This window comes from Eleginops maclovinus, chromosome 16, assembly GCF_036324505.1.
Source record: "Eleginops maclovinus isolate JMC-PN-2008 ecotype Puerto Natales chromosome 16, JC_Emac_rtc_rv5, whole genome shotgun sequence".
NCBI classification, from domain to species: Eukaryota; Metazoa; Chordata; class Actinopteri; order Perciformes; family Eleginopidae; genus Eleginops; species Eleginops maclovinus.
In genome coordinates this window covers 15,088,922-15,160,341 of record NC_086364.1, presented here as the reverse complement: position 1 = coordinate 15,160,341, position 71,420 = coordinate 15,088,922, and the positions used below count along the sequence as shown (strand labels likewise).

Below are 71,420 nucleotides of genomic sequence, written 5' to 3'. Positions count from 1 at the left end.
ATTCTCCTTTCTCTTCCTTTTATTGTATTGTAATTTTTTTACTTATTAAGTATTTGTTTTATTTGAATGATTTTTTTAGTTTGTTTTATTTCATTTTATATTTATTCATTTATTTAAATGTTTTCTTGTTTAGCAATTTGAGCTACATCTCTTGTATCTTGCTCTATAAATAAAGTTTGTTATAATTATCTTATTGTCATTAATAATAATGATATTAAAATACTTGTTTTGTTTATTAAAACCTATTATTGAAACTGCAAGACAACATAAAACAATATGTTGCTTATGTTGTTTTTTTGAAGATATTTTATGTATTAAACCTAAGATGTAACATTTCTTGAGATTATAATTCGTATTATTTATGATTATGATTATTATTACTATTATTATTTGTAGTTGTAGTAATAGTGGTAGTAGTATTTATATTATTATTTGCTTTATTAGTAATGGTAGTAGTATTTATATTGTTATTATTATTATTATTATTATTAATTTATTATTATTATTATTATTATTATTATTATTATTATTATTATTATTATTATTATTATTAATAATAATTTACTGTACCAGTGAAAATGGTCTCTGTCTCACAGCGCCCTCTGGTGGCCTCTCATTGTCACTACACTCCCCACGGTCAGTGAACCAGTGAGCAGGCTCGGATGTGGTCATCATTTGTTATTTTGGATCGATAGATCCGATCTGTGCTGGAGGGTGTGGTTTGTATCAGGACCGGAGAGGAACCAGATAGCACCGGTACTTTGATCCAGTTGGGAGTGGTAGGTACCGACCGAGTATCCCTGTTGGTGTTGTTGGGGTGTTGTTGTTTCGGACCGTTACGCAGACCCCTGTTGAACGGGGCCTGAAAACAGACAGTCGTGTAAATATTTGCATGTTTTTGTAACATTTTAACTGCTTGTAAAAAAAAAAGCACCCTGGTCCGTTAATGCATCTTAAAGAGATGCGATACAGATGTGTTGTGTTCTTTGTGTTCATCATCACACAAGCTACATGCTATCAGGCCGGTAGAGAGCTACGCAGATAGTAAGCGTTGGCTGTGCAACCTCATACAATCGCAATCTGCTGGAAATGTAAACAGGGTTCCTCAAGGGGCCTTCATTTATGTTTGTTGACAATTTGTAATAATATAGTTTATAAAGCCCATCGATTTGACAGCAGTGTGAGTTATAATGATGCTGCCCAAAAAAACTGCACAATCACGGATGTAAACAATATGAGGTCATGTGTTAGCATTACTCATTGTTCACCCATTCATACACAATGATACCGTTTAGAAACATTAACAACATATGGTAACGTTTCCTTTGGCCTTGAATTAATTTTAAAAAATGTATATTTGGGTTCCTTTATTTCTCTCTGAAGCACTTAATAAACAACGTTACTCTACAAAACCAAGACACATTTACTTACTTAATAGATTATCATACCATTGTATACTGTGATATAAATAAGAAATAAACGTGATGAATAAGCAAAGCTGTGACCTTTGAGGGGATTGTATAACCTAAACATTATATCTTGTAAAATAAAAGACTCCTCTGCAAAATACTGGAAAGCTAAAACAAGACTGCATGCTTTTGGAAATGCAGATCCTGTTCCACCCCTTAAGAGATCTTAAATCGGTTATACGAATCTTCCATTTTATCATTATTAGTTGATTTGACTGAAAAATATTTTGCTCTGGTATTATTGTACTTGCTGATGAATCCAGTCATCCCTTCTAATCTATTATGTAATAATGATTCGAGCATATTTGTGAATATTATTCCAGTGCCAGAGTTGCAGCCATCATCTCAGTGACTTTAATGAACCCTGAGTAGTCTTAAGTCTATAATGGGCATAAACCTCCAATATTCTCTTTTAATCACCATGTGCTTTTCGTCTGCAATCTCCTCTCCATCTTCTTGATTGTAGAAGAAGACATTGATCCTGCATCACCAACAACTCGACCCAGATCACGCTTGAGTGACGTAATGCACTCCTCAACCACATCTGCCGCTCTGCTGTGCCTGGTGGCGGGGGCCATGGCTGCCGTCCAGGACCCCAACAAAGGTGAGTGGGCCAATGTGGAGCCAGATGTGTCGCAAAGTTTAATGACGTTGAACTGTGAACTTTACAGAGGGGATAGATAAGTGACGAATTAAAAGGAGGTCAAGATGGCAGCATGCTGAGTTTATGACATGTCAGCACAAACCCCTCCTCCCAGCTCCCACCCACACAACTTGTCAACTGCATGCAGGAACTCAAATCATGGATGACCACAAACCTACTCAAACAGCAATAAGACAGAGCACATGGTGGTGGCCCCTACACCACTGCTCAGGAAAATTGGTGACCTGGCCTTGGTTGTGGATGGCTGCTCCATTTCCCCATCTCCTGAGGTGCGCAACCTGGGCGTCATCCTGGACTCCACTCTCTCCTTCCGGTCCCACATCAACAATATCACCAAGTCTGCCTTCTACCACCTCAGAAACATCTCATGACTTCGGCCTTCACTCACGCATTCAGTCACAGAGACACTCATCCATGCCTTCATCACCTCCCGTCTGGACTACTGCAACGGTGTCCTGTCTGGACTGCCCACCAAAGCCCTTAGCAGACTCCAGTACATCCAGAACTCAGCTGCCAGGGTTCTAACCCACACAAAGCCCTGGCAGCATATCACTCCCATCCTCCAACAGGTCCACTGGTTGCCAGTCAAGTCACGCATCGCCTACAAGATCCTCCTGCTCACCTACAAATCTCTCCATGGACTCTCACCACAATACCTCACAGATCTCCTCCACCCCTACACTCAGTCACGTTCCCTGTGGTCCTCTGACAAAGACCTGCTGGCCACTCCCTGCACCACATTGCGAACTTTTGGGGACAGGGCCTTCTCTGCCAATGTTCCCACACTCTGGAACAGTCTACCACTCCAAGTCCGCTCTGCCCAATCCCTGCCCATGTTCAAAAAGCACCTCAAAACATTTCTCTGCACTAAGTCCTTTGATCCCTAACCCCCACTCCCCTTTTCCCCTCCCTATTTGTAAAGCGACATTGGGTCCCATGAAAGGCGCTATATAAGTTTATGTTATTATTATTATCTCTGCTTCTGACTTTTTTCAAATACAAGCTTGAGCCTCAGTGGATGAGATGCTGTGTCTTTGCTTTAGTTGAAGTCTATTGGTTGCTAATTTCAATTGTGGCCCTGTTTTAAGAAACAATAACATGATGTTATTGTATAGTAAAGGTTTGATCTCTGTTATGATTAGTTTCTTGTTTATTTCATCGTTAGGACAGCCACTTGTGATTATTATCTTATACGTTTATCTGCTGATGATTTTCCCGATTCATTTGTTAGTTTAATATCACAACAATCCAAAACCCAGAGCAGGTAATCAAACCGAGAACGTTGTCCAATAATCATATTTGGGCTGCAGGAAATTATTTCCAAAACAATTCATTTATCTTAACATTTTTCAATAATTTTTCTATCCCTTTAATCTAAATGCTAGATTTAAAATGTAAATATACTGCCCATCGAACGCTCCAAATATCAACAAAACTGTGTCACCAGGGCAAATACTTGTACTCTGTAATGTTATGGAATAGAAAGAGGCAGACAGGTTTATATTTTGGATTGAGCAAAAGGATAATATAGCCTAATTCATCAATTGAAATGTTGGAACGCTCCTATTTTTGATCTCTCACAACCTGAAGAAATCTGCAAAGCTTTTAGCCTCTTTCACTGAAAAATATCCTCAAACTGTATTCTGCCTGTTTGGATGAACCAGCTAAGACATTAACGGTTCCCTACAGTGTTTTTGGACAAGCAGCAGGCGAGCACAATGATTTCCCGTCAAAAGAGGAACGTCGCCGCCAACCCGGATCAGTCTTCCAGCTTGGAGCAGGTTTGCATGGAGAAGGTGTGCAACTACGAGGAGGCCAGAAAGATCTTCCAGGACTCGTACAGAACGGTGAGTTTCAGGACTTCACTGTATACTTCCTCCTCATTTCTTTCTCATCAAACTACCTAAGTGTCTGCTCTTTGCTTTGTCTATATGCAAGTCTGCCTCTAGGGCACTGTGATAGAGCTTTGTGCAGCTTGAACTGTTCACTTATCATGCGTATTTCCTCCTGCAGGACATCTTCTGGGCTGTCTACATTGGTAAGTGCTATATTAAAATGATTTTCCATCACCGTACAGTCATTACTAGTAGATTACATCTTCTCAGAGGCATGCTGTCTTATGTTTAGACGGAGACCAGTGTGCAGAGAACCCATGCAAGAATGGAGCCATGTGTTCGGACAGCGTGGGAGGCTACGACTGCGTCTGCAAGTCGGGTTTCACAGGGGTCCACTGCGAAGACGGTGAGGAGGGTGTTGTGCCTGATCGCCGTTGTTAGTTTTCTTTTCATTTAATGTGTGATTGCTGCAACCTTCCTCTTCTGTTTCCACGATGCAGACCAGACTCTGTGCACCCTGGAAAAGAACAAAGGCTGCTCCCAGTTCTGTAAACCAGGCTACACGTCTTATGAGTGCTCCTGCGCCCGCGGGTGGAAGCTCAGCAATGACAGAAACAAGTGTGAGCCTGCAGGTACGTTTGTTCCGTCTTCTTCCAGTGTTTGGAATTTAAATGCATTTCTTTTCTACTAGAGTATACATATTTGGCACTGAAAATCTTAGATCCCAAACTTCCTCCAATAATGCACGGACACTGTCCTGTACACCCACAAAAAATAAAGAATAATGTATCAATAAAACATTAAGAAAAAACATGTTGATGTTTTATTTTCGACTACAAAAAATGATATGCCTTCAGTTAGATAAATAATGTAATAAAAGAAAGTAAATATAACTATCTCTAACTACTCTTTCAGTCAAGTACCCCTGTGGTAAGGTGAACAGTCTGAGACTCTGGGATGACAGACTGTCCAACAACATTCGCAGCAACTTTGAAGGACTCAGCTGTACTCCCACAGAGTGCCCCTGGCAGGTATGAACACACACACACACACACACACACACACACACACACACACACACACACACACACACACACACACACACACACACACACACACACACACACACACACACACACACACACACACACACACACACACATACATACTCACACACTGTGACAGGTAACACTAGACCAGGGGCTTATTGTTGTGTGAAACTGTTTTGTTTGTAGGCTCTTCTGGTTAGCTCAGAGTCTGCAGGTTTCTGCAGCGGAGTCATTCTGAAGGAGAACATGGTCTTGACTACAGCTCAGTGTGCCAACAAATACAACTCCTTCCAGGTGGTTGTTGGTGAGTAGACAAACACATACTTATTTATTTACCACTATTACTGCTTCTGATTAACTACTACTGCGTAAAAGACCAGCAATAATTGCACAATAAATAAATACAAACATTCATGCATATACATGTGGTCAATAATCATTGCAGGGGGAGGCAAGGGGTTTTCTGAGACACCTTTTAAAGGAGTCAAGAGATTATGCTGTCCTTGTTTTTCCTTGAGACCAATATGGAGACTTGGTTTTTGGCAAGAACAAAGGATAGTTAAAAGCCTTTTGTCTGTGGATTTGAGGGGCCTAGCTGCATGCATAACGATAGAAGTTCTTTAAAATAGGACCAACTGAATACATGTGAGGCTTTTAACAGAAACAGAAGATCTTTTAAAGAACTTGATACCAAACAGGGATCCAGTGATGCTCCTTTGTATGAGTTTTACAAACACAATCAGTATTAATGTCTTGTCTTAACTGCCCCTCCTCAGGCAAGCGAAGCACCAGCTATGAAGCTGGAGAGCAGACGCTGTATGTTAGTATTTGTCGCATCCATCCAAGCTATGTTGAGGGTCGCCCTGAAAATGACCTGGCTATTGTTGAGCTACGCGGCCGCATCACCTTTAAGAAGGAGGTGACTGCTGCTTGTCTGCCAGAAAAAGACTTTGCAGAGAATGTCCTGTTGACGGGAGAGTATCCGGCCATAGTCAGCGGCTGGAAAGAAACCAAAGAGGAACCTGCTTTCCAGGGCCCGCTCACCTTTAACCAACTGGCTTACAACAGACAGCCTCAGTGTCTCGAGACGTACCCCAACCTGATGACCAATAAACTGGGCTGCACCACTGCCCGGGCTAATGCTGACTGCACCATGAGCTCCGGCAGCCCCCTGCTCACCCTGTATAGGGAGGTGTTCTTCCTCACTGGGGTGGTCAGCCTGCCACCAGGAGCCGACTGCAGCCAAGGCTACATTTTCCAGAAAGTGTCGCGCCACGTAGGCTGGCTGAGGCAGATCATGGGTTCACGCTAGGTAGTGTAGTCAGGAAGAACAGGGCGGTTATTGGAGATGAAATATGAATTATAATGCATAATGAATTTATATACTTAAAACAGGGAATCAGATGAACATTTTAATTTAGTGCTTAAAGACAGACCTTTGTTTTTTTGTTTAATATTACCTCTTAGAGTAAAAACAATAGCAACCATATAGTGTCAATCTAGGCTATTGCTTCCCGTGTCGCTGCCGATGTCCTCATTTATCCACAAGGTGGCGCCTTTGTCACATAAACAGAGGAGCACTTTCTCTAGCTTCTGTATGTCTAACCAGAGGGTCTAAAAGCAGCAAGAAAAGCAATGAATTATTCAGCATGTGTTTTGTGATGTGAAAATACCTTTTACTAATCTTAATGTTATGTTATTTATAACATCTGACATGTACCTTGTAACACTCAAGGTAATCACTGTTCTATGAATGTAATAAATGTAATAAACCCAAACAACACGCCTGATGTCTGTCATTTTCTCAGTTCGAAGTATATAGTAGCAATTTCACAAATGTACATATCTGAGCCTTTGGGAATATCATTAGATTTATAAGTCGTTGTTATAGGGCTCATAAGACCAGCTATACTTGTGTTCTTGAGGGTTAACCTCTTGCGGTTTTTATGGTAAACACGGGGAAAAAACCATGGACACATTAGCAGACCCTAAAAGAATAAAAAATCAGCAGTGAAATCTTAAAATATAAAATGAGTGAACAGCTGTCACACTAAATTCATATAAAGAGTGACATTAAACTTAAATGCTTCAACTGTTGCTGAGGTCTATTTTTGTGTATTTTGTAAAATTGGGTCATTTTTGTATATAGTTTTGTATCTTGGGTGTAATATTAAGCTGCCTTTGGCTCTTTTTGCTGTAACAAATGAAAATTTCCTCTGTGGGACAAATAAAGGTATTCCGATTCTGATTCTGATTGAAAAGGTAGGTTATGTAAAGCATTGATTGAAACGTGCCCAATGGATGCACATTTATAATGTTCAGCATCTTTGTTAAGCATGTTTACTCATTAGCACTAAGCACAACATATTAAAGGTTGATGGGAACATAATTGATTTTATCGCTATTTATTCGTAAAAATCTAAGTTTAGAGTTTAAAATTGCAGAGTGGTAAAGAACTATTCTGAGGTGAATTTAAATGGTTAACAATTTTCTTGAGATTCCATTGTTGAGACATTTCCCTCCAAACACAAATATCAACTACACAATTAAAGTGATCATTGAAATCAGTTTGCCATGAATGTTTAAGTTTCACGGCAATCCATTCAAAGAAACCAAAACTTGAAGTTCAATTCAAAAGCTCTTTGTCTGTTTATAACTGTTTTGTTGAGAAACGCAAACTAACAACCACTGAGAGGAAAGCACCAAATCTGCTCTTTTTCTAGGTTTAATACAACTGTTGTTTCAAATATAGCTCTTACCATCTATCTTAACTAAACTGTTTTGTCCCATATTAGCGTGCTGTCCCTGTCACATACCCCTGTGTTGTCTGGCAACATTTTCCCACAGGCCCTCTGCAGTGTTCTCACACACTCCCTGGTGAACAAGGCCAGTACCATGCAGGGAGAGAAAAGGAGAAGGAGAAGAATGGGCCAGAGAGGGAGCGATAGAGAGACGCTACATAACAAAAAAACCTGGCCTGCCACTTCTGATCGGGCGCTTGAAAAGGACAGCCTTGAAAGCTGGGGCCCACGTTGGCTGTTGCCATGGTACTCGCCTAGGAGATGGCTCCTTGCTCCCAAAAATGGATCTGCTCCTTTACTGGGCCGTCCAGCGGAGATTAATTTGAGTGGAGCTCTTTCCTTCCTGAGTCTGGTCCTGCCAGCTCCATTTATGTGCTCAAGCTTTATATATACACAGAGACACATAAACACACACAGAGCAAGGTAGCAGTAAGTGCTCTGAGTGGTAAACTTAGGCAGATTTAAGGATCAGTTTTATGTATCACTTAAATATCAATGAGCAACTGCATTCGTTTGATGAATCCAACAACGAATCTGAGCAAATATGGAGTCAAGGACGTGACGTGAATGCGGAGTAAGAGATGTTTGAAAGGTTGAGAAAGCCAAGAGATAAAGTGATGGAAAATGGCTCATAGATGAAGAGCAGAGACAGAGCAAGACGACTGGGATTTGTGATGTTGACAAAGAAGTAAGTCATTGTGTGGACGGATTGATGGACTTACAGTATATTAGACATGAATGAAAAAGCCCCGGGGAGAAACATTAGCGAGTCCATTACCAAAGGCAGAAAGTGAAAGCACTCAATGCACAACCTTTCACTCCACACAAATCAATTTATACTATTGCTGGACCAGATTGCTGCAAATAGATACATTTAACCACAATGTGTCTGGCATGTGGCTACATCTGGCTATTGTCCTATTTAATCATAATCCTTAACTGCCCCCCAAAACCCCCAGAAGTGGTTGCATGCTGTGACTGCAAATCCTGCCCACTCTGTGTGTGTGTATGCTGGAATGCATAGCACATACATGCTTATTTGTGTCTGTGCATGGTGGGGTAACATCAAATGGCAGACTTTTGGGGGGATTAACTGTCTGTGTGGTGTCTGATTCCACGCAGGGGGGAGCAGGATGTCTGATTGTGAAAGGCAGATTGACGGAGTTAAAGTCTCGTGCTATGTGTGTAATGAGCGCTCCAGTATCTGTAAAGGCACGCCTACGATCTTGTCCAATAATCCCCACCTTCCCAAAAATCTATGTCCCCAATTTTTTCTCTTTCAGTAACCCATTGACACAAGGCTAATGCAGTGTCTCCACCCCCCCCCCCCCTCCCTTCCATATCTTCACCCCCTGCCAGACAGAACAACTTCCACTTGGTTGGGTAATTGTGCAGGAGGGTGGAGGTAACACAAGGACCTCGAGAGGTTAGGGCCTGGACTTGGCTGAAGTGGCTGCAAGAGAAAGAAAGAGACAGGCTGTGGACTTTTATATAACTCAGCTATGGACAAATGTTCACCTCATATTAGATGTTCAACAAGACTAAGAGTCCCAAGACATGCAAGCTCCTCTGTGAGGCGTTACCCGCTACATGTTAACATCAGCATGTTTAAAACCAGAAACCATCAAAAAGCAACATTTCAGCAAAGCCATTTGTATTGAAATAAAATCCAAATGAACATTAATTCTTTATCTTCAGCTAGTTTAAGAAGGGGTGTTGTGTGCTTATATCGCTAAAAACCTACTTTAAAAAAATGTACACAACACAGTTGCTAATTTAGAATATCATTGGAATAAACCCAGCTGTGTTTGCATTACGGGAGAATTATCTGTTCCTCGTCTTCTGGCAACACAGCATGATGGCAGCAAAAGCAGAGTAGAGTCGAGGCTGATGGGAAAGATATTAGTTTTGTAGTAAGAGGGTGTTGTGATATTTAAAAAATAAAATATTGACATCATGTTAACAATTCATATAGGAAAATATCCTGAAAATAATTGTACGCCTGCTAAATCATTTCATACATTCAGTCAAGAATTATTTTTGGCTACGATACTCGTATAGATTGAATTGAAAACAAAGTTATAGACAAATTTAAATTACATTTTATGATAATTGCATCAAGGTAGAGGGGTCAGCGATGTGATGAGAGTTCATCCTGTTGAGATCTTTCAAATAACACCATAAATATCAACCTCATGGTGGCGCTAGAGGGAAAATTAGAGGGTCACCAAAGTTAATAAAATGATATCCTCTGGAGACCGTGAGTGTGCGTGCACGAACATTCATCTAATAGTTTTTGCGATATTCAAACATAATACTAAAGTGGTGGACAGGTTAGCATTCCCTTGACATGTCTGCTCTGCTAATGACCTTGAGTGTGGCTTTTGAAACAATATGTCACTTCAAGCATGCAGACACGGTGACTGGATGATAGAGTGGGAAGGTAAATCCCGGAGCTGCCTTTATTCCACTGACCTAGCTCTGACCTCCCAGGGGTTAAACCCTGTTTAGAGCCACTGAGAAACCTGAGGAGCTGACAGAAAGGTCTCCAACACTCACTGAATGAGACCAAGTGCGCTACGGTCCATGTGTTGGTCTTTGAAGTGGCCAGATAAGGCCACTGTGTGTTTGTCAGAGTGCTTCTGTGCATTTGTCTTTTTCTTCCACATATAGAGCATGCAAATCTACATATAGGTTATTTTAATTTGACCTAACAAGGTCACATTCAGATTACCTTTAATATCTACGCTCCTTACGGGCTATGTTACCTCAATAAGTCATGACCCCAGCAGGTTTGCAGTATTTTGGGTGGCCAGTGATAGGCAAAAGGCAATGTTATGAACAGATAAGGTTAGGATTATCCCACTAAACACCCTACTCTCCATACCTCAGTGACAAAGTCAGCACAGTTCACTAGTATTTCTCAGTATCGATACACTGAATACTTGTTCAGCTGTCCTTTTCTCCAACAAGCTTCACATCCTCAACCTCTGTAAGAAACATTGCAGTGAGTTAAGAATGGGATGCGTGTCTGGATACTAAGGTCTCCTTTAAAATTAGACTCTCTTCCTGGTAATTCTGGACACCTGCATCCTGTCATAGTTAATACATCCTGTGAGCTCATAGGCTCTCACCCTGATGCCTGACACTGGAAACAGATGCAGCATGCAGCCTGTGTGTTGGCCACTCTGCCCTCACTTCTGTGTTTCATTGTATCCGGGCCGAGCGAGGTCCTAATGGGATGAGGCAACCTCCGGGTAGAACAGGGGGCTGGTAATGAGGGAAGGATGAGAAACAAGAAAGAACAAAAACATGGAACATAACTGAAGGAGGGGGCAGATGTTTAAAAAAAACATAGTCTTAACATAAAGTAATTCATAAATTGTGCATAAACCAAAGGAAACATGTCAGACTGTGAGTGGCTGGGACACTGTTGTTGTATTATGTAGTAGACACCTGACACCTTAAGAGAATGTGCTCTCCTCATTAAAGGACAATTACTCACCAGGCAGAGCCAAAGATAGCCTGCTGTCTGTCTTTAAAGATATATTTGTCAGAGACCAAGCCCCACACATGATCATCATACTGATATAAAGGTGACTTGTCACGCTCTATAAATTCTGAAGCAGGAGTTCTCCTCTTGCTGCATTTATCTGATGATAATAACATAGACATGACAGGAAACATGCAGTAGAGCTCTCTGTAACAGGTTTTCCACCACAGAGCTTGAGAAACATGGAAAATATTTACAAAAGTGATATTGAAATGGTTATACTGAATTTTAAAAAAACGATAACATGTTTCAGCACACATGTCACGTTAATTACAATCACAGAAATCATTCATTATTTAACAAGTGATCCAGATCTAAACGTGTTCCAGAGAAGTTATATCTTAAGTAAGTAACATTTTTCCCAGTTCAGTGTTGGTCTACTCATTTAAAAAAAAAAAAGTATGCACACACAAAAAAAAGTCATACTTGACTGTGTTTTGCATGTTTCAGAATATACAGAAGCAGGTTTGTGTTATACATGTGCAAGAAATAGATTTCTACTGAATTATGCCAACATTTTTCTTTAGTTTCAGCTGGCTGCCAGGCAACCTGATAGGGACTACAAGTTACTGTGCCCTGCCAATACATGCACATGTTTGTTTTGACATTGTTTTTTGTATGGATTAATCAACAGGGATATAACATTTTAATAAGTGGCGTTTAGACTTGCTGGCAGGCTTATTTTGTGAATCTTTGGATGGCGCAAGCTGGCTGTTGACCCTCTCCTTCCAGTCTTTTTGCTAAGCTAAACTAATAAAGATTCTTCTTCTTCTTCTAACTGATTTCTAGCTCCAGCTAAATATTTACCCTACAGACATGAAGATGTCATTAACCTACTAATCTAAGTACCAGCAAGAAATGGAAAAGCTTATTCCCCCAAATCTTGAATTGTTCCTAAGTCACAAAAGGTCCACTTTCTTCAAATTCAGTAACAACTTTTTACCTCTACTGACAAGGTGTTCTTCCTAATCCCTTTACTGGGATTACTTGTGTGATTGTGTAACGATCTCTCGCTGCTGATAACAAAGATGATAAGAAAATTGATGGTATTGATAATGTACTTCCAGAGCCTGTCTGCTGATAAATGAGAGCGGCTAATCTCTTAAATCGTCCTGTGTGGAGAATAGTGACCCCTCCTCCTCTTCCCATGCTGTCACTCTCTCAGCCTGCACCTGTCAGATTAGTCTCACATCCTCAGCTGCCACTCCATATGATACGCCTCTTTACTGCCCAGAGCCAGCATGTCATCTCACTTTGCATGTATTTATGCGTGTGAAAGGGAAAGTGGGGGAAAAAGAGGCAATAAGGGGGCAATGAAGGGGCAACCCTAATGAGAGGGAGACTTTGAGTTGTTGGTTTCGAGCTTCCCCTAAACATTGCAGCAGCATCTGGCTCTTTACAATTCAAATGTAGACAGATGTAGAAAGTAAAAATAATCACTGGATTATTTGCAAATGAGACCAGAATGGACGAAGGGGGGAGGTTTTGTATCTGCATTGTCTGGTAGTATTTAAGACTAGCAGCATTATGACCACCTGGTCAGAGGTGTCATGGCTGCCATCATCGACTATATCCTTGTCCAACATTAAATTGGTTGAATATTTTGTCCTAAAACCTATTGGAAACTATGCTATAGATTACTTTCACTGGCTCACATCATGCACTACCATAAAGGCAATATGGAAACCCGGTTGGGGGTGGGGGTAGTGGGGGTTTCACCATTGAAAGCCTCCCTGTGAGATGGATTGGAGCAGCTGAGGCGACAAGCATGTGACTAGATGGAGAAATAATAAGCACCACAGCAGTTTGTGGCTGTGTCAATCCATCAGGGACAACCAGAGGGAACCCGGAAAGGGGCTGAGTTTCTTTCAAAATAAGAGTGTTGTTTCCAAAAATGAAAAGGGGTAATGGATTTGTGAGTAGACTTAAACAGATTGTTTCCCAAGTAGGAAAACAATACGGTTTGTTGTAAAAACCTCAATCTATAAGCCCGTTCCTTCTGCAGCTCAGCAGTAGACATCCTTCCGTCCTTTGATTGCCATCAGGTAGCCTATGTGGTTCAATCCCTGGCTCCTACTGAGTTCTGTTGAGTAAGCAACACACTGAACCCTTATTTGCCCCTAATGGTCGGACTGTCATCAGTGTGTGTCTGTTAATGAGAGTCACATTTGAATTGTTTTGAATTAAAGTGCTAAATACAGTCATTTGTCTGATCTTTTTGTTAGCTTGCTGTTTGTTGGGAAGAATCACGTGTCCCATGAACATCATTTTTAGAATGAGTTCTGCAATTAATTATTGTGTTTTTATACATATATGTTGCTTTTATGGGTTAACTTCTCACTATAAAGAAATACATAAATTATATTATTTAAATATTATATATATAGTATATATATATATATATATAAAAGAATCAACCAGTTTATTTGAATATATATATATTCAAATAAACTGGTTTGATTCTTTTTTTTAATTGTGGCGTTGAACTACTAAGTTTTATTCTGAAAGATATAACCGGAAATGGAGTTTGAATAGTTTACCTTGAAACTGCTTTGCATTATATGTTAACACAGCGAACGAGGGGAAAAAAACGGTATTTTAGACTGGAGTTAAACAGGAGTAGCCTGTAGAAAGTCTAAACTGTGCGTAGGGCATGTGAAAGTGACATTTACTCTTTAGATTTTGGAGGTGTGTGTGTATGGGAGTGGTGTCTGCTGTGCGTTTAGAAAGCAATTATTGAGGGTGTCCCCCTGTCAGGCACCGATTATTTATCTGGAAATATAACAGTTAAAAGGAGAGAGGACACAGAGAGTCCGTGCCGGCTGCTGAGAGCTGTCACTTTCTCTGTGTGCATGTGTGTGTGTAGAGAGGGATTATCAGTACGCGCGTGATGCCGAGCGCAGTTTGGGTGATGCATTCAGTCGGGGAACGTGCAGCGGGGAGCAGTGAGCGTCAATCCGGACATTCAGCTCCAGATTCCCCACAGTAGCAGGAGAGGGGGTCCAGCAGGAGAGGGGCCACCGTCTCTGCGAATCACAGGATATCCACTCCTTTTGTGTTTTATTTATTTTTTGGATGAATGCTCTATTGGTGCAGAGTGAACGTCAAAGATGCGCACCGCTGAACAAAGGATTTAGGGGAAAACGATCAAAAATCTCTGTGACATATTAATCCTGACACGAGGGTGTGTTTTGCCTATGCCCATTTCTGCTTCTGAGAACAACAGACAGGGGCTAAATAGTCGAGTTCTCCTGCTTTCAAAGCTGGAGTAGGAGGAATCATCTGGGTTGATCGCGAACGAGTCCATGTGGATGGAGAGAGAATACGCAAACACAGCGAGCGGAGCTCATTCCGAAATGTGACATTTTTAACCTCCCAGCCTCCCATCAAACCTGACAACCGTGCATCTGCCTTCGTTCCCGATCGGATTTGTTTACATCGATTAAGGTACGTGCTGGTCACGATAGGACATGATTAATGCGAATGGTGGGGGTGTGTGCGAGTGATACCCCTTGTGGAGATGCATGTGTGTGTGATTTATTCAGGGTTATTTTGTCTGAACCCACAGGGGATATTGGTGTATTTGAATGCCGGTGTGTGTTGCAATAAGGCTGTTTCGGGGCTTAGTACCACTGAGGTCGAAGTTGCATCACTGACAGCCTGGGGAGAAAGGCGATGTCGATGCACCAAATGCATAGTGTACAGGAAAGGACACTCAGTATTGTAGACATGAATGTAAATTCACGCAAAGGGCATGCTGCAGAAATGTACATTAACAGAAAGGGCATGGAACATATGGTCATGACCTAAAAGGGCAAAGCCATGTTAAGCTTGACTAAAGACATGGATGACTTTGACCTGTGTGATGTTTAAGGCCTGGCTGGCTGTGGTACATCTTTCTCACGAGGATGAAAACGTTAGTCTCTTTTGAGAGCTCTGCCTCCATTTTCACACCACAATGAATTGAGATATTTGGGGAGTGTCAATCACTTGTGCATTCTTTATTTTAGAGGTTAGATGTCATTCTTTATATTTGGATCCCACACACCTCAGTAACAATGGTCTTACTGCTGCTCCCTCAAACAAACACTCTTTTCTGGAACCCCCAGTGACCCTCACATGGGGCCAGTATTGTTAAGAGAGGGGGGTGTGCTGAAAAAAAAGGAACTGAAAAAAGAGCATTCACCAAATGTGTGTTTGCATTGGGCTGCTCCTTAGGTCAGCTAAAACCAAGGGTGTCCTCTTTACTAGATGTGTCCCTCCCACACTGGCCTCATAAACAAACAACTTGTTGTCTAGAAATCACACTTAAATAGCCACTTGAGTCCAATTAAGCTAAGGAAGTTTGTTTGGAAATGGAAGTCAATTTATGGATTGACTCTCTGTCGGTCAATAGATAGATGATACATGAGCCTCGAGCACCGTCAGTGTCTTAGTATTTGTGTACTCTGAAAGCTCCCAGGCCTATTTTTGAGCGTTCGGTTTTCCATCATTAATCAATATTCAGTGGAGTGGAGCGTTTTATTCTCAGGCTTTGCTCTCGTAATTTAGTTAGCTTCCTCATGGGAAAAGAGGATGCCACAGTATCTCCTTGGGGCTGATGCCATATGTACCTTGTGTGTGTGTGTGTGTGTGTGTGTGTGTGTGTGTGTGTGTGTGTGTGTGTGTGTGTGTGTGTGTGTGTGTGTGTGTGTGTGTGTGTGTGTGTGTGTGTGTGTGTGGCCTCTTCACAGGACACAGCTGAGTGTATGAGCTGGATTTTTACATACATGGAAACTTCTCTGCTTATATGAGCATTTGTGTTCATGCACTCACCCCTCCTCCCCTCACACACACAAACACAGAGAAACACACATGCAGTCATACACACACACACACACACACACACACGCTCTAGGCACAAGGCTTGCTCCAATTCACCCTTTGCACATCCGCCCGTTCCTCGTTTCTCCTGCTCCTCTGATCACTATCACGCTCTCTAACCAACTCGGATCTCTCTGGGCTCCTGTGATCAACCCCACTAAGTCACCCCATCACTGTATCTAAAATAGAACATGCCTTAAAACATCACATAAAAAGCAGAACACATGATGCTGTGGGTTTGTGGCTGTGTTTCAGGGTGCCTTTTTGGGTATGGGATGCCTTCACATCAAACAAACAGTTGTTGATGTAGGAAGAAGAAAAGGGGGCAGAGGGAGGGGTGTAAGGCGCTGCCGCTGTTAATTGTTAAGTCAATTTGCATATGGTCTTGCTGTGGGCCCAGTCACATGGTAATGAGGCCTAATTAGGATGGCCGGGAGTGTCTGAAGAGGCTGGGGGAAATACTTCCACTGCCAGTTTCTTCATGCTGACACCCAAGGGGCCAGTGCAGTCAATGGACTACCACTTCTTCAGTCTTGCCTTTCAACATGCCTTTCTCATGCAAAAGTCTCTTTATTCCTAAAACTTCTCCTCCCTAACTCCTTTTCAATATTTTAGCACACTCGTACGTCATGCTTTGACGTCTACAGTATCGCTCCCCCTCTTTCTTTTCTGCATCACTGTTTTTTCTGCTTTCTATCTGGGATTGGTGATGTTTCTCTGGAAGGTGACAGATGTGCCGAGGAAACAAAGTCGGATCAGATAATGCGATGTCATACATGGTTAATGCATTTAATGTGTAGAATTACATGGGATGAGTCTCCGGTGGTAAGCTAAATGCACTCCTTTATTTGCTCTAGAAAAACATATCAAAGTTGCCGCATGTGTGTTATCAAGTATTTATGCACAGGGAACTTGTTTTGAAGGTCCTGGGAGTTTTGCTCTGAAGCTGTAATGTCTGGTCTGTTTATTTCCGCAAACTTGCACCATATATCTTTCTCAAAATGCCAACTTGGATATTATTTGACTTTATTCACAATCAATGTGAAGTTTGTAGCGAAAGCAATTTCTAGAAAGTCACAAGTTAAGCGATCACAAAAACCATTTGTCCTAACAGTTTACTCGAGGTAGAAACTGAATCTATCTATTATGGAGGAGCATCCTAGCTCAGAGTATGTCCACATTGAGCTCTTTTTAAAACAGCGCTCCTCTAAAACTCCAGGGAGGATGAACTTTAAATTGTGACTTGAAAACTTGCATAAAGGTGCTTACCAGCTGGTCAAAAAGATATGAATCAGTGAAGAAGAAAGACCTCAGGTATAAAACAGGCAGGTCCTTATTATAAGTACATCTCATACAGTGAGACAAATCATCCAGACGGCCAGGGTTAATTTAATATGACTGATATCTGAGGCTTTATGTAATCCCAGCCACTGATGTAATATGTAAATGTATGTGCTCTCAGAAAGGGAAAGGTCTGTTGGTGTTAGAGAAGACGGTGGATGGAGCCGCAGAGTCTCTAATGGCGTCACTAGCAAGCAGATGCCAGCACAGGTCCTGCAACTGACCTGCTCACCTCAACAGCTGTGTTCCCAGCCATACACCTACACATTCATGCAGACTAAGCACACACACACTCTTCATCTGTAGTCTGAATAAAACAAGAGTAGAAGAAAAACAGGAATTGAAGCGAGTCGTCAAAATGCAATAATCCTCCCAATTATCACCATGGTAATTAGAAAGTACCTGCTTGTGTGCTATGTCTGATAATTATAGGAGGAGGTAATTGTACAGGATGGCTCACTAAATCCCCCCCGATCCCTGCCTATCCAGCCTGGAGCAGATTTGAAGGACTGCAGTGCTGCACATTTGCACTCTCACGCCTGTATTCCTGTTGTGTGTATAAAAGGAACGCATGCTGCATACTTGTCCCGTTCTGCCTTGTGTGAGAGTGGGGTGGCTTCACACACAGATGCATAATACATGCAACCTAGCAGAATGTTATATTTACATGCAAATTGAGCCAGCACACATTATCCCAGCCTGTGTATGTGACACGTGCAGCACAAGTGCATGTAACGCCAGTACATGCAGAAGAGTACAAAACTAAGATGGACCTCTGGGTGCCAGCAGGAAGATGATGCCTGAGAAACAGCAGCCATGCAGCAGAGCTGGCAGGAGCTGGATCCTTCCCCAGTTACATAAGATACACAGCAAGAATAGAGGCAAGGGTGAGGGAGGGAGGGAGGGAGGGAGGAGGAAGGGGCACAAGGAGGGAAGAAGGAGAAGCCAAAATGGAAGGAAGAGGGTGTGTTTTGCGATTAAACGGTGGGGGGTGAAAGAAGAGAGAAAATGTGGAAAGAGGAGATGTGTGAGGCACATCTTTCACAGCACATCTTCAAATGTAGCAGAGCGATGAGACTGCGCTGGCTCCAGAGGAGAAGTGGCATTGAAATCTGGCAGAATAGAAGATTTTAAATGGAGGGAAGGACAGAAATGGCTGCATAGAGAGGGAGTGACAGAGAGAGAAACATGTCTAGAAAGATGGGAGGGAGGGAGGGAGGGAGGGGAGGATGAGACGGCGGCAGCATCCTCTGTGCTGCACAAAGCGGAAGGCCAGGGGCTGTATCTCTCACTCCCGCTCTCTTTCCACATGACTCGTATTAGTAAGAAGCAGGGAAGAGGATTCAAGTTTGTGTGGCTTGTGTACTGTAGGTGTGTTACGTACTGTTTGTCAGGCATGTTTGTAGGAGTAAGTGTTAGTGTGTGTGTGTGTATGTGTGGCCCTCTGTGTACATCCTTCAGCCTTAAGCGCTCCAGTCTGCCAAGTCCCACTCAAAAAGCAGCCAGAGCAACCATCTGCGCAAGAGGGAGTGACTTGATGAGAGGGTGAGTGTATGAATAAGTGGTGTGCAGGACACCATCTTCTGTCTCAGTGTCTCCTGTCTGGACTGTGTGGTTTCACAGGCTCTGTCATTAGGAAGTGTGACAAAGAAACCAAAAAGTAAAGTAGGAGGAGCACGACTTGTTGAGGATGAGTGAGCTTTTATCTCTTTGTCTCCTTTCCCTTTTGTTTTATTCCTGTTATTTAAAGATAGGGTGCAACTATGGCAGTCGTGAGAAAAAACAACATGACATTAAAAAGAAAGCTTGAGTGTGTCTGCTTTATGCTCTTGTGCTGGTCTGCAAGTAAGAGTAAAGGTTTGTGTGTTTGTGGAAAGCTCCAGCTCTGTGTTTTTTTCGTGTGTTCGAGTTTAGGTGACTCATCCCTCTATAAGCGCTGATTGATGTTAATGTGGCCCAGTAATAACCAGCGGCAGTGAGCTTCTGTAACAAAGCGGAAAGGAGATGACAGGAAAGAACAGGCTGAAACAACGGAAAGAAACGAGGGAGCGAATCATTTTTGTAATGAGGTGTGAGGTGGAACTCGGAGAGTGTAAATCCCTGAAGGATGCATGAAAGAGCTCAAAACACATGAATATGCAGAATAACAAACATATACACACATTCATCTCACTGTTATGCCCCCTGGAGTCTCACAGAAATGAATAATGATTCTTCACAAGTTGTAAACAATCGCTGCCCTAAAAATATATGTTTTATTTGAATATTAGGACAGATGCATCAAAAGCATATAAATAAAAGAACCAGCGATGCAGGGAATAACAGTGTTAACATCACTTGCTTGTATTTTAGAATTTGGGGAATAATTGAGCCCCTCTTTATGATAGAAAATTGCTGTAGCCCATCTCTGAACATATGAGAGTTAACTCGTTAATAATGTTTATTCATTTATTTAAAAACAAGGGAGGTGCCCAAAGTCCAGCTCTTTTACTCAATGCAGAAAACTGGCTGTGACAGTTATATAATCAGATACATACATGTGCATGAGTTTACTTTTTCAGTTGCTGAAGCTTATTTTAAATGTAAGTTTTTATTTAAGTTACGGATTCATACCCAGATACTTTTCACAATTTTAGACATTCATTGTCTGGTTTGTAATGCTTCAGAAAATGTTTAATTACCACCAAGTGATACCTTTAAAATGCTTGTTTTGTTGGACCAACGGTCAAAAACCTCAACATGTTTCAGTCTACTATCACTTAAGACACACAATGCAATGAATCCTCACTTTCGATAAAGTTGGAGAAGTTGAAAAGTATCGCATCTTGTTTGAAATGACTTCAGAATGCTAAACCTTGATTGGTAAAGAAACTTGTACCTGTTAGTGTTAACAGTAGAAAACAGTCAAATCATACAATCAAAAGCAGATGGTCTTAGTATACTTGCTTCAAAGACACCAGAATTCCTTTCACATTCGTCCCTGTTTTCCTCATGATAAAATAAATCAGAGTATCTAGGAGCCTGTTACTTTCTCGCTGTCTGGCCCATTTAGTTAACTACATGCTGGAAGGACTGTGTGACCTGTATCTCTGGCTCGTGTGTATTTAAATCTACCTCTCCCCTGCCGTCTCAACCATGGAACTCTCCCCAACTTTCTGGAAAGGAGAGATAATATGACGCCTTGGATAACCAGTGTCCTTTATGTGGTATGTAAATATTGTGGCACAGTCTATTTGTAGACCCCAGGAGATTCTTTATGTCAAAACTAGTCCTGAAATAAACAATCCAAAGTAAAGCTTCAAGCATAAAGCAGTTTGAAAGGTGTGTGTGTTCTTTGTAAGAGCAGATTGTTTGACATACCTATGTATGAGACAACTTGGAAAGAATTTCTGAAAGCGTAGCGATGCAGTGGCGAGACAGTTGACAGTAACCTGGCAAAATGATGTGGAGTGTGTGGCTCCAAGGGTGGCTTCAAACACAGCACAACCTCTCAAAACACACACAGCTTGTCAGGTGAAATAGCAGAGCTGATCATCCTGGCAAAGACCTCAATGAAAATACAGAATGTGTATTTGTGTGTGTGCTTCTGTCAAGTGTTTTTCTTGTGCTTGAGGCGCTGTGTATTCGTCTGCAGTGTATTCGTCTGCGGTGTATTATGCATTGTCTCACGCCTTGCTAGGTGCCCTGAGATCCCTGGTAGTGAGTTAAACTGCTTGTACACACTACTTCCCTCCTCTCTATCTTGTTTTGTGTTCATAAAAATATGCATGATGCTCCTTCTTCCCTGTCACTGCCCGAGCAGACTGGACAAATAATACAACTGAATCTCTTTCCAGAAGCATTGCAGGTGCTCGGACTCACTGACCTCACTTCTCTGTGAAGGAACTGAAGGCTTCTTATCTGTGCTTTCTTACTGCCATGTTAATGTTGTTTGTTTCATCCCAAAAAGTTTAAAGCCTTCAAAAAAGGAAGGATTATGGAAATAAAATTCATAGAACAGGACGTGTGTGTGTGTGTGTGTGTGTGCGTGTGTGTGTGTGTCTATAGACTTCCACCCTGCATTAAGTCTTTTGTTTACTTTCTTAAACCCAGCAGTGGATGATTGTCTGTATTGTCACTCACATGCAGATGATTACTGTGGGAATGACTGACTCCTCAGCTGTGTTAAATTTATAACCAGAATGACTCATTGTCTTCCACTTTCTCCTTCTTGGTCTCTCTCTGTCTTCTGGTCTCTCAGAGATGGCGTTCCTCCCGGTCCTCCTCCTGCTTCTCTTGACTGTTGCCCAGCGTGCCATCGGTCAGGACTCGGAGGACTCTGAGGCTCTCCCAACAGGCTGCGGCTGGGGCCTAGTTCGTCCATACACGCTCCTCTGTGACCTGGACTCCATATGGGGTGTGGCGGTGGAGTCAGTGGCTGCTGGTGGGGTGCTGACTGCCATCATGCTAGCCCTGATACTGCTGTGCCGCTTACACCACATCGGGGAAGCTGAGAAGCGCAGCGGTGTCGGGCCCATCCTCCTGCTGCTGCTCGGCATCCTAGGCTTGTTTGGACTAAGCTTTGCTTACCTGATCGAGCAGGATGAGTCTTTATGTTTGATCCAAAGGGCCCTGTGGGGTGTCCTGTTTGCCGTCTGCTTTTCTTGCTTGCTGGTGCAGGGCGTCCGCTTGCGCAGGATCGGGCGTGAGCGTCGGAGCCCTGGTGGCTGCGCCCTAACAGGCCTTGCGCTGGGTTTGAGTGCCGTGCAGGGCATCATAGCCGCTGAGTGGTTACTTCTCACGGTGCTAAGGGAGGGACGACCTGCCTGTGAGTACCTGCCAATGGACTTCTCACTGGCCTGCAGCTACGTGTTAGCCCTTCTTCTAGCCGCGCTCGCTGCCGCCTCCCTGGCCCTGTGCGGAAAGACACGTCAGTGGCGCTGCAATGCCATCTGGCTACTGGTGACCTGCCTGCTGTCGCTGCTGCTGTGGGTGGCCTGGGTGGGCTTCTATCTGTATGGCATTGAATGGCTTGGTAGATCCCCAGAGTGGAATGACCCGGCGCTGGCCATTGCTTTGGTTGCTCAGGGCTGGCTGCTGCTCATCTTCCACGCCATTCCCGAAGCCCACATCTGCCTGAGACCACCTCCACAGCCCACCGCACCAGATTACTTTGACACCTCCCAGAACTCAACACGAATGAGAGAGACCAGCTTCGACGAAGACATCCCGCTCTCTCACAGGCAGTTTGTGGAAAACCAAGGCTACGGATACAGCGATGAGAACGCTGCAGGTACAGTAGAATCCAATATTTTAAAGCGGACAGGTGTGATATGTGCAGCAGGCTGTAGGTAGAATGTAGGCCAGAATGAATAATGGAACACCAGGAAATTTCTGCATGCGTGGCTAGAAAAAGATACAGAAGGAAGAATTTGTGGTGCGGGGTTACAAAGCAAGTGTCTCTTTTTTCTAGTGAGTCGCAGTAAGTTATCTCTGTTCACCTCTCCCTCTGTTCCATGCCAGGCTTGAGGAGCGGTGGTGCCGCAGGTCCACACAACAGCAACACGGGCCCCAGGCCCAGCGCTCCTTTCCGCAGCAACGTCTACCAACCCACCGAGATGACCATGATCCTGAACGGGGGTGCGGTGAGTACATCCTCCCAGTCACAGGTACACGCCGCTTACACGCCGCTCTCTCATTCGACCATGCCGACAAGACTGCATGCACATTTGTGCGTTCCAGACCGTACGTCATTGCACAGGAATGAGGGAGAGGTGTGAGTATGTGTGTGTGCATCATCAGTATGTCGGATGCATGGCCATGCACCTGCGTATGATGGATTTTGTGAGCACATGCATGGACGGTTTCGTCACAAATGGTCACTCATCTGACATTGAATTGTGTGTGGGTGAGTGTGAGAGAGGTTCCATTTGTGTGTTAACAAGCCACAATGCTGTTTATCCACTAAGTGATGCGACTGCCAAATGGCCTGTCACACTCTTCGGTATGCAGGATGAATGGGTGCTATGTCTGGCACAGATGAACTTATTTCTAGCCACAGTATAATAAATGAAGGACAACAGCAGAACACACCACCTCACACACCACTGGAGGATGAAAATGCTGAAGCAACACTCTCTCTTGACGAAGATAATTTAAAGCCACTATTTCTAGAGATTGCAGATCTGATTTAACCGACAATAGAAATGCAAAGACCTTTGTTAATTCATTTTCAAATCTGTTTATATATATATATATATATATAGCAAGCTTTCTACTAACAGGGATGTACTCTGCAAAAGGCTAACATATATTTAATGAGAAATCCAGCTTTTAAAGTAACAATTTAAAAGTCTAAAAGAGATTTAAAAGACTGAATCACATAATAAAATAGAAGAGAGTGTTGGATGCAAGTGCACAGTGAATAAAAGTCTTATTGTGTTATATTGAGCTAACTGAATAGCTTTGGGAAATATGCTTATTCGCTTTATAGCAGAGGGTTGGATCACAAGATAAATATTTCGCTTAGCATAAAGCATTAAAGTAGCGGGGAACAGCGAGCCCCACTCTCTCCACAAGTAGCAATAAACACCTAGCATGCAGTTTCTGGTCTTTGAGCTGAGCTAAGCTAAGCCAGCTATTTATATTCAGCAAACAAACATTAAGCGGTGTGGATTTCCTTATCTAGCAATTAGCCTACACTTAGTTTGTAGAAAAGGTATGTGCAGAAGCATGGATAAAATGTGTGTGCATGTGTTAGATGCATATGTGAATAATGATTTATTATTTACAAACTTAATTTTTCCCTCCACAGGTGCCCTCTGCCCCTCCTACCTACACGGGGAGGCAGCTGTGGTGAGTGAGAGGATCCGAGAGAAGATGTGTGGTAGAAAATGAAGAGGAGGATGGAGAGGGTGAGGAGGGAGGGGTCCTGGATGAGGGGCCCCAACTGGTTGAATTGGACAAAAAAAAAGATTCCTACAGGGCCCTTTCCCACTGTGTACAGACTTAAACACTGACTGTGTGCCATTTTACTGTTGTATGAGTGTGTGTGAGACTGAGAATAGGTAGGGTAGGGTAGGAGGACAGAGCTAAAGCTCTTCTAGCACACAAATCTCCATAGAAGGGTTCAAAAGCTTGAAATGTGGCGAGAGCAAGTAGCAAAACAAAACGCGCGCTGACTTAGATCTGAAAATATCAACATGCAGTATTATTTTTCTTTGATTCGCTCTACTGAGACTATACAGCACTGTAAGCATCGTTGAAAAACTGTGAAATCTAGCGCCTTTTCCTGCCCTCTCTCTTCCTGTCAGTCAGGATGTATTTTCTGCTGCTCCTCAAAATGCTGGCGCTCACATGGTAACATTTGGCTCTGTCCTCCATTCATCCACAGTGTAGGTTAAGAAAGAGCACAGGGGCAACTGTACAGCGCGAGCACCGCCCTCTTTCAAATAATTTTGCGTCTGTGGGTGTGTATATGGAGTATATATGAGAGGAAGAGTGTGTATATTCCCTACATCTCAACTCCACCGCTCCGATAAACCTCCCCTCTCCAGGCTGTTATCCTTCAGTGAACACTTCTTCTTCCTCCCTCACTATCTCCGTTTCCGGCTTCACTGCACTGTCTGTGAATACAACACATGACTCTTCTAACCTGGCCTCATCCTCCCACCTGCATGGACACTGCCAAATGTGAAACAAGCTGTAAAGCCCGAAATGAGTCGGCACACAAGCTCACGGCTAAAGCTGCTCAAAGCACCTGAACAGAGGGGGCGCAAACTGCTACTGAACTGTGCTACCAGGAGTAGCGTGGATTCTTATTGGGCAAGGGCGGCGTCAGTCATTGGTGGGGAGGCAACCGCTTCATGAATCTAGGTCAGACATGATGTGTGCTCCTCTCCCACATCTCCGGTGGCCACTGGCGCTTTTGAACCAGCCAGGAGAAACTGTCACTTTATATTAGCAGGAAAAGGAGCGAAGAAGTGAAGCGTTGCCCTGTACTTAATCTCCTCTATCTGTGTTTATGTGGTATGTGTGATTCTTGTCCGGAGTTGACGGGGTGAATTTCAAAAAGTCAAGGTTGCTTTCTGGTGCTAAATATCCCTCCACACAACATCCCAGTGTGGCACAAAACTACAGGAACAACACTGATGCAGATGTAAAAAATGTCAGTGACTGGGGATAAATAGAGCAGTGGCTGGTGTGTGGAGACATCCTAGAGCCTTAGAAAGATCAGATTTACAGTGCGAGGTAGAAAGAGAGATATATATCAAATATAAGAGGAGGGAGAAGGGGGATGGGAGCGTGGAGGAAGGAGATAGCAAGCGACGGTCCGAGGGGAGTTTATGCGACAGTGCAAGATCTGTGTGAGAAAATGGCTCCCTGGTCTGTCTGTGTGTGTGTGTGTGTGTGTGTGTGTGTGTGTGTGTGTGTGTGTGTGTGTGTGTGTGTGTGTGTGTGTGTGTGTGTGTGTGTGTGTGTGTGTGTGTGATGTGCGGGCAACCATGCTCTGCTCTATGTGGTTGTCTTCTTTATCTGGTGAAGCGTCTCTCCTCCTCCTCCTCCTCCTGTCTCCCTGTGGTCGGCTATAGTTCAAGTGTAGCCCCGTGCCAAGAAGACTCTGGTTTCACTGGAGTCTTCGTTTCACGCCCTTTCCCTCATCTCAACACCGGCTCTCTCTCTTCACCCGAGAAGCAGTGTACATAGTAGTGCTGTAAAGTTTTGCTTGCTTATTTTTATTTTTTCATTTTAACTGTAGCTTAAGTTTAGACACCAGTGTCATATGACCCCTTGAGAACTGACTACTGCAAACTTTTTTATCTGAGGTATTTTTTTAAATCTGGTTTGCTTAGTAGTTCATACATTTGGTTGTTGTTTCATTGGGGGCCAAGCAGCGAAGCTGCAAGGAGCCCTGAGTGTTTCTACCTTTTCTTATTATTCTTCTTCTGGCTAGGGTGTCTATGACAGCCCCTAGAACCGTATGGTAAAAAGTTATGAAATTTTGCACACTGATTGGGGACGGTCCCATGATGCTTTTCACCAAGTTTCATGTCAGTGCTTCTGACGCTCTAGCGCCACCAACGGGGCAAAGTTGGAGTTGCATTTAGGCACGTATCTTTTCAACCGTATGACTGACTTTCAAAAATGAGGCACCGTTGGATACATTGGATCCAGACAAGTTCAACACACCCTATGACGTCAATTTCCGCCATAGTGGATTTTGCGCTATATGCGATTTTGTCAAAAACTTTAAAAGGTTTTCACAGGCCACACATTTTGTCCAATGTTCATGAAAATTGGCACAGATGATCTTCAGACCAAGCCTCACAAATCTATCTATATGGCGTTGTGATTTGCAAAACCGTTTGCCCGTCACAGCCAATCGAAATCCGCTGCGAAGCCGCCAAACAGGAAGTGTGCATCTCAGCAGCGCTTTGATGTATCAAAACCAAACTTGGTACATGAACTGTCACCCAGTTCTTGGTAACTCCAAACATTTGTGCATCATTTGACCACTTGGAGGCGCTGCAATAAGCACAAATATGTTCTGCCTGATAACTCTTAATATGTTTGCCTTAAAACAAAAAATCATATGTCTGTTTATACTGTTGGAGGTCCTAAGGCCGACACATGGCAACTTGTCATCTCAGCTTAATTGATGCGGCCGCCATATTGGATTTAATTGAAAGGCTTAACATTTTTCCACAGGCTACACATTTTGTCCAATTTACACCAAATTTGCTTTTATATTTTCGTAAGCGCTTGTCAGTTACAGCCTATGAAATTCAACAACAAAGCCGCCAAGACAGGAAGTCAAATCATTTTTCAGCCAATCTCTGATCAATTGACGTGAAACTTGCTGTGAGTGCTTACGGTCATGCCCTGGACATGATAACATCAAGTTGCCATGGCAATCTGACCTTCTGGACTGCTTGGCCCCCTCATCGCTGCTTGTAGCTATATTCATGCTTTGATTTCTCTCTTGCTGGTGTCTTTTTAAAAGCTAGCATTTTGGAAATGTTTTGCCAACAATAGATATGCTTTATTTTTTGTTTCATTAATGTTCAAGGAAATGATGAGTTGTCATATAAAGGGATTTATGTCGGTTGTACCTCCTGCAATATTCTCAGTCAAGTCCTATCTTCACTGTAACAGTTACAGGGATATAAACATACTTATTTTTATTTTATTTTAGAAAAAATACTATGGCTGTGAATATTTGGCACTTCATGCTGTAAACAATAACTTATTCTGCTTTATGAATATGTTGGGGATAATCATTTTAAAAAAGCGTTCTGAAAAATATAATTTGGTGACCCTTGGTGTTAGATCAACCCTAGACTAAGACAAGCCAAAGGGTACACCCCTGAATGCTGCTGTAGGCTAGGTCTTACCCACTGGCTATTCTAAAAGGGGATTGGTACCAGCAGGCCAGCTCCATGCCCAAAGAGAGCGTGTCCTGCTACTTCAGGCTCTGTTTGGGCCCACCCTGCGTCTTAGCTCATGCAGAACGATCCTCAGGGTTTTGGATGGTGGGCAGTAACAAGATAAAACTCTCAACATTAAAAGCGGAGGGGGGAGGCATTAGTTCTTGTTGTTTTCACTCAATGTGGAGTATAAAAGAACAAAAAAAAAACAATAATAACATGTGACTTTGTAGATTTTGCACTTGTCGACTACCTATCTGTGCATGCTTATCACCATTTCTACATGTAAGACCTTTCTCAGACGTACTTTTGAATACTAACTCTATTTATGTAAAGGTCATGTGACAGCAATCATCATTTCAGTGTATATCAGATGACACATTCAATGTCTGTGCTTTCTTAAACACTAAAGAGAGCTGGCTCTTGAGAAGCAAAAAGATTAAAGTCAGGGGAAATGGTCCAATATAGTGTGATTCCCCAAAAAGGAACAAAATGCCATCTCTACTGGACCTAATAATAACTTCCTTGTTAGTTTGAAGTCTAGAGGGTAAAAAAGAGAATCTTCTGACTGGTATCGTCTCTGTGTTTAAAATCAAATAGACTGTGGTGAAATTTGCACAAAACTTCTATATGTTAAGTTTGTCATCCCTGGGCGGCCCACCGAACACTCATCCTAGGTTTGACTTGTCCTTGCCTGTCCTCTCCTGATTTGTCTTGCCTTCAGACTGTTCCAGCGGGGCAGCTGACAGGGGTGATATTGGTTTTCACAGCTGTGACTGTGCGGTGACGCAGCATGCCTATGTATAGAACTTGATTCCTCTAATTAGAAAAAAAAAAAACTGTTAACTCTTGTTTCTGCAATTGAATCAGGAAAAAAATAAATTCAATAAAAGTGTCATGTTTGTAGTTAACTTTTAACTGGCTGTGGTGTTTTATTTCCCCTTTCCAGGTTTTAATATGTTGACGTATATGATTATTATAAAGTGTGGATAAAATAGATCAAAATGAGAGACAGTTTAAAATCGTCAGATATTTGTTTTTTCAAAAATATATCCAAATGCATTTTTTGCTAAAGATGTGTTATTTTGGTTGTAAAAAGACCAAGTGGGTCAATGAACTTGTTAAATGTTGGATAAACACATTTTATATAATATTAAAATATTTAACAAAAGTCCTTTTTAGACTCTTTAGTTAAACCATTTCCATCCTTTAATATTTGGGATGAGTAACGTTTTCGTGAAATACTTCTTTTCTTTTTTTACCAAGAGTTAGAGCTTAGATGACAAAGTTAAAATCACTTTCAACAATTGCAATGGTATCTAAGTTAAATAACACAAGTTATAAAGTATTACTAACTCTCAGTAGGACAGTAAATAATAAACACATTTCTCAAAAAAATGTCAAACCTTTCGTAGAAGCTGCCATAATAAATATGTTTCAAATAAGCGAGTTGCAATGTGAGAGGAGAGGATCATCATCTGAATCTGCAGCTCACTCCGGCTCAACAGTGAGATTTAGCTCGTTGTTTAGTTTTCTCGGGCACAACTTTTTTAGTTTATTATGATATTAAACAGGGAAAAGCAGGAATGGATTATGAAAATAGTCATATTTTTCTCTGTAAAAAAAAAAAGCAAACGTTGGTTGAAGAATCTTTGCAGATCTAATCAGCGTATATTTTAAGCCCACTCAGGAATACACCATGTGTAACCAAGTTTGATTCTAAACTCCCACCGTAAGCCTGAAATGGCAGCCCGGAGCCAGTTGTTTTCAAGCTTTGACAGTCTGGTGCCCGATCCCTCCTGCTGCTGTGTGATCCAGTTTCAGTCCGGCAAAGTGGTGCCAGACTCTTTGGAGCTGGCTACACTATCAGATATCACCAGAATGAAATGGACTGTTTTATCACCTTACCCAGAGGCAGCTGTCTCCCAGGCATCCACATACCTGCAAAGGGAGATACATGACCCTCGTTGTGCCTTGGTGTGAGGCGGTGTGCATCAGTGACTGGGATGGTCAGGAAAGCCATCCATTAGGAGGCCACCGCCTCGCCGCTCTGCAGAGACACTGGAGGGAAAGTCACAAGTATCCTCTCAGGTACGTGATGGAAATAAGCCAGGAGTGCACTTCATTCACTCATCAGATTATAACGTCTACTCCTGATGTTTCAACTGCCTTTTAAGTTGCCATGAAGGAGATTTAAAAATAATGCATTAGAGCAGCGTGCAGCCTTTTTTGTCCTGAATTTGTATTCTAATCTCATTTCATGAACTTTCCATGGCTCAAATGTGACATTTAAGATTGCGTTTGAATGCTACCAGGCATTAAAAAGTCTGCTTCAAATGTTGGAGTCATCAGGGGTGTAATGCAAACTGTTTAACCTTTAACTACATCTTGTAAAAAACAAATGAACAAATTAAAACCAGATGTGTTCAAAATACACAAATTTACAGACAAGGCACAATCAGGGTCACATCTTCCAGGGAAAATGTCTATATGTATTGTGATATCTAAACGTTATGTCCTGTGCATGTTCTTTCTATATTATGGCAAATCAGACAACCGTTCTCACTTACCAAGAGTCCACATGTGGAAATATTAATTTATTGTGCCGACATTTACTTATACTACGCACGTAGTGTCAGGGGATATAAAACACAGTAAGAACTATCTGCTCCGTACGATAACTGTCAATCACCGACCCTCTTTTTTTATTCTCCGTTTCCCTGACAGGGTAATTTCCTTTCCTGATAAACAGGATAGAAAAGTGCTGCTCTACATGCTGACTCACCTTTCACTCTGGCCTCAATTCCTGGCTTGAATAGAAATGCTATAACCCCTTTTTTTGCCGTGATATGTATTGCAAATGAAAAAGGAAATGACTAGTCAAGGAAATACTATGTGATTGTCTTCCAGTGAGCTATTAGCTAGAGGTGCTGCGACAAAATATTAAGTCTGTTACGAGGGACTTCTCTCCCGACCGTAATAATATGTGAACCGTACTTCATGGTGTTCATCTGTTGAGAAAAACTTGAGAATGGAAGTGATCCATCAAAAACGCAATGAAAGCAATCAACTAAATACACACAAACCTCAGACCATAAATCCCTGCATGACCATGTCCAATTGGTTACCGACATTTCTTAATGGCTTGTTTCAGTGATCTCTTTGCTCGGTTTGACGTCAAGCCAACTCTTAAATCACCAGAAAAGCCTTGTTCACAGAGATAATCATTCCAGTTAACAATGCCACCAGTCCATATGGTTTCAGGTTTCTAGTTTAAGGGAGTCAGGGATTTGTCACCATCCACGGATACAGCCAGGAAATCAGTCACTGTTGAGGAGGCCATTTTCTCCACACCATGCAGCCTGGGGGTCAGCCACTCAATGCCTTCAGGGGTCATCTGGGGAGTGGGGGTGTGGACCACGGTGCTCTGCGGGGTGGGGGAAACCACCTGGATGGACACATCCGAGTCGCCGAGCTGGGGACTTCCCGGAAGATCTGTCATTGCAGAGGCCACTGGAGACAAAGAAGAAATGCATCCTTAGACGTTCTATAAACATTACTCATACTTGCAATGTAAAATACAGTGGAGCAATGGCTACCTGTGTGTGGTGTATTTTCCTTTGAGTTCTTGTGCTTTGTTTACATGCCTAGGCCATTGCGAGTGTGCAGCCCATAAAGAAGAGTGCATGCAAGTCTCTCGTAGTTTCTGGTCTAGTGCTGCTCTGCACTGTGCTTATAGCACGGCTTAATAGCATCATGACTTGTTTACACCGCTATTTTTATCTGTAAAGACATAATTGTACAATATTCTGGTGTTTGAAGTAAGTAACATGTTTTTGGAACCTAAATATCCCATTGTATTTAAACCACATTGAATTATTACTATTACCAAGAGGTAAAACAACAACTTTGTTATTGGGACTGATGGTGCGTCAGGCTTCAGTCAAGGACAGTCATACAGTGATTCATGAGCTGTTGAGAGCTGCACCTGCCCAATGAGCCGTGACCTCTGACCTTGATGTGTCACTGTGTGTCTGCTCTCTGTGTTACTTCGCTCTTTCCCCTTTTGTTTTCCTCTCCGTCTCTGACTAATTCTGATTATAGGCTGTGAAATGTGAAATGACAGAAGAAGTATCGCTTGCTGGTCTCCTCGGGTCAAATGAGACGAGTGCAGCTGTTGCTGTGTCGACTTAAAGAGCATGTATATAGTAGGGGGGGCTTCCCTAAATAATTCTCTCCCTCACTCACCCTCTATGTACCACAGTCTCCATCCCAAACATGGCCCATATACTTTGTCAGTGCTGAGGGGTAGTAGTTGCATCATTACAAACAACAACAGGCAAAACCAGCAAACAAACTGCAACTTCAGCACCAATCTTTTCCACTGCCTGTAGCTCACACATTTCTGTTTCTTTCTCTCATCCATTTCAGATTCTGTTGAAGAGGTCAGAAAATAGCTTCTGTTCACGACAGTCTGGGCAGACTCTCTTTTAAACTCACACATTCTCTTACACTAACACAAACATCCCCAGGCCCCCTCCAAAAAAGTCAGGTCAGCAGTAGTGGTGCGGCAGTACATAGCTCAGTAAGCGGCAGCAGCACGGCGTGGCGGTGGATCCCCAGCGGAAGAATGTTTGTCAACCGGCCGCGGCTGCAGCGAGCGCCTTTGTTGTGAGGAATGTGTCAGTGTGGAAGAAACCTGTGTTTATGGTGGTGTCATTGTTTGTGGGTGACAAAAACAGGGATGCTACGACACATAGCGTTAGTGTGCAGGTGTCATTGTCTATATGCACATTCATGTGAAGCACGCTTAATAAATATTTTTGGATGGATGAGTCACATAACAACTTTAGTGTGAACATTGTTGCTGGTAGTGGCAAACTCTCAAAGTATGAACACCAGAGTACAGTTCCACTCAGGGTTTTACATCACAATTCCTCATAAAACTGGTCATGTGATATCTTACAACTATTACCTTATATTGTTAGTTTTGAGCATTCCCATTCTCGAGCGTGGCCGTGCAGTGTAGAGTTTTGGCAGCAATACCACTTCGTCAGATAAACGAAAAGATCAGGGTTTGGGTTTAAGCAAGTATGTCTGTCAAATAACTTCTGACATTAAGTTTCTATGTCATGTAACCAAAGTAAGTTAAAACAAGCCAACATCAGCAACAACTCTACATGGAGTTTGTTGTTTTTTGTGTTTTATTGGCCCACTACTTTGCTTTTTGAGTCACTCTCCTCATAGTGTTACGCTCGGCTGAAGAAGTCCATTTGCTAACAAGTTTTCATGCACATTCGAAACACACATCGTTACAATAGATAAGGTTTGTGAAAAACATGTTAGCCATGCTAAAGCTAGCATGCTAAAATTGACAATGCTTATATATTAATGTTTAAAAGCTGTAACGTTGACCATGTTCATCCTTTAAGCGGAGTATGTTTACATTCACTGATTAGCACAAACTACAGCTAAGGAAATGTCATTAGTTTTGCAGGTGTTTATAAATCAAACCTCATTGTGTAGTGTTGGACCCACAATGCCGTCCTTCGAGCTAAAATCACCATCAAAACGGACTGTTAACCTCAAGAATCAGAGTTTCTGTTTGGCAACCACGTGTACAGTGTACTACAGTGTGTGTGTGTGTGTGTGTGTGTGTGTGTGTGTGTGTGTGTGTGTGTGTGTGTGTGTGTGTGTGTGTGTGTGTGTGTGTGTGTGTGTGTGTGTGTGTGTGTTGTATGTGTGTGTGTGTGTGTGTACTCAAAGTCAGAGATTAATCACTCTTCAGTCAAACTGGACATGGGCCTGCATTCTCAGCTGCTCTGCTTTGTCCTTCATGTGTGACAGACAGACAGACAGACAGACAGACAGACAGACAGACAGACAGACAGACAGACAGACAGACAGACAGACAGACAGACACACAGACACACAGACACACACAGACACACACACACACACACACACACACACACACACACACACACACACACACACACACACACACACACACACACACACACACACACACTTCTCTGTCTCCATCTTTGTCCCTCTACGCTCTGTCTGTATGTCCTCTAATTCTTCACATGGACTGTATCCTCTATCTCTCTGTCACTCACACACACCCTGCACCCTGCAGACATTTGCTTTCTCTACTTCACTTTCAATTTTCTCAGCCTCTTTCTTATTCTCTGCCCTCATTCTCTCCCTCAGTGTCACTACTCTCCTTATCGCTCTGCTTTATATGAATACTTTATCTCTGCAGCTTATATGTGCAAGTGGTTGAGACTGTACTGTGCACCAGCTGATGTATGTCTTTGTGTATACTGTTGTGTATAGTACTGTGTGGGGTAATATGTATTTCTTTATAGCCTGTCTGTGTGGATTCTGACGTGTTTTGGCATCCTGCCTGCCTATCAGCAGCTGTTGTCGGCAACATGAGAAAAAAAAGATCAATAGTATTGTGTTGCCTGCGAGCCTGGCATTCAGTGTGTGTGTGTGTGTGTGTGTGTGTGTGTGTGTGTGTGTGTGTGTGTGTGTGTGTGTGTGTGTGTGTGTGTGTGTGTGTGTGTGTGTGTGTGTGTGTGTGTGTGTGTGTGTGTTTGCGCTCTCACCTCGGCTCTCTTGTTGGGTCCAGAACTGCTCGACAGTTTTGGCAATGTCACGGTTCTCTCTCAATTCTTTCTGCCACTGGCGCAGCTCCTGCACATCTGGGCGTGACCTAATCTATAACAAACAAACAAACAAACAACAAACTCACATAAGCAAACATTGCCAATAAGATAATTAAGCTAATCAGTGCAAGTAAGCTGACAGGGTTTTCCATTCAAAGTGTTAGTTAGTTAATAAATCATTCAGTACCTGTATGGATGTTAAAAGGGCTTATTTACTGTAAATGAACACGACAACCTCCACCCTCCATCATGTTAAAAACTAGCAACAATCGAGCAACTCATAAATCATTTTGTTTTCATTCTGTTCAAACAAAAACAAAGTAAAGGGTGAATGTAAATGAAATAATTATATATTTATGTTGTGTAAATCTGATATTGTGACAGCACTACTACATACAGTACTTTGCTATTTTCAGGACACATCTGTGCAGCAGACATGCTTATCCCTAACTTCATATCTTACTGTTTGCAAAAGAAAACATTTTCAGCTGTCAGTTTTTCTCAGGCTTACAGAATCAGTAAAAACTTAAAATTTGTTTCAAAAATCATCTTTTAAAGAAGCCTCTATACAAGCTAATGTCTTGTTTTGATTGTTTATACTTTTTATCTTGTGTTTTTAATTTAAATCTCTCGTACCCCTACTTTTTATAATTGTTGTGGTAAAATGTTTTAATCTGGATTTTCCAATGAGAGTTCCCATGCTTTGGGGAAACCTCTATAGTTATTGTGTTTGTTTGTTTGTTTGTTTGTTGGTTGGTTTGTTTGGACAATGCTGGCTTTCCTTAGAGATGAGTAAACAGAGTTGCTGCTTTTGATTTATAGAACATTTCCCAGAAGAGTTTGCTTTAGTTTCTTTATCTCCACTACCTACAACTACCCTCCCAGTAACTCTGCTTGTCTTCCCTCTCCTCTTCAGTACCCAGGTGGACCTCTTCCTCTCCTCATACTCAACTTCAGACATTATCTCTCAAACCAGCACATTATTCTCTTCTCATTCTCCATCACATTTCTGTTATATCTCTCTCCTCTCCTCTCTCTACTCTGTTTTCTCTCCCATCTTGTTTTCCCTATTACTCCTATCTGTTCATTAGGCTGCTTGAATGGGCTCAATGGTGTTGCTATTAGCAGTGGGTATGAAAGTGGGCCTGTTATATAAGCCTGTCGATGGGTTCAGGAATGGGTAACACAAGTGCGCTCCAACTGTTCATTCACCGGGTGTCACAGTGCTGCAGCAGCCCCTCTGCTGATGGGAGCAAACCATAGAAATGGAAATGAAGGGTGAGGGTCAGGAGGGGTGGGGGTTGGAGTCTGTCGTGTTTGCTCACCATCGTTTGTGTGCATCTATGTGTTTCTGTGTGGCCATTTCTACTGTGTCAGTCTTCATTGGTGTGCTGCGGAAACCTTGTACCTCCATTTCTTCTTCTGTTGCTGTCAACTACCCAGGACATAAAGATTAAAAATGTACCACACAAACAAAGTCAAAATCAAAGTCTATGTCCTTCGAAAGCTGACTTTTTAAATACATGCTTTCTACACGAGTCTGCCAGTTACTGTGTGATAGTACGAGACAAAAAACTGTGTAACCGAGTGCTTGAGTGTTTTGAAGCCTGTGCATGCATCAGTACAGCTGATTACACCAAATTCATTAATATGTGTATGTATTCTTCCTGGTTTGAAGCATTAATGAATCTACCATGATACAGTATTGTGTTGCCATGATCATCAACGTCCCTACACACGACACTGATGCTCTATGTTTGCATGAAGGTTTGGGATCAGAGTGATCAGAAAAAATTGTAAAGCATTGCAAGCCTGCCTGCATAACCACATAAAAACACACATGTTGATGCTACAAAAGCATAACAAATACAAAAAATAGGGATTCCATCCTCTCCTATCTCTCAAAGCCAGCAGCCCACACTCACCACATAACCATAAAACTGCGTAGAACCACACACAGTCACAAACGGTGCACCCTGAGCCCTTTTTCTCACACACACTTCAATACGGCTGCACAGCCTTTCAAGCTGCCTTCCCTTTTTGTGCAAATCTGCCTGTGAGAGCGAGCCCCTCTCCCAGTCTCACACTCTGCAGCAGCACAATGGCTTCTGTTTGAAGGAACTGGCTGCAGTCACATCACCACACACACTGACAGGCAGCATAAAGACGGACACAGCCACCACAGCCTGCTACATCTACACCAATCACCCCACCCACCCACCAATCCATCATCTTTTTGTTTAATGATGAGGCTTCCATCAAGGTTTACCCAGTGGAGGAACCTGTGATCTGATTCAAGCCCTAGTAGACTCAGAACGCAGGAAGTGGTTGCACTGGAAATCCACCATCCTCAGCAAGAACAAGACCTAAACAACTTTCTGTATTGCGGATGATAGTGGATATTACAGGAACAGGAATTGACCTTTCATGTTATGACCAGTCCGTCACATTCTGGGGCAGCGTGCCCCTACAGCCCTTCTGCAGAAGGGGAAAGTAAGGACAAGCAGAACAACTACTGGAGTGACATATTTTCTGTGTCACTGCACGTGGCCCACCGCTGACTTAACACTAGACCTCAATTCAAACCATTCATCTATCACTGCTCTAGGATCATTCAGCTGGAATTGAAGACCTAGTTCTTCTGTTGGCTCTGTGTGTGTGTGTGTGTGTGTGTGTGTGTGTGTGTGTGTGTGTGTGTGTGTGTGTGTGTGTGTGTGTGTGTGTGTGTGTGTGTGTGTGTGTGTGTGGGGGGTGTGCTGTGTGTGTGTGTGGGGGGTGTGTGTGTGTGTGTGTGTGTGTGTGTGTTTCAAACAGCTCTCTTAGTTTATGTCATGTGGAATAAACTCAATACTCAGTGTCCTACTTTCAGACAATATCTGGGCTTACTAGCACTAGAAGAAAATGTTGGGACTTTAACAACATATGTATTCAAATGTACAGACACTTCATTAGGGTTTCTGCAACTTTAACCCGAAACACTGCTTCTTCAACAACTCAAAAACCAATGACCATGACAATCAAACAACTTATTACAGCAGTAGTTCATCATTTGGCAATGTATCCTTTTTGTTTATTTTCTGGAGATTCAGATGAAAAGATTGGTAGAACTCATTTCTAGTGCACGTTAATGTGAATTGTCAATATTACACTTTGTTATTTGTAAAGAGCCAGCTTGCTGTTCCTCTCCATTTCCTGTAATCAGCTTTCTATTCTTTTTGCATCGATCTTCTCGTCTAACTCTCTGCCAGAAAGCAAACAAGCATATTTTATTAAATGTTGTACTACTCCCTTACGTTTTTTTAAACAAGATAGAAACAAATGATAGACTGAAAAAGAAAACACTTTAACCAGAATGTAGTATTCTAGGTGAGGTTAGAGGGGGCTGCTGTGGCCAAGATATGATTATGATGAAAGCCTGCCTCTCTACCTGACCGCAAAGCATTAATACTGAGAGCCTAATTGTAATGCCTATTTATTACACAGCAGCCACATTAGACCAGACCTGAGAGAGCCTGACAGTGATCAACCCTGTGTGTATGCATGTGCATATGTTTGCAGTAGCAGGCAAGGATGAATGGATTAGAGTTGAGCTACTGCACACAGTGTAAAGAAGATTATGTTATAGGTTTAGATCCAGTAGCTCTTCATAGATGTCATATTGTCTAGGTCAGACAAGTGATTTAGTGTTTGTGCGTACTATCTCTATCGCTGCTCTTCTTCAGTCCCAAATCTGTTTTTATAAAATAGATTAATAATGGACTGATGAAATTACTAGCTTCTCATATACACTCTTCCCTTCCCTACTTTGTGGGCCTGCTGTGTCTATCTTTCTCACACACACTCACGCAAACTCCCATGAATACACACGCACACACACCCTCTGCAGTCAGCCTTGCGTCAGGCAGGGTTATATAACGATACAGAGTGTAAGAGTGGGGGGAAACGAGAGGGTGTATGGAGGGGATGGGGTGGTGAAGGGTATTTCAATGGAAGTAGAGATAAAGGTAGTTATTATCATAATGTTAAATATCTAGGTTACAATATTGTGTGTAGTTTTCAAAAAACACACAGAAAACTCATTAATCATTGAGTCGTGTTTTTTACTGTTGTTCTAAAGCAAAATCTCATAATACTATTACACTCCTATTATAAATGCTCAAAATATCTCAAGCCCTTACACATTAGGAGGGATTATGGTGAAATATAGCCTGTATTGTTCACTCAAAATTAAATCTGAGAGCCATTATTTTGATATGATTAGAATATGTTTAGAATGGGAGATCACAAATGATATCACACGCTACTTGCAAAACACATACAGTACACATTCTCACACTAGCAGACACACACAAAAGGTGTTCAGAAAACAGAAACTAATAACTTTTACACCAATGTTTGATAGATGACTTTCTGTGTTGATGTCCTCGCCTGCTCTGCTGCCCACTGAGCTGTCAATTGCTGTTTTCTCAAACCAAGGCAACAGCAGCAATGTAACACTACAACGTTTGTCAGGACTTTGCCCCAGTGCTTACCAAAATATCCCCACCCCGTGTACTTTGAATAAGTCATGATCAAAAGGAGCAAACCCTCATTTCAGACCCTGAATGTGCTGCGTTCACAGCCTCCCTGTGCTTCCCAGAAGCTCCATCTCTCTGCCTACTTTTAGCCGCTACAGATTTAGTTAAAGCTGCATCTCCCTCCGCCATACCCCATGCCTAATCCAAAGCCACTCTGAAACATCATCTTGCCTCTCTTCTCTCTTTTGTTGCCCATCTGAAGATGTTCCTAATATAGCCTGCGCTTCATCCTTTTGGATATATCCTCCCATTCTCTCACTTTTTTCCCTATCTGGCTCTGTCTCTTCCCTCTAAATCCCTTGGGGTGCTGAGCTGCAGTGTTATCAGCGGCCCCACTGAACCTCTCTTTGGTTTAGGGTAAATACAGTGAGCAGTGAAAGGGAGCCAGCGCACTGCTGCCCCCTAACGTGAGCAAAGACCAGTAAGATTGGTTTAGCTTTTTTTTTCTGTTACAGAAACAGAAGAGGAAGTGTGGCCCCCTACTGGTGTACAATTACCAAAACATGGATGCATGCAAACACACATTCAACACCATGCGAAACCATTCAGATCACTCAAACAGAATGTAATAATATGTGACAGCACAGCTGACATCTTTTCCTCTCAATGGTTTGTGCAGAAATGCTAAAACTCAATCCTCCAACAAGCACGAAGGGTAAAACATGAAAAATAAGCTTCCGTAGAGATAGAGAAAAACATGACCCCTGCTTTCATCCCTACAGCACACAAGATTGGGTGTATTTGTGTATGAGTGGGAAGAAATTGCTGCTGTTTGCCCCTGGTATTGTCTGTTTGTGTCTATTTATATCACAGCACAGAGTGCTTCAGACACCCACACAGGAAGGAAATAAATCCCAACATCGCTGATGACATAATCAAGCTGCTGAATGAAATTGCAGTCCCTGTGCAAGCAGAGCCTTTCAGCAGGATGGGATTATACAACAAGAACACACTGTTGGCCATGCAGTATAGAGCCTATTGTTTGTCAGGATAACACACACACAAACACACACACACACACACACACACACACACACACACACACACACACACACACACACACACACACACACACACACACACACACACACACACACACACACACACACACACACACACACACACACACACACACACACACATGTATGAAGTTATTGCAGGCTTCAAGCTCTCTATTTCTCAATTAAAATGTCCATTGTTTTTATTACGTTTATTTTATTAATAAGTGGGTCAGCTTAAAAGGAACCACTGAAGTTATGTATAATATGTCAAGTTATACGATTTTCTCCCAAGCGTTTGAGTGCATTGCTATATCAAGTCCTTTAAATCGAGTGTACCTTGCATCCCCTCCAGAAAGCCTGGATGAGCAGAGCAGCTTGATCCTCACTCAGCTGTAGAAACAGAGGGATAGGAGGCCTGGGACTTAAGACAGAGGAAGAATATTTTTGAAAGATCATAGCATGTATCTTTGATTGAGCATGTTTGTCTTACCATATATATTTTTTTAACATAATTATTTCCCCTTGAAATTATTATTTGCTTTATACTTTACTGTATATCAACCTGGTTACAATGCAATTCAAAAAAAGGCCAAAGACAAATTTCTATAATTTCTAGAAAAAAAACAATACATTTGGCGGTTACAACTGTAGAATGTAGGAGTGTGTGGAGTGTGTGTGTGTGTGTGTGTGTGTGTGTGTGTATTTGGAAGAAACTCACTTTGTTCTGAGCCAGTCCTTAACAAAGGGGATGTCATGGAAGTTCACTGGGACCTGTTCTCGCCTGCGGGGGTTTTGACTGAGGAACAAGGAGGAGCGGCAAAGGCCCAAAAGCAAACATGAAACCCAATCAAAATGATTAAACACATGATTTAAGATATACACATTGAGGGTGGGTGTATATGTGGTCTTTTACTTGTAGAGCCACTCAGTCAGGAAGTCACATGGGTTAAAAGCTGTTCTTTCCCTCTGCAAAACAAAAGAAAGCGATCAATGCCATGCAGTATGCAGAAGTAGTATTAAGGACTACTTTGTTTTTAATTAGCAATACAATAACAACTACAGCTGTAAAACAAATGTGGTGAAGTAAAAATTGGCAGTGGAACATTTATAGAATTAGCTACTAGCAGCAACATTTCAACACCCAAATAAAGCACATGTTCCTAAAAACTGATCCTACTCAGTGCTTGCGGAAAGTATGTCCAGTTTTACTATATCAAATCTCAGGGACAAAGCAATCCCCAAGTTTTAATTGGGTGTATTTGTGACAAACAGGTTTGTTTATCAATTAAATATTTATCAAAAGAAATTCAGACCTCAAAACAGCCATGTTTCAGGGCTTCTGTCAGCAAAGCTTCCAGTCCAGGTAACAACACTGGAAACACTCTTCTCTCCAAAAAATGTGTGACAGGACCTGACACAAACACACATTTATACAATATACTTTATGCCTGTTGCACTCTGCAGGGCAAAGCTGAATCAGTTACTTCTTTTCAATGACTCATCAAAACTTTTACAGGAAGTATTTTTTCCACTGCTCAGTTAAGTTAGTAAAGTAAGTACAGTTTTATTTATATAGCACCCTTTTGCGTGCTTTACAGACAGTACACAATAAAATACACAATAACAGCTGTAAAATGTACAATAAAAGGCAAAAAAGAAAAAAAACAACAGTACAAATTAAGTTGCATAGCTAATCCCTCTTTGATATCTTCTACTTGTCCTTCTTTTACTATATACCCATTTTGGGGGGTCTTTTTTCTTGGTTTTTATTTCTGTATAGGCTACAACGCTCTTTGTAACTGTTTTGGAAAATGCTAAACAAAACAAGTTTACTATTATCTGCATCTTACTTTTATGTGGTTGTGGAGGCATCATAGCTTCAGCTGCAGAAGGACGCTTCTTGCTTGAAAGACAAGGGTTTCCTAACACAGAGTATCCAGGAAGAGCAAGGTGGCAAAGAAGAGAATCAAAGTCTCTGAGAGGGTCATCGTCCACACACACCTATTGAAACCAACGGGGATCATTTCAGAGGATGCCAGAGTGACAGATTTTGTTTGCCAAACAGATGAATAAACTAAAAGGGGAGCTGACCTTGGCTCCACAGAAGACCGGGGGGACTTTACTGGCGCTGTACTGGGAGAGCTGGTTTGTCATTGAGCTGCTATCTGTCCACACAGCACTGGGAGGACTGGGACGCTCGGCTTCAAACTCTCCAAAAACACGCAACATTATGGAATTATTTTACACTATTCAATTCAAAAAAGCTTAAACAAATAAAACATTGTTGGCTCACCTTCACACACTTGTTGCCAGAGGGATTTTTTCACACAGATAATCTTTGCCATTATTCCGCCTGTTCGCTCCAACTGTTGCCAGGGACTCGTTAGGTTGCTAAGGAAGTCGTCACGCAGATGATTTCCGTATTTAAAAAAAAACTAAACAAGAGCTGAAAGATATTATTCAACAAACACGTGTTCAAAGCTGTAAACAACATAGTAATAACTAAAGCAATAACTAATTAATATGTCCTGGATTACACGATGGACACCGGATGTCTAACAGAACCTTTATTTAAATGAGTCAACCTTTAGATAGTCTTTACGTTAACCAGTGCTTCAGTTCCTACGGCATACTGCCACTTCTTGTGCCAAATGTGCAGCACTTTCTGTCTAACGTTGCTAGTTGCATAATTAGAGTTAAAAGTTACCTGAACTGTGCAATTAATTCCAAACAATCAATCAGGGTTTCCTTTAATTACGTAGTTCCCGCGTTCGCCGCTAGAGGGCATACAGCTTGAAATGGATGGACAAAAGGCTTTATCAACATTTTATTTTTACAATTGCTATAATATAAACGTCTATCAATAATAGTTTTTAAATGACCTGTAGCCTTCACTAGTTAGTTCCCTAAAGTCAGCGTTTTGAGTTTTCAGTAAAGTCTGTGAATGTAAATGCTTAACCATACATTTATTGTTATTAACCCTTGTGTCTGTAAGAAACAGCTGGAATGAATAGATTACACATTCATTTCAAATAACCAAGATGCCAGGTGTTTTTAATTAAAGCCTTTTAACATTTTAAATGAACAGATCTTTGGCATCACAGCAAAACTCAAACACCAAACTAATCATATGTATGTTACATATAATTTGACAGAAATAAAACTGTAATTGTAATTTTAAGGGATATTTGTTTCATATCACTTTGTCATTTTCTATTTAGTTGTTTCTTTGAGTTTCGCCAAATTACATTACTGATGGGCAAATGTTGCTCTATTAAAAGAAGTTAAGTCCTACATTATATCAGATCCTCGTGTTTTAAACAAATAATGAACTAAAACAATATGAATATTGCAATGCAAAACACGTAATTTACGATGATTGAAACGCAAGATATATCCTTTGCTGAAAGAGCATAGTCATTATTATATTACACAGAGAAGTTGTTCAAAATTAAAATCTTTATTGGAATACATTCCAAAGCAGTTAAGTCATCTCATGACTGAACAAAAATAGCCATTTATCTTTAAAAAAAAAAAAAAGTCCCAAGATGCTTCCAAAATGCACTGAACAGCTTTTGACAAAAATATACATTGAAGTAACTCATATCTTGCTGTCACTAATTGACTTGTTAATAAATAATATTGTGAACATAACATTTTTTATACATAACATTTTAGACTTCCCCATATTTGGAACCAAAATTAATGAATACATACACCCTCAATTTGAAAAAAACAAATTGTGAAGACCTGTGCCACACAAACATTTCAATGACAAGTCATTCCAGTGCATCCTTTGACATCAAAACAAAAAAGGAAAACACGATGAATAACAGTAGAAATAATGGTAGTAATACAATAATAATTATAATTATGAAAGGATGATTTTTTATAAAGCAACACTGATAAAAGCAGATATTATAAAGGACCAACTATCAACAATAAAATATACAGAATACATTCCTTCAGGGTTTCAGAATAGAGGAGCCCATGTGAGGAGGACGTTTATAACTGAGCTAGAGGGAGACACAGTCGCCTCTTCAGAGAAAACAGAAAAGAAAAATCACACTCATGTCTACAGGAGAAGTTAAATTATTTAGAGTTAGACAGTGAGATGTTGAAAGCTAAATTACAGTCATTATTTAGGTTTTGAAATCTGTCATTAGCATTTTGAGATCCAGGCACAGGCCCAAAACCTTCACACCTCTCCTGTAAATCCAGTATGCATGTTAAAGTAAGGAGTATGGTTTGGGTAGAGTCACATGCAAAAGTGAATCCTGGAGTCCATACACATATCTTGTCTAAATTACATAGTGAGGAACCTCCTAAAACAACTCAAAGCTCAGGTCAGTGGTTATATAGTGTTGATTGCTTCTGTTGATGTGAAGTTAAAGGAGGATTTGCATCAAGCGATCACTTCAGGAGACATTCAGAGCCTATCCATAGGCAACATGTTCAGTTCCCGAAGACAAAAAGTTATGGCTTTGTGGATGCATGATGGCAAGCCTTGAATGTAGTGAACCTTATATATCCAGTAATCACCCACTGTGAGTGGTGTGCAGTTCTGCAGGCTGCCCAAACAGCTCAGGTAAAGTCATTGCAGAGACTTGACAGCAACAAAGGGAGTGACATGCCTGTACAGTATCACAGGCAAAAGTGGCTTTGATCCTGAAAATAGTAGACTCACAGGAAATCAAACTTAAATATAGATGATTAAGCACAGAAACCAAATCAGACTGAGCCGATGAGGAAATGATGGAAATGTGTCTATAGTTCCATAAACCTCATTTTAAGCGTCCAGCTCCCTGTAGGAGTGGAAGGTGCCAAGAGAGGGATGGATTTGTCCGCTCCGTGGAGCCTGTTGCCCCTAACGGGCCGATTCAGTGCAAGAGGCATTTTTACGAAAAGATGAATGGGAGTATTAGCTTCTTCTGAGGTTCTCTTCTTCTTCTGTCCCCATACAGACTATCCTGTGATTCTTAAGGACTGTAAAACACATGTTCATGGTTCAGCCAGGAAACATTCCTTACAACCCACAACTTCATTGTCTTTCATACAAAAACGTCCGCAGAGTTCTGCCGAACCCTTCCGCTTTGTAAACGAAGTTGGCGAGAGCTATGTACAGATATTGTGATATGTCATCTATGAGTGTGGATGGCAGTGGTTGTTTCACTGAGGCCGAGGTTCTCCGTGTACTCTGAAGCGGTACATGCAGGTGTATTCTGGGTGACCCCAGTTAGACAGCACACGCACCTCTATGATCTGAAAGGCCCTGTCATTCTTCTCCTGAAAGAGAGGGGCGGATATTCAGAACATGCTGGCAGACAATGATTTCATTTTGATTAATATTAGGAGGTGTGTCTTAAGTTACCATAACAGGAAAGGTTTGCAGTGACTCTCCATCTTCCTCATATACGTAGTTCCCCAGCAGCTTCCCTTCTTCCTGGTACTCATCATCAAGACCCTGTAGACAAATAAACATCTGTCAAAACAGGCATTTATCAGCGTGTCTAGCTATAAGGCTTTATGTTAAGTTAGTTTCTTACAAAAACAGTGAAGTTGCGTGGCGCGCTGGTGATGTTTCCGGTAGGAGACAGGGCCTTGGGGATGTGCTCCACACAGAAGGATGTGGGCAGGATCCTGAGGGACAGTCGGATAACCAGATAACCCTGAGAACCTTTGAATGCCCAGCAGTTGCCGGGGTACACATCAGGCTGAGGAGAGGAAGTGAGAGTAGAAATGCTAAAATAGGTTTCATCATAACAGCAGCCAGGAATAGTGAATGAGTTTTTCTCCTAACCAGTTTTATTTCCTAACACATCATAACAGACTTAGGTTATAGGAACTTGTAAAAAGGTTTTGCTGAAATTATTCTTTCTGTTACTGGCCATTAGAATACCCCTACTTTATGTGATCTTACTGTATGTTTTCTGAGATAGGAAGTCAAAACAAAACTCGTTGTCTTTCCTTGTTAAAAGCAGGAAGGAGGAATTATAGCATAAAATGCTGTTTCAAAGTTCACATTTAATTAATTAGTCAAATAAACATTACTCTCACTGATATATCCTGGTGACACTCACCTGGATCACGACCCGTGGAGACTGGGAGAAGTACCAGAGTGGCAGGCCGAACAGACTCATGAGAGCCGTCTTTGTCTCATATGTCTCAGAGCAGCGAGTGCTGAGGATGCTGCCACCTGAAAGACGGACAGTGGTACATTTCAATTTAAGTACAACTATAAAAGCACTATTGTGTAGTTATAAATAGTGGAAGTTGATAGTCCATCATAATTCACACGGATGGATCCAACTGCCACAGCATCTTTGCCCTTAAAGCCATCGGTCAACATGTCCTTACATGAATGCACGGTTTATTGTGTGCTTCAAACCCTGGCTTTAACTTATCATAAGGAGAGAGACTCAAGCGCCAAACTAGCTGTTGCTAGCTTAACGGGAAAGCATACGCCCAAACATCACGCCGCCCTGTCTGAAATAAAGAGCTCCCATCATTTAACTTTCTTTAATTGAGATAAAAATTTAACAAATCCAATCCAACTTTATTTATATAGCACATTTAAAAAACAACAGAGTTGACCAAAGGGCTGTACATCAATAAATATATTAAAAAGCAACATAAATACAATTAGACAAAACCAATGAAACTAATGTAAAACCATGAGACAAGGAAAAAATAGCCACAGACTGAAAACCCTCATACACGATGTAAAACAAGACTGCAATTTAGAAAACATAGACTGATACTTGTTATACGTCGTCTGCAAAAATAAAAAAAACCTTACTATTATTAGCTTTAAGGCAGGGGTGTCCAACCTTTTTTCACCGAGGGCCACATACAGAAAAATATACGGAGAGCTGGGCCACTTATAGAGGTGAATATTGCCTCACAAGTTAAGTTATAAGTTAGCAAAACAAATCAAATGTAGGTGAGTAATGCGCAGTACTTGAAAATGCTTTAAGGAAAAAACAGCCTACATCCCGTCGGTCTTTAGGGTTTCATTTATTTTGTTGGCAGCTCATTCCTTAAAGCAGAAGCCTCAGATTGCTGGTAATCAGAGTTAATATGAAGGTTCAATTTCAAGCTTGTTATAGAAATAAGTTATTGTTTTGTTTTTTTATCAACTCAGATTTGTTAGAAAATGTTTTAAATTCTAAATGACTGAAATTATTGGAAAATTGGGCTCCGTAACAACTGAATACTGTGTAATATATATTAACATAGATATTTGAGAAGTACAATATAAGACAAGCAAAAGATTAATTTGTGGGCCATATAGTTCTAGAATTTGCTGGGGGCCGATTCAAAATAGTAGTTTGGACACCCCTGGACACCCCTGCTTTAAGGAATGCTCATTGACCTTTCAAAGTGTGTACCATATCAGCAAGCTGTTATATTATCAATATGTCACTGGCAAAATATGGTCTCAAAACGACAACAATATCGCTTATGGCAATTATTTCTGGTTTGAAGCTGAAGGGACCAGCTTACCTAAATCTGTTAACCTTGAGTGGTTTGGAATCCAAAGCCCAAGTTGCACTATCATAGAGACAGAGCGGAAATGCAACAAAAACAAACCAGGGCGGCTGTGATTATATGGAGAGTATCTGAACTAGACTCAGTAGCGGGTCAACTGACAGTTCGGTAACACTCCTGGCAATAGAGCCTGAGCGTTTGCTGTTGATACTCTGTTGTCCTCCAGCCTGACTAATGCATGCACCCTCATTATGTAAGAGACATGCATTAGCGCACCATGCTTAGTGAGGAGCAGCTCGCTTGCTGATCCCTTCTACCCATTACTAAAGCTGCATTCACATCAAACAAAAACACATCCTCCCATTTAAAGGAAGGTAGTGCAAATGTGCTTCAGGAGAAGTCACAGACTGAATTGGAAAGGTTAAACAGACTCAAAGTTTAGAGAAACGCAACTTCACTCTACGAAACTTGAACTGAAGTGTAACTAGCCAACGTCTTCTCTTGTAGTTGCTGGGAAACATATGCATTTGCGTTCAATTGTGGTTGGAAATGTCAAGGTCGTAAAAACTGGTGTCTGGTGGAAATACTTGAGCTACATGGGGTGTTAAGGTTGTTGTGACTAGTTGCCGCACTACCAGATTTGTTGTGGATGCAGCCTAACTTGACTTTGATAGACAGGCTGATATTGATGTGCTTCTTACCTCCAGATTCCAGGGCATAGTCCACCTGGCCTGTTCGGTCCTGGGAGTAGAGCCTCAAAGCGTTTTGAACAATCAGCTTCACTTGCTGGAGAACAGACCACAACATAAGCGTTACAAACGAAAGAAGAGCCTCAAACACATGGTCAATTGTCTTTTTTTAAGAGCTTCCCCGGTGATAATGATGTTTACAGTGTATGTGCATTACCTCTTTTGTCAGTCCCTCAGCAGCAGCAGTGTGCTGGACGGTCCCGCTCACCTGTCTGAACGATACTCTTGGCTTGGAACTCGGCCTCACCCAGGGTTTGAGCACGGCTGAGCTCCAGCTGCAGGGACACGTTTTTCAGGATACTCTGCTCCAGTGAGGAGAGTGAGGCTTGCAGGTCGGGTGTGCTGACGTAGCGCTGAGACAACCAGAGGATCAGAGACTCAGGCACCTCTCCCTGCTCCCCTCCTGACCCACCGCTGCCGAAGAACAGAGCCTGCAACTCCTTACGCACCTGGGAGGATACCTGGGAGGATACCTGGGCTGATATCTGGGAAAAAGAGACACAGATATCTTATTATTCAAACAAAGGAGCTAAATATTTAGGAAACTGCAGCACAGTGAGGGCAGCCCAAACAGGAGTTAAAAGTTGTGTTGTTTACCGTCTCCTGCAGTGTTTCCAGCTGCTCACACTTGCCCTTGCATCCCACAAAGCCCTGCAGATCCTGTCTGATTTTGCCCAGCTCCATCTCAAGTCTCTGCACCTCCACTAGCAGAGCATCATGTTCCTCCTGCTTCACACCCACACTAAGAAGAAGACACAGAATCTGCATGTGAGCTGCAATAATCTTGCAGAATTTGCTCACAAAATGTGAATAGCACGTAATAATAAACAGATTTCTTCTGGCCTCTGTACCTGACAGGAACTGGGTCTGCTGTTGAAGGGACAACCTCCTCCTCTTTTTCCTGCTTCTCGTGCTCATACTGCTGCTGCCTCTGTTGCACCTCCTACAACACATATCAAGCGTAAGAATAACCAAAAGGAAGATGAAAAAAACATAAACTGCAACGACAGTCAATTCTGTTTTTAGACTTAAAAAAACCAGATCTGCCTTCATATTAACACCGCTGCCTCTATGGGTGTTATGTGTTCCATATGTTATCTCACGCTTTAATGACAGTTTTGTATTACTACCTGCAGTGCATTCTTTGTTATTGTTACCCATTTGACCGTTACTCATTGTACCACTCACTCTTTAATGAAATATGGATTATTTGATTCAATTATGGCTTATAATCTTTTTCTTGCAGGCCTTTACTATTTATTTGAGGTTTTATACAAAAGTTTAGGTTATGTTTTAATGATAGTAATATAAATAGGTAGTCTTGCAGACACATTGTTAAGAGGTTTCCGGTAGAACAGCAGTGTTTCTGCTAAACGTACCTCAGTCTTGGCAGCCAGCCCGTTGAGCAGCAATTCTAAATCAGCCAGCCGTGTTGCCTGACCCTCTTGGTGCTTGTTCTGCTGCTCTTCACTCTGCATGGAGCAGGAATAAAGAGAGAAAGAAGTGAGATACAAGGGAGCTTTTTGAGCAAAACATGCTCTTGTAACTCAAGACTTATCCTAATGTCTCACCTGGGCTCTGTGTGTACTCTCCTGCTCCAGCTCTCCCCGTAACACGCCAAGTCTGTTCTCCAGCAGGGATGACACCCAAAGTCCCAGGCTCTCCCTGTCTGTCTCGGTGTGGAGATGCTCTTTCAGGGAGCTGTAGCGAGCCAATATGTCCTCGTGACGCTGATCCTGCTTATGGTCAGTCTGCTGGACTCGATCCCATAGTAGGGCTAATTGGCGCTCCACACGTTCCAGACGCTCCAAGTCAATACTAGAGACTGCCACAGGGGGGAGGAATGGCTAAGGAAGAGGAGATTTGAAGAGATACAGAAAAAAGGTTACAATTTGTGATGGTTTTAAGACAGCCCAGAAGCACAATAGCATTGATATTACTAAGTGACTTCTAACAGTGTGCTGCTTGTGGTTTCATCTTACTGGTGCCTGTGAGACCGGGGTGGCTGGGGTCTGCTCTATCGGAGCCTCTGGTGGAAGGATGGGGACAGAGGCAGGGGCTGGAGCAGAAGCTGGCACCAAGTTAGACAGGAGGGTGATGGGAGACGCCGGACGCCACTCTGTTAGGTTTATGGCTGGGAGGTAGGCAAGTAGTGCAGCAGTGGACGGACCCCAAAACCAAAACGCTGCATATAGATGACAGAGAGTAAAGGTTTCAAGCACTCACATGTTGGTTGGTCACTTCTAACAATGTTAGTCTTATGTTGTGAAAATTGGTTCAAACCCTCAGATATGTGTTTTACATTCAGTCCAATATAACACACGATTACTCACACCATGTTAACATTTACTTTAAAACTTGCAAAAACATAGACTCTTTTCTTTCCTTAAAATAAAAAAGCAAATCCATAATTAATATTAAAAATGTCCAGAAAATCAGAGGAAATGTATGTGAACTAAAAGGAATAGCTCATCAGGTAACTGGATAAAAACGGAGTGAAGTAAATCACTCAGCAAGGCTGACCTGAATCTGGTTCTATTGCATCATACTCTGGGGATGTGTGCTTGTGAGGACATCTTGTGCCTCACGACAGACTGATTCTTCTCCGTACGTGCTCAGTAAATAGGTTACCCATGTGATAAAGGAAAAATAGCATTTCTGACAAACTCACCAAGGAGGAGCAAAAGGGGCAAAAGGAATAGCAGGAGCCTCCAGAGTTTGGGAAGGCATCTGAAACACACAGTCACACAATGGTCAGATCAACAGTACATGCTGAGGTTCATCAAGCAGTTGTGGCCCACAGATAGCATTCATTTGAGTGTACGCAAGTCCAATATTTCCTCTCCTTGAACTCAGTTTTTGGTTGGACATATCTGTCTTTAACCACTAAATTCTGTCCTGTATTCATCTGCAAGATGCTTACTGTGTGGTGCTAGACATTCAGTGTTTATGTTTCTTAGGTAATAATAATGGAAGGAGAGTTCTGGTAAGCCTTTCAGGGCTTCAGATTCAAGTCGCAACCTTTGTTCATCAGAAGGAGAGATGCATATTACGTTCTTATTTTATACATTGTTATTACAAAATACAGTTGCTTTAACATTTTGACAACAGTTTAGCAGTTAAATATTTCCCTTTTGTGCATTGCAACGCCGGAAGGTTCAGAAAAATATTGGGGGGAAGGGCTTACCGTGTCAGAAAGAAGACATTGAGAAGAGACATGAGAGACACCAGTTGATACCATCCTGTTGCAAGAAACCACAAGAGTCCTCTGCCTGTCGTCACTGGGATGATTGAATACACACACACACACACACACACACACACACACACACACACACACACACACACACACACACACACACACACACACACACACACACACACACACACACACACACACACACACACACACACACACACACACACACACACACACACACACACACACACACACACACACACACACAGAAAATGAGATCACAATCTGACCAAGCTACTAAAGGAGACCATCAGAGAAGACACATCATTCTGAAAAGCTGACAAAAACTGACCTGGAGCAGCCAGGAGCATCCAGAAGACAGAGAGCAGCCTCTGCACCACTGTCCGAACCACCGTCCCGACCCCTGATCCCAACGCTTTGCCGGCTCCCGCCACACAGTACCCTGGCTGCAGGAGACAGTGACCTAGAGAGGGGCGATGTTTAGTTGATCAATTGCAGCGTGTACTCATCTACAAGCAGTCTTCTAACAGTAATTTTCGAGGCTGTTATCAACGCAAGTAAATTGCTGGTTAACCTGCATAAGCTAGGACGCTCCACAGCGCCCCCACCAGGCGTCGAGGCCTGGAGGACTGCGTGAGAAGGACGGTGTGTGTCTCTGAATGCTGCTTCCCTTTACAGTCATCGCCTGAGTACGCCGACATGATGGATGGCAGGCAAACAGAAAACACAAAAATAAAGGACGTGTGAATGGATGACATTAAGATGGCTTACAGGCAAAAACAAAACAATTCACAATTAGCCAAAGGAACAGAAATTAAAATGCAAAAAATAAATAAAAGATACACTTAATAATATGTTCATGTGCATGCATGATGAGCAATATGCTATATACTGTATGTGATGACCACATGAATAGCTAGATGTATGACCAAGTTAATTTTCTTTGCAGTCTATTTCCTCCCTATTCTTTAAAGGTTATTCATGTTCGTTTAATTTGTTCTTAATCAAGGAATAAACTCCACCTCTGGACTCATATGTTTAACATCTTTTATTATACTATTTGTGCACGACAAGCAGGCTGTTAAGTGTATCATCATTTATGTGATGTTTTGATGTCACATTGGACTCTTGAAAAAGGTTTGTAGGACTAATTTGATTGAAGGGGAAAGTATCTGCAGGTCACAACGGTCAACAGGCTGCTGTCCAGTTAAAGCAGTTCACACAACCTCTGCCTGGTGGTCCTAACATAGGTCACGCATATAATTAACTCTGTCAGTCAAAGCTACCGCACAAAAACGTTCTAAGTAGAGAGAGAAAGAGATCATGTTTGTGTGTGTGTGTGTGTGTGTGTGTGTGTGTTTTCTGCTTACACAGGGAACCATTGAGTTTAAGATGTGAGGCATCGTCATTCACCAGGTCCTTCACATTCATGCTCCCACAGAAACTTGAGTGAGCTGCAACATACACATAACACATTTATTTGCATAACAAAAACCACGTAGTGTGAGATAATTGTGTTGAAATTAACAATGGAAGGAGAAGGAGAAGGAGAAAAGAAGAAGAAGAAGAAGAAGAAGAAGAAGAAGAAGAGAAGAAGAAGAAGAAGAAGAAGAAGAAGAAGAAGTAGAAGAACAAGAACAAGAACAAGAAGCAACAAGAACAAGAAGAACAGGAAGAAGAAGAACAACAACAACAAGAAAGAAAGGAGTAAATGCACGTCATCGATGTGCCGGCAGCAAATCTCAATGTCATCAGAAAGAGAAAATGAGAATAGGTAAAGCAGTAGGGCTGAAAAATGTATTGGTACTAAATTGAAATCACAATATGGACTAATGCATATTATAAAAGGAAAATGATATCAAACTATAATATTGAAATTAAATATTGTGTTGCTGCAGAGATGTCGCTACCCACACATCGGATTTTACTAAGGAACATTCTTCGTGTGCACAGAGAAAAACGTCTCTCGCAATTGCAAGGTTTGTTAAACTGCAGATAAATATCTTTCACACATTTTTCAGCCCTAATACATAGTGACAGCCCCAACATAATTGAGGGTTGAGGAAATTCACCAGCAGCTGTGAAAGAACCAGATTTAATCAGCAGTTTACTAGAGATAAAACTGACCTTGTACAAATTGTAACCAGAACTGCAGAGTTATCAGTGACTTTTTATTGTTGCGCTTCAGTGTTCATTCTCACAACCTTGTGGTTTTTTTCTCTTAATTGAGGCAATAGTTTGGGGAATGTACAAGTTTAATTTTGTTTCTAGTAAACTTCCTCTTTCAGAAATAGAAAGCAACAATGTGAAAGTGAAGTCTGGGCACACCAATAAAGAAACAGATTATAAAAGGAGCCTTTCAAAGGCAGTTCAATTACATATTTATTCCAATATAAATGTTTTTACGGCTTAAAAAAAGAAAAGAGCTGAGAAAGGAGAGAAATGGTGACAAGAAAGTGTATTAACGAAGAGCAGCAGAGGAGGTCAGGAGCTGTGACCCTTGACCTCTGCCTTTTATCATTACAGTTGGTACCTTGTCCTTCATAGCCATTAGCCCTGTGGCCCATCATCCTGTGAAGAGTGTTCTGCTTAAACAGCCGCAGTTGGGAAAAACTGGAGGACACCACTTGTTTCATTGACTCCGAAAACGACGCAAGGACACCTGTGACAAACCCGCCCCGTACAATCACTGTTAATCAGAACTCACAGCCTATATAAGTAATACAAATAAAAATGGGTGATAGGAGGATTCAAAAAAATCCCTTGAAGACAGAAATCCTAAAAGAAAAACAAATACAAGCTCTGAGAAGGAACGGTGATAAAGTGAGAAGTGAAATAGGAATAGACGGTGACTCAGCCAGTAACATTAAGAGTGAAGATGAAATCCCTGCTCAGAAAGAAAGTGGAGATTTCAAACTATCTGCAAAAGAGAAACGAGTCTAACATCTGTCAGTTTTCCTCCAGGATCTCACTTATGGTTTAGGAAAAAAATACCACATCAAATGACAGAAAGAAACAGAGTATGATGGGTAGTGATTGAAGAGCAAATGGCTTTTCTTGTTGTATACCTTTTCCTGACGGGCTCTTTGCCCTTGAACCGAGCCAGAGCACATTGTTGAAGAGCAGGGTGACTAAGGACACTATGGGAGCCAGCGCTCGCTTGCTGTAGCGCACACACGTGTCAGACATAGACACCAGGACACCTGTAGAGAGACACCACCGCCGTTATATTCTCATCACCACAACACACTGGCACGTTCCAGCTCCAATACTTTCAACTCGTAGAAGGGAAAATGTCAGGAATAACAGCAGTCTGCATTTCATTTTTCGACATTTTAGTCCAATTTGACATTTCCTCACCTGTCTTGTTCCTTCGATTCCTGTCTCTGGAGTATATGCTTGTGAAGGGTGACGAGGAAGAGGAAAAGAGGGCGTCGGAGGAAGAGTAAAAGAGGGCGCCCGAGGAAGCTTCTGCAGCCTGAGATGATGATGATAATGATGAAGAGGAACGTGTGATAGGGGAGTCCTTCTCGGAGTGAAACGAGCAGTCTTTGCAGATGTAGCCGTTGGCGAGTGGGGTGTGGGACTTGGATGCGCTGGCGTCACCGTTCCCACTTGATGAGCTGTGGTCGTTCCTCCCTGAGAGGAAACAACGTGTTCATAAAAGAACAAGACCAAATAATGAATTACAAAAACACAGGAAAACTGTTAAATGCTTAATGTAGTAGAAAAGACATCACAAAGCAAGTATGCTATGACTTTATTTACAACACAGGGGAACAGCAAATACTAGGGATGCACCGATGTTCGCCCTATTCACCGATTAGTGTTGTCACGATACCAACATTTTTGTTTCGATACCAAGTCAAGAATTGCGATTTCGATACTTTTTCTTCAAAAAAGGGGAAACCGTCTTAAATGTCATTATTGTGCTTTATTTCACACATGAAAAAAAAAAAATTGTCAAACAAACTTCTTATAGTAGATGAACTACATTATTCAAAAGTTTACATTAACTTTGGATAATAACACGGGAGAAATACATGGAGTGCTCTCTTTTCCCCTCTCCCTCTCCTGACAGCCAGTCGTATCCGTCTCATGCAGCTCAATGAACCAGTAATGAGTGACCCGACAGTGAAGAATAAACATATGCATAACTAGTTTAGCTAGTTCCAGATGTAGATAAGATAGTTAAGTGTGTTAGGTCTTTAACTTGAAGTAAGTGTTTTTGCTCTGCGCACCGTACAACCGGGTGGAGCTGCAGCAGTGATCATGTAGAGCTGCGTTTCTCCATCAGCAGAGATGTAACCACAATATTTCCAAATTTCGTTTGTTGAGTCTTTTTTGTCAACAAGCCGAGGCGCATCGGCAATAGCACTCGCAGCGATGCTCTCGTTTTGTCACATGATACGACAGCTAGAGCGTGCATGAGAGAGGGGAGGCACTGCAGGCACTGGCTGCAGGCAGTGGAAGCAGAGCACACAGGAAATACGGCTCTTATTAAAACAATGTCATTCTTAAAGTACCGATACTAATGAAATGGGGGAATCGTTGCATCGCGATACCTTTTCGGTATCGGTGCACCATGCAACACTATCACCGATGCTTTTGTTATTTTTTTCCCGCGCTCTGTCATAACATCTCCAGCACCCGTAGTTCATTTATATAGAAAAAAACATTACTAAAGAAAACAAACAACATGTCGGCAGTGTGGGACCATTTCACTGTTTCGCCCAGAGATTTGCGATTTACTTATGTAGCTGCATTATTCCAAAGTTTACAGTAACTTTGGATAATAACACGGGGGCGCTCTCTCTCCCTCTCCTGACAGCTGGTCCGTATCATGCAGTAATGAGTGATCCGACAGTAAAGAGTAAATATATTTATAACTAGTTTAGGTAAATTCAGAGGTAGATAGAATAGCTAAGTGTGATAAGTCTAACTCTAAACATGTGTTTTGCTCCCCTCACCGGTTCACTAGCAGGTGATCCGGGCGAGCTGCGTACTATGATGTTATAATACCAAACTTGAACAGCCTTTGACACTCAAACCATTTTGCGAGAAAAAATATTGAATGAAAAGTGGAATAACAACGGTGGAAGAAAATTAGATTAAAACATCTGCACCCCTAGTAAATACATACAGTAATGGAGGAAGTATTAACATGATTTACTGCGAGGTGAAAGGAGCACCACACATAATATTAAGGACATGTATACTTTCGCTTCTTTTGAGACCAGATATCCAAAAATCACTCAATTTAGGTTAACAAACCTAGGTAGCTCAAATCAAACCTGAATTAATGAAACTTGCTCTGTGATACAGGCTGAGAAACTTCAGTCAATGACTAACTCAATAATTAAACTAAAAGGCAGATTACTCATTTTAAGGCAGGTAATGTAACTTCAATATTGTGAAAGGTGGAATTCAATAAACAAATACTCGAATAAAATAAGTGTGGATAAAGTATAAAACAGATGAACTGACCCTGGTGCCCATCCACAAAAGTGGTGGTTGTGGTCGTGGTGACGGTGCGTTGTCTCAGGTTGGACTGGTCCATGATGGAGGTGAGGAGAGATCCATCAGACAGCGTGTTGCTTTCATGAATGACACTGCTGCTGGTAATTGGGGTGTTAGCGGCTGAGAAAGAGAGGGTTTTCCTCGGTGTGGCAGCTTGGCTTAAGGATAGAGACCGGGAGCTGGAACTGGACTGTTGCTTTTTGCCTCGCAGCGTCCTAGAGAGCAGAGAAAGGAAACATGAAGAGCGAGGAATTTCTTGCATGGATACGAAAATGCCAGTTATGTTAAGACCACCAGAATGAAATGTACTCGTGCTGTGTAAATGTGCACTGAAAGCTACCTGGATGCAACAGTTCATCACGGCTTAGTGGCAGTAGTCAGAATTAAGTGTATACCTCATTTTACTGCACAACATCAGTCCAGCTGTTGGTGCTAATACAGCTTTTGTTTTAGGATAGAAATGAACTCAGACATGAAGAAGTTTAATAGTTATCACTCAATTTCAAAACAATATTCTTCTTCAAGTCACTGATAAAAACATAAATATTAAACATACTCTTATTAACATTTTACAAAAGGAAAAAAGAGAACTTTAAAACAAAAAAAACATGTCCCTTTTTAACAGCTGAACTGCAGGCTCCTTGCTTAACTGTATTTATTAGCTTTATTAGTTTAGTGGGAGTGTTAGCATCTATTGCTAGTCTCACCGTGTCTCTTTCCTGGTGCTGGTGTAGCTGCTGCTGCTGCTGTTGCTGTGGTTATGGGAGTATTCAGCCAGGCTCTCGTTGCCATAGTGACCGGCACCAGTCTGCAGGCGCAGGCTCCGCCGTGACATCCTGGGTGACTCGTATACGGCGGCGATCTGGTGCTCCTTCTCAAAATCTAACGCCGCTGTGGAGTAGCTGGAGCTGAAAGAGACAGGAGGGGAGAGTGGAGCAGAAAGAGCGGGAAAGTGAGGAACAGTTAATCACAGAGAGGGAAGTCTTCTGCACGGTCATTCATCTGGTGACAACAAACAGGCTTTGAGTGACTAAACTCAAATCAATACTTTAAATGCATCTCCTGCACTTTTTTTGTGTGTGCCATCTTCAGAGGCTTTCTTTTGGAACAAAAACAAATGAAAGACAGGAACAGACCGTCCTTTCAGAGAGCTGTAATATCGTTGTTCCCTAACAGGAAGTGACTCACTCACAAGGGAGGGGGAAAACGACACAAAAGAGTAGGATCAGTGTGTTTTCTGAAAGTCCAATAGAAAAAATACACCGGATAAACGTCCCAAAGAATGCAAGGAGGCTGAAGAAAAAATAAAACTACTCTACTCACTGCAACCGAAAGCCAACCATAAGTGGAAACACACCATGAAAGTTGTAAATTTTGCCATGCCTTGTGACTCACAGGGCCACACCCACCTGGCTGGCACTGGAGGAAGGCAGTCGAGGTCAACATCCAGACGTGACTAACAGGCAACAGGCAAGGAGTTGCAAAATTCACTGGAACAAAAATATTTAAAAAATGAATCTAATCCCTCTTATCACACAAAATGTAAAAAAAAGAATAGCAAAGAAGGTACATTTTATAAGACAGGAAAATCTATCTTTATAATTGATTTACTTTTACCACAGTTACCATGCTTGTATTAAATGCGCATTATGTATCGTAAAACAAACTGAAATGACCTGACCAAGCTGCACACTGCAGACTCGGTTCAATCCTTAGCATGTGGCACAACTAGGTCAGGCAGAATTATTCAACAGACAGCAGAGGGAGGGTGAAGAGGGGGAGCACACTTTACTGGAGGACAGAGGATAAACTTCCTGTCAGACGCATGAGGAGGGACCTTTCCTGCTAGTAGCCCTTGCACAGCACCGAGTATATGAAGGCAAAGTACTACCAACTAACCTGAGCATCGGCCCGCCCTCTGGCTTCACACACACCGAGGATTACAAACGCAGAGCCAATTATGTGCTTTTCGTCCTCGCTCTGCGTCCTGCTCCAATCCCAAGCACATGACCAGGGACCGTTGGTCTGACACTTAGCAGAGTTAGCATCCACTGTTTAGCATCTGCCAAGGAGAAGGACTCTATGTGCATGTTTAGGAGCAAAATCCTTGTTCACATGTTTGTTTATGTGGAATATTTTTCGCCACTTCTACTTCACTTTTGTGAATTTCCCCTCTGTAGGTCGAATAATGGCATTCTGATTCCGCTTCCATAAATATAGTAGAGGGAATTTGTTCAGGTGTATGAAAATCAGGTGCCACAGGTAAGCAACAAATGAAACTCTTCCCCACTCGCATACCTATGAAATCTCTACCAGAAGGAATGCAAGTGGTGTTTCAACAGTGAGTGGTAATTTCGCTTCAGATCAAATCTTACAAATGTATTCCTTCCCCCACGATAGAGACCATGTACATATTCTTAAATGCCTGAGAGGGATGGTTGCACCTGGCTTTCAATATAGAACAAGAGGCCATGTAGCTGAGCATGGACCTTACAAAGTATTTGAAACAGGGACTAAAGTGAATAACTTACCACAGAATAATCCATTTTCCATCCCAACTTTGTCTCTGCTTGTCTGGTTTAAATTCCCCTTTGAAATCTTGTGTTTGCTTTAAAAGAGGAGTTTCAAACTTTGAAGAAAATAATATTAATTCCAGTTGTAAAGAAATATATTAAAGTGTGTTAACAGGTTACAGCCTGAGCCAACAGACAACTTCCCTCTGGCACGTCTCCATGTTTTATAAACAAACCCATGCAGCATAGTATATCAAACCTGAAAACATGTCTGAAACATCACAGATAAGGATCCCTCGTAGTGTTACTGACTGAGCGCCGGGGGCACAGAAGCTCTGTGCTGGGCACGGCAGGGTGAAGGTGGGAATGACAACAGACTTGTGTCTGTTTGTCTGTGTAGCCTACAGCTAGGCACAATCATTAATGCAACCGTATGTTGATCTACCTGACAATTCTTTCAAAAAGAGTCACATAGATCTTTATTTGAAGAACAACACAACTCCTAATAAACCAGTTCTTATGTGTTGGCACACACACCCTCCTCAAACAAAAAAAAAAACACCCAGTCTGTCTCATCAGAAGCTGTAAACAATGTTCAATAGTTTTGCACACACTTTTCATTGGTTATGGGTTTCCAAATTGATCTCTGTGCCGTTCTCTCTCCCAGGCGGCACCCACGGCCCACATAGGTGATAAAAATAGACACTGTGCTTTCTGTGAGAAAAAGACACAGATGAAGAGACAGACATACACTACGGAGAGAGAAGACACTTCCGTCCTGACATTCAGCTTCCTGGAATCTCTCCTTACATAACGCTGAAGCTTTGATTCTCTTCCCACACTCAGTGGGCACAGCTGGCTTTCTTACAAAACACAACTATACAGATCAGAAAGGACTGTACATTTTAAAAGCACACGTTATGATCGGTATGCTGGATGGGGTTCACAGTTGGTGGAAATCTGAGGGTAACGCATGAAACAACAATATCATAATATCTTAAAATATATGAATAACTACTGTAATCAAGTGCACTTAAAACGAATAAAATTGACAAAAAGTTGAATATATGCAAAAAATGATCAGGCTACAACAGTCAATAGCTATTTGGTCGGACAAAAAAATGAGTTTTCAAATTGGTCTGAAAACTGAATGGGATTTTGTTTTTTCCATTTTATACCACGTTATATACCGTCCAATAATCAGATTAAACACAGGAAGGTTGATTGATAATGAAAATAAACAGTAACTCAAAAGGTATGAAGTCCCATTTTTAGTAAAAGAATATGACGTACGTCTGGCTTTAAAACTTTAAAAAAAAAAATACTTCCGGACACAAGATTTAAAATACTTCAGGGCACAAGATTTAAAATACTTCAGGGCACAAGATTTAAAATACTTCAGGGCACGGGCACCTTCAGGAAGGGATTATTGGATCCCAGCCATTTATCCAGGTGGAAATGCAACATAGTGAATGTGTTTGCATCATTGCGAAAGTATCTGCCCTTGGGGTGGAAGCTCCATTACTTTGGCGTCTGTCAGGATATCGTACCCTGGAGACAATGGCAGGTTGGGGTTCGAGACAGCAGCCAAAATGTCCAAACCGGCTTTTCATCTTTTCTTTCAGATCCAACCAGAGAGCTACAAAAGACAAGTTCCTCCTAGGTAAGGGAATGTAACTTTAGTAACGTACCTTCTGGTGAGTGTACTGCTCCAGTACCATGTTTGCTTTGCTGCCACTGAAAGGGACTTGCCACCCACCCACCTTCTGCCTGCTTTGCATAGTGTATGCAAAAAAGTGTGTTCCGTTCACAAAGCACAGAGGACGGACACAACAAGACATCAAGATGTTCACGTGGAAGGAAAAAGATCTGGTAGTTCACCAGCTGGGGTTTGCATTTGAAAAGATCGATGAGATTCCGACACATTTCTGTTCAGTTTTCTTCAGCAGCATTAGCTGATAATTGTTTGGATAGTTTTAAAGCTGTAACTAACTTTTAATCTGCAGATTATTTTCTAGGTATAAGGTGAATTAATCGATGGCCTGTTTGGTACGCAAGATGTCTAAGACCCAATGTGATATCTTTCATGTTTTGTCGAACCAAAACTCTAAAAAACATAGTGTGAACAGTGAACAACACCATCAACATATAAACTAAATTAGATTGCTAGTTCTGCTAACAACAGATCTTATTATCTGCAGCAATTGGATGAAAATCTATTGACTTGAGCTCAAATACTAAAAACACACTTGAACAGACAGACCCTGAACAAAAAAAAAACATTGGCTACCACACACGCATAACTTAGAGATTATAGAAACCATGTGTGTCCTTAATCTCTTTTTTTTTTTTAACCAAACGTGTGGTAAGGAAAGCATGAACCCTCACGCACAAGAAAGCAAAACAGAAAACAGCTTTTGCTACAAGACAGGGGGGCGGGTTATTGCCAACGAAAGTCTTTAGTAGGATAAACTGCCACAAAACCAAGTAAGCCATTAATGAGGAGTGCAGCGGGTGGGACCACTCAGAGATACTTGTCCTACCTGGCAACAGATTACAATATTTAAACAACCACATGTTTATTATTGTGAATGTACACCTCCTTGTGTCAGGCATCAGATTTTCTCTGATCAAATCCATACAAAAAAAAAGGGATATGGGAATAAAGTAAGGTTAGATCCCTGCCAACAACAAATCATGCCATTTTGAATGTTGTAATTTGGCTAAGCATAGTATTTGTCAACTGTTTGCATCTATCCATGTGTATCTCCTTCCTTATTCCCTGTAGGGCCGTGCTGTGTTTACTGGAATGATACTGCACTGAAAAGTCTGGGGAAAATACTAAATCAGAGCACTGCTGTAGCACACATCAAACCGTTACAGAAAGTTTTCCCCGTGGTGCTGAGGCCTATATTTACCAGAGGCCAGGAGCTGGGAGTCTGGGAAAGCAAAGCGCTTTAACATTACCGTCCAACTGTCTCTGGGTGGGAAGGATTTAGCACTGTGATCAGGATTGTTCCAGCCCACCCTCACTTTCCCTCCCACAGAAAACACTTCACTTGTGTCCTACACTCTCTCCCCCCCGTGATGTCCATCGCTCTACTTATTGCACTACAGCGGGGCGTTTCATGTTGCTGTGGTTGCGATGGAGACCACTCTCAACATTTCCCTGGCTCATGAAAGAGCGATCCGTAGCAGAGACTGGACATGAAGAGAGTCCAACAGAAACTCTGTAACTTAAACGTTATCTCTTGCCCTGGTTGATTGTGAAACAGAAAATACCTCCACATGTGTTTTATGCAAGCAAGGAGACCTGAATCTGTTCATCAGAGTAGTGACAGTTCACTCCAGGTATAGTATTTACATGAACTGAAGGACACACGTGTGACAAACCTAAAACGTAATACCTCCAACCTTGACTGTAGCTGGGTTTGAGGCATCAAAGTGTCTGGTAGTGGGTTTAACCACCAAAACCATGGGGCAGGCTGACACCAGCTGCTGTCATTTGCTTGACACTTGCCCGGTCGAGCAATAACTGACACACACTCAGACCAGATGTCAGAACAACTGTGAGAGCAGCATGCACAGCGCCTGTTACACTGGCAGCCCTGAATCTTGTCTTGCAGTGTGCCATGCACGTAATAATATGAAAGCACTGACTGCATCTCATGCTCTCTAAGATTTATCCTAAATTCTGCTAAAAAAAACGTGTAATTAATCTGCCTTTTCAACCACTTTTCGTTTAGTTTCTGTTTGCGTTCAACAGATCCTTGGGAGAATTAGAGGTTGAGTTGGTCCGTTGTCTCCGTAGATTTTTTGTAATGGTTTACATTTGTTATCTGCTGCTGCAGCTCCTTACAGCATCAGATACCCAGTCACTCCTGTTGCTTACTACCGTCACAGCTCAGCTATCACATGTGGTGGAAACTCTGCAGCGAGAGGCCCCAGCCCCACTGACCCACTTCCACCATTATTAAATATTAAGGATCTTTATGGATGCCACACTGCTCCAATTTGCTGACCAAAAACAAATCTGAAATAATGAAGTCACTCATACATTAAATGAATAGTGTCTATTCTAGCACAACTCTCCATCCTTGTCCTTTATTAGTTTTATTTTAGTTCCATTACATAGTTTTCTTTAGCATTTTCTTTTTTTATGCTAAATAGTTTCTTAAAAATACTTTATTTTATTATTCTACAACTTATTTTCTTATAATGTTTATGTTCGCACATCAGAGATCAGACACCAAATCAAATTTCTTGTATGTGTAAACGTATGTGGCAATAAACTTCATTCTGAAATAAAATAGATTACGTCAGATATGTTATCCGTTTTTAAAAGGACGGGTTAATATTTTTAGATAATAGATAATACAAAAAATATAATAATTTAACGTGCAACCTGTGAGTATGCTAATAAAATAACCTACTAATAAAAAGCGTGCTTATTTGATCTGCATTTTGTAAAGACGTGAATTAAAGGTTCAAGTAATTTGCAAGTTTCTTTTAAATCCCCTAGTGCAAAATGAAACTTCAATATGAGATAGAAATCAAACAACATCATACTGGTAGTCTCTCTGACTAAATCAGTGCAGTAAACAGAATACTTTTTAAGTAAAAATGTAAGGAATTCAAGAGAGCACAACAACCTCCCAGTTAAATTCTTTGTTGGATTATAAATCGAAAAGTGTTTTCCTTCTTGTGCGCATGACATTAATTCACAACAATGTTGGTGGTCCAAGTTGTAATGTCTCTCCCTGGTATGTTTACGGAAACAGAACCCTGTTGGCCGGCCTCCTTTCACTACTTTTCTCCTGGACCATTCAATGGCACGGAACTTGTCGCAGCTCTTTTGAGTTTTGACAACAGATGGGCCAACGGTTTCTGTCACCTGACTCTGTCTGTCTCTTCACTGCTCTCTTGTATCCATTGCAGGCCGCCGGCAGACACATATGTAATCTGCCGGTGTAGAGCACACTGAACACAATCAGCTGTCAGACACCCTGATGGGTTCATATTTCTGAACTTTAAACAATCAAGCAAATACAGTATTTAAATGTCAAGGTATTCTGCTATTTACTATAGACTGAGACAAAGACATCTCCATATAATAAGTTAGCTGATTTAAAATTTCACCAAGTGAGTTCCTCAGCACAGACTACATCATTCGCCGCTCAGCTGCTGTACACAGGCTTATTAAATCCACAGATCTCTCATCCAGCTAGTCAAGAAGCATAAACTGTTAGTGTAATCCTGGGATCAGGGCCACGGTTGTGACCGAGGTTCATTAATAGCTTCTCAGCTGACAGCATTCAAAGGAACATGATAAGCTTGTTCCAGCCTTTGAGTCTACCTGGTTGATTCCAGCGGGTTGTCAAACTAGCTTTTGTACATTTATCTTGCTTTGGTTAATCCACTCAAAAATACAGTTGGTTTTTTTACATTGCTCAGTGTGTAAACAAAGACATCCTGAAATTCTGAAGATGTTAATGGTTTGTGTGCTCTTTGTTTTGCCATTTGTGACATCGACACACAAGCCATTTCACACTTCAACATGAACACCAAACAGGCAAATTGCCAGTGTGCATCAACTTATCAAAACATTTCAGAGCTGCTGACATATTGAACATAGATAATAAAATCAGTAATATAATTACAGCTTAAAGAGACAGCAACCTGAACTGTTCTGCATTTCTGCAAGACACAACTTCAAAGAGAAGAGAGCTCTCTGTTCTCGGATTTTTTACAGGACACTTTCCCTCCTTTCGAGATGGGAGGGCTCCATTCCTAAAAGTCATTCAATAACTCATTTTTTAAAGTCAGAAAAGTGAGTTAAGCAGAAGGCAAGGGTAATATTTTAAATTCCTGACACACACACTCTCTCTGTTCTTAAAGTTGCCGACATGTGACAGCGTTGGACACAACAGCATTCCTCCACATGCACAGACTTTTCTAGTGAAGTGTCGACCACACCCTCGTAATGAGGTGTGAGCAATAGCTCAAGAAACAATGCATGGATGAGGTGCATCATTTGAGAGGTGGTTGTTTCAGGATTGACTATGCTGCCTTAAACTCCCCAAAACTGAAAAATGTTATAAGTGTAGTCAAAGTCTGTTGAGATAAATCTAGGGTGCACGCTCTGTTTTAGCAGCATAATAAACACACATGGCAACTGAATCATGAGGCTGAGTCATCAAAACCACAGGACTTTTTTTTTTTACAAAAAAAACCCAAAAATGGAATAACTGACTTACAAACTGAGTTTAAAAAAATGTAATAAAGAAAAAATACATCTGAACATTTCATCCTGTAATTGTGTTTGTTTTGGAACTAACTGGAAACATGGCTTGACAGGACGTATCCTAAAAAATGATTTACAAACGGTTCATTGCTTTTTAAGTTTTGTCTAAAAGCAAAACTAGCATCAGAATTGAATGTAAAACAACCTCTGGAATATTTTGGCAGCATAGACCTTTCATTGTGTTACGTTGACATATGAAATGAGTACACTGACAACTGTAATTATAGTAGCATTAAGGCTGACAGCGCTTAATAGCAGTCAAGACCAGAGCAAATGGAATTATGGAGTATCTGGTTTACACTACGCTTTCGCGGCTTTGATTTAAAATGAACAGTAAGGTCTCAAGGACTATTTAGATTCATTATTCTCAGAACTACACAGATTAACAAATGACGGGCAGGGAGTAACTGAAATACCAAAGGGCTGACTGTGATGATGCAGCACTGAGGTCTCACCTGAGAGAGTAGGTATAGCCGGTGTTCTCTGGGGCACACTGAGGCGGTGTATATGTGTGCAGTTGGGAAAAATCCATGTTCATTCTTCTTTGTTTAAACTGCAAGAATCAGGATGCAAGGAATAGGACTCTTTAAGCCAAAGCTGACAAGCCCAAAGTAACCACCATACACACACTCACGAAAACGCATGCATTGACTTGTTAAGCCTGTCTCTTTTGCTAATGAGCTCAAGTTCTTCCACTGTGTAAATGTAATTTAAACAAATTCAGAACTGCATCTATACGCCGAATACAATACAGCACTGGAAGATTCCCCACCTCTTCCCAAATCACTTCTAGTGCTATTCACTGGGCGGCTTTCCAAGACAAGACAACCACCGGTTACTGCTACGCTCTATGTCAGAAAGCACAGCCGGCCCTAATGAGAGCTGCTGGACATTCCTTTTCCTCGGGAACACAACAACACAACTGTGGTATTGAGAGTGGACTAGAGTTGGCCGACCTCTTCCTGCATGTTGGCTGTGGCTTCTTGTTGACGGAGCTGTAATGAATGACCTGTCTCTTCTCCTCCGGTCGCCAACTGACGGAAATGGCTGGCAGGGACAGGACACAGAATGACGATCCTTACTTCTGTTGTAATAAAAAGACTCCTCACCAGGACAGCTACTCCTACAGAGACTGCTTGGGTAAGCTCCGCGCACAGAGAGAGCAGTATTATGAAACCAAGTGAAACAGCAAGGGGTGGGGCAGTTTTAGGCAATGGGCGGGAAACGACTGCTCTGAGGGCTGAGCTTCCAATAGGGAAACTTGTATGATGTGAACAAGCTGTGCAAATACCGTTACTATTATACACTCAGCTGCTAGTTCATGAGGTACAGCAGAGACTAATACAGTCTGAAACAACCCATCCTGTATAAATCCTACCTCCCTTAACATTAAGAGTTATATAGATGTTTTTGTTATATTGAGGTGCTGATTCGTGTTCATTTTTTAGGCTGGCCTTTCAAAGTTCTTCTGATACACAAATGTGGGTAAACTTGTATTTAAGTTAACTTGTTTTTTTTAAACACAAGTGTGAAAAAGTTAGGTGTGGAAAGATATCTTGAGAGAAAATGCAGATACTGGTCTCTGACAGAAATGGGACAGGGACCATAAATGAAGGTTTTTTTTATTCTAAAATGTTTGGGGACCACTGGGCTAAATGTGCGAAACACCTCTCTGTATTTTCTTTTTTTTTTAAATTATTATTATTTAACCTTTAGGCTATTCAACCAGGAAAAGTCTTATTGAGATTAAAAAGCTCTTTTGCAAGAGGGTCCTGGTCAAGGCAGAACTTTAATGCGATAAAAAAAAAAGTCTCTGAAATAACCTATGAGTTCAATAATTAACTCTCTCACATAATTTAAACTAAAACAGAATACAATACCACTCAAGGCGGACTCTTGTGTTGGACATCACTAGTTTTGACTAGGTGTACCTAATAAACGGGTTACCAGGGGTATATACTTGGCCAAGATATTAGAGCATACTTGAGGTTGTCAGCTAGAATTTTTTTTTACTTTTTTACCCTAATATTGCTCTACATAATATCAAATAAATACAATAACTGTGCAAGATAGGAACTCCTACTTAAACTTCTGGTAATGCAACAACGGAGCAGCAAATAACACAGATGGCTATTTCCGAAAATCCGAAACCAAAATCTCAACACATAATCTTAACCATGGTTTAAATCCACTTCCAAGCCTCCAAATCAAAAAGACGGATAAAGGGTAAAAAATATCCAAGAAGCCATGGGGGGCCTACTTTAATTCAGCCAGGATTAGTTTATTTTGGCTGTACCGGTGGAATGAATCGTGATGCCAGCACTGAATGTGGGCAAATGAAAAACCACCCTCTCATAGTACATCGGTTAACCGTGTTACATCTACAGACCTGACAGTGAGGGAGAGTATAAGGCTGGAGTTCTTAATAAAGAGGGTTTTATTTCTGTTTAGCATATGGCTGATTACTAACTGAAATATTTAAGAATGTAGTCCTTGAGCTCATAATTCAGGAGACAGGTTTAACAACTACAGAGCATGCGTTTATCCCACGATCACACTGCTTTAGTCTAAACATGCTACACAGTGCTCAGTATCCTCACACGTTTGTTTTGCTGGCTCCTTTACGCAAACCACCTGCGACAACGAAGGCAAACTACACTATTGTGACTAGCGCAGCTTCTGCCAAAGCAGTGCTGCAGACCGGTGTCGTTTAAAAGACATTCAGTGTATTAATAAGTGGACATAGGGTCCGGCCAAATGACATATAAGCCGTTACATTCTTACGTTGCCCAGTGCTAAATTTAGACGCCATGTATTTAGACATTGCCGTCACTCTCACAGCAATGGGTCACTCATATCTTATCATACAGTTTATTTGACAAATTCTCAGTAAAATCACGCATTATTGATGAAGGATAAAACATATAATGTCAGGTTAAATCGCAGATTTTTGAAAATTAGCCAAGAAAATAAGGCCTGAGATTGCGTTAGTTGGGTAAAGGAGCTCAGCAAAGACATAATACACCTGCATAAAACGAAATGACACGGAATGAAACGTTAACATGTAGGATGTTACTATAGTAGCATGTCAACTTGCCCGCGTGGTTAGAGTCCATGTATGTTTTTATTCTTTAACAGCGTAATCCAAAGGGAAAATATCCACGCAGTATTATCACGGAAGAGGCGCAAACTTCTGCCCACATCCCGACACACGCTAACCCAAAGGTTAAGGCTACAATGTACTGCGGAAACACAGATCTTTGATGTTATTTGTCTGGTAAAAAACGCAAAAGTTTGCAAGTAGCTTCAGAGTGTTATGCTAGTGCACAACAAGCAGATTTCCAAAATGGCTTCCCTGGCGTAACAAAGCCAGAAGGATCGCTGCGGAGCTGATCCTCCCACTCCCGGCCCTCTATTGTCGGACAGTACACTTTAAATCTATTGGAGGAAAGCAGCACTGCTTCAACGGCAGGCACCGGACAGCAGCTGGAGCACCGTGAGAGCCAGCACACTGTTTTGTCTTTGATATTGAATCCCTGGAGGACATTTCAACTGATACACAAAGCCCCTGTTTCCAACTGCCACCAAAACAACCTTAAACATTTTTCTGACATCCTGAATGTACTAATAATGGAGCCAGGTTTTATTACCATAGCTATTATATGGTATGTAGCCAACACAAAAACTCACCAAAATAAACATTTATCTTGAATCCCCATAATAACATCATTATTGTTGAATACATTGCTAGTGTTAGATATTGCTCTCAATCATCATGTAGTGTCAGCAATTTTTTAATCCTGAGGTCATGAGGTCAAATCTCTTACACCCCGAAAAAACCTTAGGAAAAGCCAGAAAAAATGAATCTTTCATATCTTTAACAACTATGACCATGTACAAGTTTCAATGTCCTCCTATTTTCCTAAACAATAATACAACTGATCAGAACAAAATGAGTGCATATAACCTCAGTGTTAGCTAAGGCCGTGTCTGGTGTATGCTTTATTGAGCACTAAAACCCACTGGCAACAACTAATCTCTGACTGAAGTAAGAGAAAAATAGGGCGTTATTATTATTGCAACACTGACTTGACCAATAAAGTGCATGTAAAAGAAAGAAGAAATTACAATGTTCTTTCTATAAATTGTGTCATTATGAAAACAACTCAATAAAAGATGTATTGTCGACATAAAGCAAGAGCCCGATGCTGAAAATGTATTTTCCATCAAAAAAAGAGGGAAATCTGAGTCCAAAATACTGTTGGGGTAACTGAACGTACACAGACAACCACATAACCTCACACATTTTCATTTACTACTGCTGCTGCTGCTGCTGCTACTACTACTACTACTAATTCTACTACAACCAACAAGAAAAAAAAAGAAGAAGAGGAAGGAGAACAAAAAGCGGTTTTAATATTCCCAACATGGAAAATTCAGTTTGAGAATGATAAAGTGCAATTCAGCTGGAAATAGTTCTGTACCTTCAAGTCTTCAATTTTCAAATGCAGGACTTTAACTGACCTCTCTGCAGTCAAAGCAGGACATTTTCTACAGGGATATATATATTAAAAAAAAAAAAAAACATTAACAACACAATTTGAAGTCAAATCAAGTACATTTGACAACAATAACTGATGAGATGAAGTTATGTCTTGGACCAGGCGCCATCTGCTGGACAGTAGTTTGTACACCACCTTGAGATGGACTTTGGATGCAATCTGAGATTTTACAGAAGGCGGGCTATCCTTCTGCCAAAGATTAAACAACAGGCATGTTCACACCCTGATTCCGCTTAGATTAGACCTCTATCAAAACCACCTAATTTAGTAGGCCTCATGCCTACTAAATGGGACTTGCCTGGCATGTAATTATATGTAACTACATTGTAAATATGGATTATTGGAAAAATTATGTGTCCCACGATATTGAGTAAGCATGCACACCACAAGGACCCTGAAACATCATTAACATGTTAATAGGAAATGTGCTTTTCCTGGTGCGACATAACAAAATGTCTTCTGTGGAAAAGGCAGAGGTCATAAAATAATTCAGACAGGTTGTCGGAGGATTAATGGGAGAGGAAAGAACAAGAAAAGGGTTCTGATACTAAAACCTAGAAACTTTTCTCTGTGAAATACTGAAATAGTTGATCTTTTGGTGCCTCAATCAGTTATTTACATGAAAGCATGGGAACAGTTTTTGCAAGAAAATGTCACTGAAACATGACAGAGGCCACAACTACACACTTTCTTGTAAGCGGTGCCAAGACAAAAAGGTTGGGAAGCTAAACCACTAAATGCTGCCTGAGGCATTTTATATAAATGTCTAAATAGTAAATACAACTGTAACTATGAATGCAATGGACTCCAATGGAAGTATTACGT

General features: G+C 41.6%; 4 protein-coding genes across 6 annotated transcripts; 2 read left to right on the top strand and 2 right to left on the bottom strand.

Annotated features, from left to right (window-relative positions):
* The first annotated feature begins 610 nt into the window (after window positions 1-610).
* proza (protein Z, vitamin K-dependent plasma glycoprotein a) lies at window positions 611-6,798 on the top strand. The gene is made up of 9 exons (XM_063904993.1): window positions 611-779; window positions 1,936-2,073; window positions 3,823-3,980; window positions 4,147-4,171; window positions 4,261-4,374; window positions 4,469-4,600; window positions 4,884-4,999; window positions 5,204-5,321; window positions 5,794-6,798. The coding sequence occupies exons 2-9, from the start codon at window positions 1,995-1,997 to the stop codon at window positions 6,327-6,329; spliced, it is 1,278 nt and encodes a 425-aa protein (XP_063761063.1). The 5' UTR covers window positions 611-779; window positions 1,936-1,994; the 3' UTR covers window positions 6,330-6,798.
* A 7,187-nt stretch (window positions 6,799-13,985) lies between these two features.
* Window positions 13,986-28,899, top strand: gprc5ba (G protein-coupled receptor, class C, group 5, member Ba). Of its 2 annotated transcripts, none has more exons than XM_063904941.1 (4): window positions 13,986-14,818; window positions 21,816-22,847; window positions 23,078-23,199; window positions 24,369-28,899. In XM_063904941.1, the coding sequence occupies exons 2-4, from the start codon at window positions 21,818-21,820 to the stop codon at window positions 24,411-24,413; spliced, it is 1,197 nt and encodes a 398-aa protein (XP_063761011.1). In that variant the 5' UTR covers window positions 13,986-14,818; window positions 21,816-21,817; the 3' UTR covers window positions 24,414-28,899. The 2 variants fall into 2 exon arrangements, with proteins under 2 accessions (XP_063761011.1, XP_063761010.1); XM_063904940.1 differs by having other exon boundaries at window positions 23,078-23,223.
* A 1,690-nt stretch (window positions 28,900-30,589) lies between these two features.
* On the bottom strand, window positions 30,590-42,613 carry iqck (IQ motif containing K). Of its 2 annotated transcripts, XM_063904528.1 has the most exons (10): window positions 42,530-42,613; window positions 42,328-42,446; window positions 42,087-42,237; window positions 41,550-41,647; window positions 41,150-41,202; window positions 40,955-41,032; window positions 40,573-40,657; window positions 34,599-34,710; window positions 32,957-33,029; window positions 30,590-31,494 (listed from the first exon to the last, which is right to left on the bottom strand). In XM_063904528.1, exons 1-10 carry the CDS (start codon window positions 42,579-42,581, stop codon window positions 31,368-31,370), a joined length of 948 nt encoding a protein of 315 aa, XP_063760598.1. In that variant the 5' UTR covers window positions 42,582-42,613; the 3' UTR covers window positions 30,590-31,367. The 2 variants fall into 2 exon arrangements, with proteins under 2 accessions (XP_063760598.1, XP_063760597.1); XM_063904527.1 differs by lacking the exon at window positions 32,957-33,029.
* A 1,064-nt stretch (window positions 42,614-43,677) lies between these two features.
* LOC134877971 (SUN domain-containing protein 1-like) lies at window positions 43,678-69,063 on the bottom strand. The gene is given in 24 exon segments (XM_063903697.1): window positions 43,678-45,522; window positions 45,608-45,700; window positions 45,783-45,950; window positions 46,317-46,432; window positions 48,429-48,513; window positions 48,634-48,685; window positions 48,687-48,961; window positions 49,074-49,218; window positions 49,328-49,419; window positions 49,856-49,948; window positions 50,048-50,323; window positions 50,459-50,661; window positions 51,148-51,206; window positions 51,664-51,757; window positions 52,028-52,159; window positions 52,271-52,381; window positions 53,067-53,150; window positions 54,230-54,358; window positions 54,765-54,899; window positions 55,057-55,335; window positions 57,184-57,431; window positions 57,924-58,124; window positions 66,489-66,586; window positions 66,990-69,063. Coding segments are annotated over 24 exon segments (3,297 nt in total). The 5' UTR covers window positions 67,002-69,063; the 3' UTR covers window positions 43,678-45,405.
* Between the last annotated feature and the right edge of the window lie 2,357 nt (window positions 69,064-71,420).

Bases quoted from the DNA above. Each gene is read 5' to 3' on its own strand.
- gprc5ba (XM_063904940.1), top strand. From the start codon at position 21,818: ATGGCGTTCCTCCCGGTCCTCCTCCTGCTTCTCTTGACTGTTGCCCAG. The intron at 22,848-23,077 runs GTACAGTAGAAT...GTTCCATGCCAG, and splicing joins CAGCGATGAGAACGCTGCAG to GCTTGAGGAGCGGTGGTGCC. The intron at 23,224-24,368 runs GTACACGCCGCT...TTCCCTCCACAG, and splicing joins GTACATCCTCCCAGTCACAG to GTGCCCTCTGCCCCTCCTAC.
- iqck (XM_063904527.1), bottom strand. From the start codon at position 42,581: ATGGCAAAGATTATCTGTGTGAAAAAATCCCTCTGGCAACAAGTGTGT. The intron at 41,648-42,086 runs GTAAGATGCAGA...TGTTTGTGTCAG, and splicing joins GCCTCCACAACCACATAAAA to GTCCTGTCACACATTTTTTG. The intron at 34,711-40,572 runs GTACACTCGATT...TGTTTGTTATAG, and splicing joins CTTTCTGGAGGGGATGCAAG to ATTAGGTCACGCCCAGATGT.
- proza (XM_063904993.1), top strand. From the start codon at position 1,995: ATGCACTCCTCAACCACATCTGCCGCTCTGCTGTGCCTGGTGGCGGGG. The intron at 3,981-4,146 runs GTGAGTTTCAGG...TTCCTCCTGCAG, and splicing joins TCCAGGACTCGTACAGAACG to GACATCTTCTGGGCTGTCTA. The intron at 4,375-4,468 runs GTGAGGAGGGTG...TCCACGATGCAG, and splicing joins AGGGGTCCACTGCGAAGACG to ACCAGACTCTGTGCACCCTG.